Below are 72,089 nucleotides of genomic sequence, written 5' to 3'. Positions count from 1 at the left end.
CTGCGCACTCCATTTTCATTCCTTATAAGAACTAGACTCACCGCATGAATAGCCACGGCCAGATAAGCGAATAAAACCTCGTCCACCTCAGGGCGGGATAAAATGGGTGGCCGAGAAAGATATTGCTTAAGCTGTTGGAAAGCTGACTCATAATCCTCGGTCCATTGAAACCCTTTCCACTTGTTCAACAGGCGAAAGAAAGGACGGCACCGGTCGGCCAAGAGAAATAAATACGTTCAACGCGGCAATCATTCGGTCAATTTACGAATCTTCTTTGGAGTTCGAGGCGGTACAAATTCTGAATAGCCTTAACACACCTTTGGGTTCACCTCTATGCTTTATGAGTGATCATATATCCTAAGAACTTTCCGAGATCACGCCAAAAGAACACTTGGAGGCGTTAAGGCGCAACTTATACTTCCTCGGCATACGGAAGGTGTCGGCCAAATCTGTCATGTGCGAAGGTACGAGTCTTACTCTTTACCACCATATCATCCACGTATACTTCTATGTTTTTCCCCGATTCTTCATTCAAACATTCGGGTCATCATTCTTTGATAAGTAGCCCCGACATTTTTTAACGGAAATGGCATGACCTTATAATGATAGTTCCCGTTGGAGTAATGAAAGCAGTCTTCTCTGATCCTCTAACGCCATGAGGAATTTGATGGTAACCACGAAAGGCGTCCAAGAAACTCATCGAGGATGTCGACGATAGCATCTACCGGTTGATCAATCCGTGGCATTGGGAAAGAATCTTTAGGACGAGGCCTTGTTCGGATCGGTAAAGTCCACACATACTCTCCACTTGCTAGTTTTTCTTCTTAACGACAACGGTATGAGCCAACCATTCGGGGTAGAAAACTTCTTTGATAGCCCCCGCCCTTTTGAGTTTAAGAACCTCTTCCTTCACGGCCTCGAGAATGTTCTCGGGAAGATCGCCGAGGTGGGCGCCTCCTCGGAACGATGGCCGGATTGACATTTAAACGATGACAAATAAAGCTCGGATCTACGCACGGAGCCTCGCCAAGGGTCCCACGCAAAGACATCTATATTGTCCTTCGGGAATTCCAACAACTCCATCTTCTCTTGGTATGGCAAAAGTATGCCAACTTGGAAGAACCTCTACGGATCATCTGCTATTACAAACTTCTCTAACTCCTCGCAAACGGCCTCGTCTCCTGTCATCGCTCTAGGTGCCTCACGGACATTAATTGCTATGACTCTGGATGGGCAAGGTTGATAACTCGACTTCGGCGGCCAATCTTGCGGCCGATATGCATTGCACTGGCCACTACAGGCTGGGGATTTCCTCAACATGTTCCCCAGGGGAATTTAACCTTAACGTGCAAGGTAGAGGAGACGGCTCCCGGGCGTGCAGCCATGGCACAGCGAGGATGGGTTGTATATGGAGAGTACGCGTCGACCACAATGAAATCTACTTCAGCCGTTTACATGCCGGATTGAACCGGTAAACGGATCTGTCCTTTTGGCACAATGACTCTCCCTTCAAAGCTAATAAGAGGTGAGTCATAAGGAGTCAAATCTTCCAACTCCAACCTTAACCCCTTAAATAGATCGGGGTACATGATATACGCACCGCGCACTGATCTATCATCACCCTCTTCACGTCATAATTCCCTATCACGAGGGTAACCACAAGAGCATCGTCATGGGGGCTGGATAGTCCCTATTTTATCCTCCTCGGAGAAACCCGAGACGGAGTAAAGTGCTCTTTAATCTCTTCGGCTGCCACCCACATCCTCGGCCGGCGGATGGGAAACCGCCATGACCCTAGTGGGACTGAGCCGGTCCTACCGGGTGCGGCGAAGATAACATTAATTGTTCCCAATGACTGGCCGAGATGGGGCCCCATTCCTACGGTTGTTTGAACCAACTTAGTGACACCGGTGGGGCTGACACAAATCTTGCTTCAACTTTCCCTCACTTAGACGAGGGGCTGCTCTAGATGGTTCCACGAGGTCAGACGGTTCTCGATAGTGTGGCCCACATCACGATGGTGCGGCAGAAAAGGTTTTGATTTCTTCTCGCGGGGTCCCCTGCCATCTTGCGGGCCATCGAAGAAGGGCTCTTTACGAACTTTTTCTAACAAGCGATACTGCAGTTCTCGGAACCACGGTATTTACGGCTGAGTCTTTGCCGAGCCGGATTGTCCAAAGTAATCCCTCCTCGGCTTGTTGTTGTGATGTCACATCCGACACGAAATCCCTTCTCTCTGGCAGGGATGACCTTCTCCTTTCCTTTTCCTGCTTCTTTGGTCTTCCCTCTGCCCTTTTATATTCATCAATACGATCCATAAGACGGCGTACGGCTAACGGACGGGCTTTTTCGTCAAAGACTTTCTTAAATCGTGATCAGTAGGGAGGCCCACCTTAAAGGTATTAAGCGCCACCTCATCAAAGTCGCCGTCTATTTCATTGAACATCTCCCAGTATCTGTCGGAGTATGCTTTCAGTGTCTCCCCTTCCTTCATGACCATGGATAGCAACGAGTCCAATGGCCGAGGGACTCTGCTACAAGTAATGAACCGCGAAGCAAATGCCCTAGTTAGTTCCCCAAACGAGCCTACAGACCCCGATTTGAGACCGTTAAACCATCTCATAGCCACAGGTCCCAAGCTGGAGGGGAAGACTTTACACATCAAAGTCTCAATTGTAAGTGCACAATTGCACCTGGACCCAAGAACAGTTATGGGCTCAGGTCCAATGAGCCTTAAACAATAAGAATTTGTAGAGTGTGGGCTTGAAACCCAGGTTAGAAGTTTGTGAGGATTAAATGACAAACTAAAGATTGCAAGTAATTGAAAACAACAAGGATTATTGTAACTGGGCCTCCTCGGACGCAAGCGAGAAGTTTGTTCTTATATTATATCTTTCTCTTTTTCTTTTGTTTTCTTTTTAGGTTACAAAAAGTCCATCCTTATTTCTGTTCTAGGTCCTTCCTTAAATACTCTTCTTCTTAATACTTTATACACGTGTTGCCCCAACTCCTCCCTTAGCATAGATATTTCTTTTCTTAGTGCCTTTGAACAGTAACTAGAAGTTTCCCTTCCACTGTTCAAGTGTCACCTCCCCATTAATGCGGCCAGGGTGGTAGGTGCAGGGTCTTTAATGTGGAGGTAGCAGCCTTTACCTTTGACACTTTCCCAACATCGGTGCTTCTAGGACATTCAAGGGTTCACCCCCGCTTTAACCTTGGTCTTGGCCGTGTCATTCCTAACTTTTGTACCATGAAGTCCGGGTTCTGCGGGTGTCAGTCCGAGGGGAAAAACATCCTCGGCTGGATCCTCGGATCCTCGGCGTATGGGCCGACCTAAAGTACCAACAAGCCATAAACCCAAGAGCAGGTCGGCCTTCCTTAGCAAGGCCCAACGGCCCATATCCCTATTAAGATCTTTTTACTCCCCACAATAAGTATGCCTAGATCCATAGAGAAAATGTCTAATTGACAGAAAAAACACTGTAAAGATCAATTAAGTGAGATTTTGGTTTGATACATGTAGAGCAATTTTGCTGCAGGTTGTATGTGGTAGCTCAAACATTGGGGTCGGACTTAAATTTTTTTAGCTTTACTATTGGTAATTTTTGGTGTTGGGGTAATTTTTTTAGACTTTTATATTTTGTTTTAAATTTTAAATTTATAGATTTTTTTATAGTCTTTTAAAAGAAGAAAATGTTAAAGCTACAAATTCTTTTACAAATTACTAATGTCGTGAGTGATTATTGTTAAGTAAAAAAATACTGTAAGTGGTAAGCATAAATGCAACCCAATAAAAATTTGTTATCTTAATAATTTATAAAAATATTGTAAAAAAAGTTATAGCTATAACATCACTCTTAAAAGAATTAATCATATTATTAAGAGGACAAAATTTTATTTTATTAAACAAAATTACTAAAATTAATATCTACTATATATTCCAATATTTAAAAGAAATTAGGGAGGGCCTTTCCCCGCCCCCCGCCAAAGTCAAAGGCTACCTCCCTGATTTATGGTGATGTACTGTCATTTTGCCAAAGGATGGCATCATTCAATGAACCGGTGTATGATTCCTCCTAAAAAAATTTTGACATGTAGCTCTCATACAAAACTGAAAAGGTGTACTACACCTGATGTACGTAATAACATCTCCTTCGATAATACATATACAGAAATTATTGGGAAGTTAATTCTCAAAAAAAAAAAAAAAAAAAATTTAAGAAGCACATATATATATATATATACACACACATGAGAAGAGGGATGAGTTTAGAAAATACACTTAAACGCCAACATCAAAACTGCATGCGGCAATTAGTGACAAAACAATCTATCTAGGAAGGTACAATAATTTTAAAATTGTGACAAGAGCATTGTAACTTAACTGACATCTTATAATATTTTTAATTATTTAAGTAGTAGGTTTCCATTAATAAAATTCATTAATCCCAACCCATCCAATTAATATACATATATGTGTATGTGTGTCTGTGTATGTGTGTTCTTTAGATTTCTTGTTTTAATAAATCTAAAATTACAAGTAATTTTGCAATTGTTTAAGATGACAAGTTGCAACAATAGATAAATAATAAAGTAATATTAGTAGTGTGCTCATATGATAATCAATCATAACCTGTCAATTCAATAGTTGTGAAATTTATTAAGAAAAATGATGTATTTGTAACTTTACCCTTCTTATATTATGTGTCGTTTTATATGATTGACAATAGTCCACCCTTTCTCTCTCTCAATAGAATCTTCACCCCCAACATTCTACTTAGCAATTAATTTTTGCTCATGCCAAGAGATAAAAAATTTAACAACATCACAATCAATAATAACCTTAATTGAGTGGAATCAGGATTGTAAAATCTGTGATCTTTGCTTGAGCGAGGATCATACAAAATTTCTATATGGAATTGGGTTTCTGCTCAAGCGAGCCTTCTAAAACTTCGACATCTTCAAGCAGTTCTTTTAGTAACTCAAAACATGTTTAGAGTCAAACCTTTTTCGGATATTTTTTACAACATTAAGGTCGCATGGTCATGACTCCAGCCGTGATGTCTGCAATATTCACGTTCTCTAAAGGAACTTGGGTCGTTATGTCCGACCATGCAGGTCATTCTGACAGAGCGTCCCTACTCTATGGCCAAAATTAATGTAAATGGCTCATGTGATTAAGAATTATAATTTGAGGATTATTGAAACATAATTGTGCTGCAGCATCACTTGCGTAGCTTAAATTACTGAAATGTCTCCGACTCTCCTATTTGGACGGTAGTTCATGGCACGCAGTTAGCTTAATTTCTACTATCTCAATTATTCTATACTCTTTACGTACTTTCTTTTTAATTATTATTTTTAAGAACTTCTATTTAATTATGTTGGAATATTGGGTATTGTGTCCCCCACATTAAATCAAGGTCAACTTGCATGTTAAATTATAACTATAATCATATATTAATTTTTAAGGGTCTTTCAATATTTGAAAATAAAGTCTAATATATATTCTTTAGCCAGAGAAAGTGATCTCGTGTTAGTTAACTTATAATTTTCAGGGTATCAAATCATTTTCGTTATGAGAATCACAATGACGACTTTGAATGGTATAGCGACCAACATTATTTGATCAGGGTATCATCTACTCATATGACCTACTTCTCATGCTAATATACCTACCCTTAACATTTGCAGTGGTATATACCACAGCTCCAAGCTAGGCAAAATATATATATATATATATATATATATATATATATATATATATATATATATATATATATATATATTATTGAAACAAAGTAAAATAATTGGAAACATGGTTCATGTGGTATCATAGTTTCAATCAAACTATTATTTAATTACGAGCTGTTCATTTAAACATCAAACTTTGTTAGCTTATGTTTGGTTGCAAATTACAATCTCAGCATATATGGGCTCTCATAAGTCATAACCACAATGTACTATAGCTCAAATGAATTTGACTTTGTTTTTTGGTTGCTCAACTTGCACTATTCTAATATGAATTTTTGTTTGCATTAGTTAGCTTACAATTAGCTTCTAATTAATGATTTTTTTTTGGTAAGATAATTAATTAATTAATTAATGAAAATTTTAAGACATATAAAAGTACAACAACATAAAGTCAAAAATTACGGAGCATCTTAAAATGTGTAAGCTATCACGCTAATGCATGGAAGCTGGCCAAAATGAGATTTTACCTCTTTCTTACAAACTTTCCAGCAAAATGTTTCATATCTAAAACTATTTAGGAATATGCCCCTATTTTGAAACTTGATTTTTAGACAATCGAGTTATAGCGAAATTGAACTTAGAAAAAAAAAATTTCTGAAACTTGAGTTCTAGAAATTTTTTTCATGGAACTCGAGTTCCACAAATTTTTTTTTATATAAAGTTTCAGTTCCTTATAACTCGATTGTCTAAAAATCAAGTTTCAAAACAGGGGCATTTCTCTAAATAATTTCAGACATGAGGCATTTTGCTGGAAAGTTTTAGCGAAAGGGGCAAATGCCCATTTTGGCCCATGGAAGCTAGATCATAAAACTAAGACATGAGTATATTAATTAAATTTTATTGGTCATAATTCATATATATGCTATGAGACTATTTGGATAGTTCACCAATCGTCAGCTTAGTTTGAACTTTGAAGCAGACGCCAATTACAGGAGTAATATATGAGAGTTTGTTAAAAGGGAGACATCAAGGCTCTCATTAATATTATTTTCCATGAAAATGGAGCCTTTGGTTTTGGCTTATTATCAATTGTCCTTTCTAGCAAGTATCAACCTTATAAAAATGTATGAATGTGCATATATATATTAAAAGGTTTATTGCAGCTTTGGCTTCATACATGTGGGATTGCCCTCTTTACCCTTGTCAGCATTTTATCAGCATGACAATCCTGTAACCATCATATATTGCATGGGTTCTAGTTTCTATGCTTGTAGCTCCAACTCCAAATGTACGCTGTACAGAATAGCAATCTTAAGACCCAGAGCCTTTGTATATATCAATCTACTACTTTTTTGGAAATATGTAGGATTTATCACTTTTTTGAAACTCGAGTTTGTAAAACTTGAATTTGCCGTGTAACTCAAGTTTCATAAACTCGAGTTCTTTGAAAAAATTTCCTTCAAAATTGCCGAAATTTTTTTGATAATAGATTGATATATATTTTAATAAACGGTGCTATTGTGACATTTTGGCCATCATTAGGTCATAGGCCAAAAATGTTTTTGTTTTTGTTTTTTTATACCCATCTTATCCAACTCCAAAATATAACTTTAGGTATTGAAAAAAAACTGAAGTCTTTTATTCTATTTATTATCAATATAATATTCCTCAATTTAAAATTAGTCATCCATATTTCTTTCACCTTGTTCTGTTTTTCTAATCATAGAACTAGAAAATTTATATTAATAAAAAAGAGAAGTTTGCCTTAAACTGTTGACCAACTACTATGTTATTGGAATTTAAATTCAATTAGAACTTATGTGACGACAAAATCTGATTTGGCAACATTTTTCATTGATGTTACATAAAGTTTATACTAGGCCAAATGCTTTTCGTCTAAGCAATCTTTAAAATCGCCATTGTAAGCGACATATAGTTATAGGGCACAAAACTTGGCTCAGAAATAAAGTCATTTGCCACTACTACAAGTCTACAACACCAGCGATAGTATCTCCCAAAATGAGCCAACAGTTTGATCCCTCAAACTTAAGATGGGTTGTCGGAAGTCAACTTGAGTTCGGATATAAGATCACACAATCGAATTAGAGGATAAGTTTTAGTGAAGATGTCGGCAAGTTGATCATGAGAAGATTTGAATTGCAGATATAGGTCGTACTATAAAATGTAATAAGGAACCAATCTCATTATGTTTTATTCACTTGTGAAAAATGTCATTATGTGCAACATGTATTGCATTTAGATTATCGAAATAGACATGAGTGATAAAAGATGAAGAAACCACATATCCTAAAGAAGCAATCGTAGCCATAGAAGCTCAAAGCGTAGTATTGGAAAGTACAATGATGCTTCTATATTGGTCCGTACAACCATAGTCTGCTTCTCATTATGTGCCATGAGATTAATGAATCATCTGACACAAAACATAAGCTAGTAGTAGAGTAACGATTAATAGGATCTTCTGCCCACATCGCATTTGTGTAAGGACGTAATATAAAGTGATGAAATTGAGAAGAAATGAAGCTCACGAAAAGGTAATGACAATTACGGAGAACAACTACAAAAAAGAAAAAAAAAAGAGGGTATTCTTTGGTAATAAGTTGATTTGTTTAGGTCATTAATAGACGGTGACAAATGTAATTTGACTCTATAGGTCGAGTGTTTTCTCCATTTTGGTCTGGTAGATTTTAGGGGATGGAAAATGGAGGAAAGAAAAGGGGAGAGAAAATGATTTTTTGGGGTGTTTAGTTGGGTGGATTGTAAGCAGGAAAACTAGTAGGACTCAAGTGTTTTCTTTTCGTAATCACCAAAATGTTATCTTCCCAATTTAGGGAGAAAATTCAAGAGAAAAGGGGGAGCAAAAAGGTCTAGCTAGGAGAGACCAAAATAGCCCCCAATCCTTGTGCAACACATCCTTTGATTTTGTCGTTTTCTCTCTTGTTTTTTTTTTCCCTAAATTATTTTACCACGCTTTTCTTCACTTCTTTCTTTTTCTTGTCTTTCTTCTATTACCATCTCATTCATTTTTTTTAAGAGTCCATACACAATTTTATAATAAAAAATTGTTTTATTTAACATAGACATAATTGTAATTTTATACCAATTTCATCTTCCATCATCTCATTTTTCTTTTCAACCAAACAAATGAGTTTTTTATCTCTTCACTTTTTCATCATTCTAACCAAACACATACAAGAGAAAACTAAATATCTTCTATCTTTTCACTTTTTCACCCCTCCAACCACCCCAACTAAACAGACCCTACTTCCCCAAAGGAGGCCATATAATTCAAGTTTTGAGTTTATAGGCCCATATATAAGCGAAGTACACGCATTAGTAGCAACTGGAGATGCAACTCTTGGGCTTTCAACTCCAATTGGCAATTGGTAATGCGCTTATAGTTTAAGCTCGGACTAATATGGGCTTCTTAATGTAGGCACTTCATGGATTCAGAAGAAAAGAAGAACTTCATGTATTGGGCCTTTGGCCCTTATAAATTAGTAACTGAAATGATCTGATTCAACTAGGCCAGTTATGCCGTGAGTTTTGTCTAGAGGCCAAAAAGTAGTAAAATTGAGCCTTCTCTTTCCTGCTTACTTGCCCAATTGACAAGTCCATGACTTACTTTTTACGCAAGGTAATATTATCTTTCTTTTTTTTTATGCACGCAAGGTCATCTTAACAAAGCAATTGCTCGTCTTTTTAGTTTGTGTTTTTGTTTTTTACAATTGCTCGACTTTTTTTTTATGCACGCAAGATAATCTTTTTTTTTTTTTTTTTTGCATGCAAGGTATATTATCCACGCATACTTTAACGGTCGTCTTAAAAAAAAAAAAAAAAAGTAATAAGTATGCGTTTGGGTTCTTTGCGTTTGCCTTTTTTTTTTTATGAACCAGCGCTTCTTGCATTATTTATTGTAGGCTTATAAAAAATAAAAATTTTCATAAAAAAAGTAAAAATTTTATAAACAATAACTCTTTTATTGTTTTTAATTTTTAGCAAAATAAAATATATTCAAATGAACCCAAAAAAATCTTAGACAATCTTTCAACTTTCTATTTTTGAGAATAAACAATCTTTGAACTTATTACATAAAATTTTGAAACCACCTGATGTGACAGAATCATATGTTTCTTACGTTAAAAGTTACAAGTTGCTTGTCTCTTTGACGCTTGAGTGTCTTTCATAGGCTTAAATGGCTGAAAGCAATTGCAGGAGGGAAGGGGTTTAGATAAGTTAAACAACTGAGTTGAGAAAATTGAGATTTACTTTATAGTTCTATACTTTTTTGGTTTAAAATTATGAGAAAAAAATAGAAAATTATTGGTATAATATCGACTCCAATTTTGTATAAGGAAAATTATTATTTTTAAGTATTATATACCTATCAAAAACCATCACAAATAAACTTTTGCACTAAAAAACCACTCCCTTTTAATATTAACTTATTTATCTTCTTTTAATATTAACAAATAAACTTTTTTTTGTCAAAAAAAAAAAAAAAACAAATAAACTTTTGTTCCATAAAACAAAATGACTTTTTTCTCCAAAGCGGTGGAGTTTCTGTTGAGAGCCTTTAATTCCATTGTCTCCTTCACTTCCGAAATTCGGTTACGCGCTTGTCCACCATGTCTAACTCACACACCATCATCAACAATGGAGATCGGCGAATCGATCAGCAACCAAACCGACGTAGCTTTAGGAATCTCGAAGCGCCTACTGTTAACCGAAGGCAAGGACTCGAACCTAGTGTTCTCTCCTCTCTCGATCCTCGTCTTGCTGAGCTTAATCGCTGCTGGGTCAAAGGGTCCCACGCTCGATCAGTTCCTCTCTTTCCTCAAATCCAAGTCCGTCCACCACATCAACTCCTTCGCTTCTCAGTACGTTGCTGTGGTTTTCGCTGATGCAAGTCCCTTTGGTGGGCCTCGCTTGTCTTTCGCCCATGGGGTTTGGCTCGACAAGTCTCTCTCTCTCAAGCCTTCTTTCAAACGGGTTGTGGACACTAACTATAAGGCCGCTTTGAAACAAGTTGATTTTCAAACCAAGGTTAGCTCGTCCTACCCATTACTCAACCCAACTCTTGCTTTAAGTTTGTACTAGTTTTTTTAGGGTATTGCATTGTTTGTGAAATGGGTTTCTTTTTGTTAGCTCTGTTTTTGTTGTTGTTAAATGCTGTTTGAATTGGTGGATTTTAGTGATCAATGGTATATATAGTAGGCAAGTTGATTGAGTAATAGAGGAAAACATAACCCTACTCTTGCTTTAAGTTTTTATACTAGTTTTTAAGGCTCTTGCATTGTTTGTGAAGTGGGTTACTTTTGTTAGCTCTGTTTTGTTGTTAAATGCTATTGATTTGGTAGATTTTGATGATCAATGTTATTTAGAGGGAAACATAACTGGTCCCTAGTGTATTCTGGGGGAGATTTTGATGTTGTGGCTTGGACCCATTTGGGTAATTTTAGTTACCTGATGGTCCTCTATTTGGTTCTCAGTGCAATGAGATGGAATTACAACGGTTAGAGGCTTTTGATTTAAAATGGTGAATTTGCTTTGCTTTGCTTTTGTTTTCCCATTGAGGGACATGCACATTTTTCGTTGTCAGTCATGTACTCATGTCTTTAACTTCCAAAAATCGTGGGCTTTGCTAGAATCTGTCTTTTGAATAATTACTCTTGGGCCTATCTATAGGGTTTCTGTAGACTGCGATGATGAAAACATATCAATGGGTAGAGGTTTTAGATGATAGATTTTGGTTCCTTCTTATATGCATCCTCTGTATTAGGCCAATAAACTCTAGCTCTGGCACTTCCCCTCCTTTAACAAGCAAGGTAGAGGGTGAGGCTTTAGGTTCATGACCCAGCGAATGTGTAACTTACCAACCAAAAAAACCACACGTACTACGGTTGTACCCCCTTTTAGTAGTTGGGACAAGCATATGGTAGTATATATTAGGGTATTATTAGTTGAGAAGTTGGGAAAAGCATATGGTATAGTAGGGAGCGAATTCAGTTTTTTCTTCTAAAAGTTGCATCTAACACCCTTTCTGGAGTTTTAGCTACTACTATACTGATTTTGAAGGACAGTCTGATGGAAAAATACATATATTGGTTTGCCAGCGCACACCCCACCCCTGCTTTCTTTCCTTTTCTTTTTTGGAAAATTTTACATTTTAATTCCTATACTTTGGGGATGAATTTAAATTAAACCCAATGGTTTCAAAAGTTTAAATTAAACTCTGAAGTTCAAGATTATTACAAATTTAAAACTATAGTTTCACATCAAACCATGGAGTTCTAAAATTGGATCAATTTAAACCTCCAACAAACTTGGAAAGTCCAGGGTTTAAATTGATATAATTTTAAAAGTTCAAGATTCAATATGAAACAAACAGTCTTAAAGGTTTAATCTGAAACTACCATGATAATATATGGTTTAAAATGTAATTACTATTTTATTTTTATATTTTCTTGCTTATATACTTAACATGTTCCACTTTGTGGCTTGCTCACCTTTTTTGTGCATTGTCACCAGTTTGTAATTTGCCGTGGATATGTGTTATTCTATGATTCTATCTCAGTATTAACCATGCGTTTCTGTTGTTAATTGATCATGCTAGAATGACTATATGCGTCTGGTTCTATTGAATGATCAATTTAGCTGATCAGGTGTCTGAAATGGAAATGAATTGGAATTACTATGCTGGTTGAGGTCTTCATCAGAAGCCTATGCAATGAAGACTGGAGTATTTTACTAAACATCGGTTTGGGTTTTCATTTTCCTAATGCTAAGATTCAGAATCCTGCAAATGCTTTTGGTTTCCTTTACTAGAATATGTGCTTCATTCCAACTTAAGCCTAGACAAGTCTCTGGATCCTTCTGCTTATATATTTGACTGACCCTGCAAACACAGTGAGTTGGAACATAATATGTTTTCAATGATTCTTTTAAGTGAGATTGAACATCTAATGGAAACTGAATAATTTTCTATGTTTGAATTTTTTTTAATATTATTTTCTTCATTTAGAATATATTGAAGTAAATTCTCCATACTTAAGAAATGCTTAAAGGATATAGTTTACTTGAATGTATTTGTTTATCTTTATGTGCGCCAAATGCCATACAGAAATAGTTAACTATTTGTGGAGTGCACCTTACGTAATGGATTTATTCAATTTCCAAGTTGAAGTGTCTCTTAGTTGGTAACACTACGTGTTTTATTTAATTATCATGTTCACAGTATTTACCAGCTAGTTCCTTAGTACTGATCTACTAAATATGCTAATAGTATAATGTTTAATTTTGAAGGCTGCTGAAGTGACAAGCACAGTGAATTTGTGGGCTGAAAAGGAGACTAGTGGCCTTATTAAAGTGGTGCTTCCTTCTGGGTCAGTTGACAGCACAACCAGACTAATCTTTGCAAACGCACTATACTTCAAAGGAGCTTGGGATGAGAAGTTTGATGCATCAGCAACAGAAGAATCTGATTTCCACCTTCTTAATGGGAGCTCAGTTCAGGTTTTCTTCATGACTAGCAAGAGGAGCAGGTTGTTGGTGCCTATGATGGTTTCAAAGTCCTTGAACTTCCTTATAAACAAGGTGAGGATAAGCGCAAATTTTCCATGTATTTCTTTCTTCCAGACGCAAAAGATGGGTTGCCAGCTCTGGTGGAGAAAGTTGGTTCTGAGTCTGGGTTTTTGGATTGCCATCTTCCCGAACAAAAGGTAAAAGTGGGTGAATTCAGGATCCCAAAGTTTAAGATATCTTTTGGGTTTGAAGCTTCCAAACTTCTGAAGGAACTAGGACTGGTGTTGCCTTTCTCTGGTGAAGCAGATTTGACAGAAATGGTTGACTCGCTTGTGGGTCAGAACCTATATGTTTCAAGCATATTCCATAAATCCTTCATAGAGGTTAATGAAGAAGGCACAGAAGCTGCAGCTGCTTCTGCCGCTGTCATAGTATTGGCAAGCCTCCCACCCCCTAAGATGGACTTTGTGGCTGACCACCCATTTTTGTTCCTGATCAGAGAAGACTTGACTGGAACAGTGCTGTTCATTGGACATGTGCTCAATCCTCTTGCAATCTGAATGAATACCTCATGCTGGAGAAAACATGTAAGTAGATGAAACCTAACAAACGCGAGACCGTCATAATTAATAATTGTATGGTTAATCTGCTGTAATTAGCTATTACCATCAGATGTATTGCTTCTTCTCTTCTTCTCTCGTTATTTTATTTTATTTTTTTGGGTTCTTTTTCTTCTCTGTTTATTGGCGTGTGAGTGAAATGTAAGCTACTAAGCTCTATGGTTATGAAAGCTACTAAGCACTATGTTAAAGGTCTGGAAATACAATTCTAAATCAGATTAAAATGATGTTAAATTTTAGGCAATGCGATATTAAAAAATAATAGAGAAAAAAAAAAAAAAAAACCCAAATCAATCTACCCCAATCTGCTAGGCTACGTGATCTTTCTCACATTTCTGGTTCAGTTGGACAGAAATTTTTTAGAAGAATTTGAATCGGTTTTTGATTTAAATAGTGTGAATAACTTGTGAAGAAGACAATTTATTTTAGCAAATTAAATTTATTTATAGATTTAAGCCTTACTAATAGGTGGATTTGATATGATTTGGAAGTAAAATACTATTTTAAATCAATATGACAAATGTTTTTGTTGGAACAAAATATTCAATGTTCAGATTTATAATTTGTTATTAAAATTCATGACCATCTGTTTATACTAGTAATGGTTACTCAAATCACTTGATTTTTAATTTCCCAGACTTAAATATAATCAAAATCCATGAGGTATGGTACCTGCCCCAAAACAATTTTAAAAATTCCATGAGGTATGGGAGGATTTCTGCATGTGTTTAGCATTAAGTAAAGAAAGAATAAAATAAAACCAAATACATTAAGCATAAACTAAGAAAAAATCAAATCAAATCAACAAGAATTCGAACTTCTGTTTGATGTGCGCCTGCTCGTTTTGTTTATAGGAGTATTTGAGTATAGTCTATATTTAAAACTTTAAACTACCACAAGCCAATGTGTGACAAATGACAAATAGGGGAGACGAGTCCAAAGAGAAAAAGTAATTCAATAATTCAAAACTGCAGAATATCGATCCCTCCTCTCATACTAATGATTTTTCTTCTATTATGAGAGAAGAGAGAGTATTGCTTTCAAAATATTGAACAATTATTTATGATGTAGACACACACTCAGCATTTGAACAACAAGAGTTATCTGAAATATGTGCTTTATTACATGACAAACATGTGGTATTGACTAAGAATGTAGTTTTAATAATTTAAGAGAGAGAGAGAGAGAGAGAGAGAGAGAGAGAGAGAGAGAGATATATATATATATATATATATATATATATATATATATATATATATATATTAGTGTGATTTGGATCTTATTGGACAAAATTTCAACAACGCATCCTAAAAACTGTCCAAAAAATTGAGGTTACGAAGGCACGTGTCCAACAAGATCTGACCATAACTATCAGAACTAAGTATAAATAAAAACATCACTTAACTAGAAATAATACTAACACTGTTCAACTCCATATAATTTTTTTTTTAAATCCTGTTTGTTTTCTTTGTAATCTCTATTTAGTTAAATTTAAGCTCACTCTCAAAGTATACCTGAGTATCTCAAATTTGTTAATGCAAGTAAATTTAATTTCATTAGTCACAATCTTATGCGATGCATGAAAAAAATGTAATATATATATATATATTGTAAGAACACGATTTGCTCCTAAAGCCAAAATGAAAGGTCAATGGCCCAAAGAGCCCAAAATGACAAATTTTGTTAGAGAGTGGGTTTAAGATGAACTTTCAATGAGTTAAGTGGATAGTAATCATGGAAGGTTAGTTATCGCTAAGAAGAATAAAACAAACAGTTTAGATCAAAAAAATTCTCCTCGGCTAAGTTCGAGGATGGTTTGTTCTGATATATCTCTCTTAAACTTATACAAAAACACAGTTCTTAAGTCTACAATGAATTTTCCTTAGATTTTCTAATGTCCCCTTGTAATGGGGTTTTTCTCCTTTATATTCCCCTTCCTTCCTTCATCTTAGCCCTCCACGTGTAAATCGCATTGCTAGCTTTGATATTTGTCCCATCAGCACCTTCCTAAAATCTCTTGTGGGCAACTGTAAGACTGAATATTACTATTTAGGTATCACCTCCACATTAATGCGGCCATGAAGTTAGCTGCAGATCATTCAATGCGGTGTTAGCAACTTTCTCCTCAGATATTTCACAGCTCTCTTTTGTCTTATCCCCATCTAATGCTCATCCTTGCCAACACAATTGCCTGTTGCCTTTTTCTTGACGAATGGTTGGACCTTTGACCTCTACTCTGTTTAGTTGAGGAGGTACCCCTCCTCGGATGACACTCCCAGTTCCTTATGACCAAGACCTCTTTAACGGCCCATTAACCTGTATGTCTTCATTAACATTCACCTGTCCTCAGGCTATCTGATGATCTCTAACACAGCCCAATACCCATATCTGGGCCTTCCATCCCTACAATAGCCCTCTCAAAATTCCACACTTTCTCTCCTCAGGGAAAAGTGGGACTTCGATCTTTGGCAGTTATATCTCCTACACTCACGTCACTTCCTTACATGTAGGCATTTTTTCACCTGCAAAGGAGCACGCTCCCGACGCTTTGGAATCTAGGACATCCCAGCATTTATTCCACACAACGCCCTATCCCCCACATTCCACGGTGTGATGAAGATCCTACAATGAAGAGATTTTATCGGGATTTGAGCGAGAGTTCTACCACTTACTTTTCTCACCCCTATATAAAATTACCTGAAGATTCTAAACGTTCCCCCTTTTGAATCTTCAACTATTGAGGTTTATGCCCTAAAATCCAATTTATTGACATGACATAAATAATTAAATTGTTTAATTATATGAGATTATTTAGAAATGAACTAATGGAACATATCATAGTCCATGAGATGCAATGTATGTGATTTAGTCACAGAAGATGTAAATCACAAGTTCCTTGTAAACTCAAAATATAGTTCGTAGTCAGTGATGAAATTGGGTATTTCATCTGCGAAGACTATAACACATCAACTAAGATGATTTGTCTTGTTCATGGAAGTGGAGACTTCTAATTGATGTGTTGATATGTCTTAAGAGTTAAGACATATTGAATTGGACCGCAGTGAAATTAATTATTCAATCAACAACTGTCACCTGAATAATTAATCTCACAACTTCTAATTTCATAGACTCTCAATCCTGAGAGGGCAGTGGACCTGATCATGAAATGTAGGTTACTTTGATATATCAGGAGTGAGATCTAATATTCACAGTCAAAACCTCAGTATATTGGGTAACTACACATAGTGTTAAGGGAACACATATTCTCAAGATGGAATCCATAATCTCTTTTAATAGAGACAAGAAATATCCCCTTCAGATAAGTTTAATGAGAACTGGTTATTTAGGGTGCCCACTTTAGTTAGGAGTTACTAAAGGTTATATTTATTGAAATTGGATTTCAATAAATGTGAATAACTAAAAGATTAAATTGGGTACTCAAGGATAAAATAGTTGCTTACAAAGTGACAGTTCTTTATGACTTTGTTCACTATGGATATTTCATGAAAGGGTCAAATGATATCATTAAAGTCTTGGGATATAATTTATTAATAAGGCCTAGAGTTATATAGTGGTATTAAATATAATTAATGGTAACTTTGGACTTGTCAAGAGTTGACAGAAAAACTTAAGGCCCTTTGGAGCTAGTCTTATTTATTCCCTTTGGTCCCATCTCAAGCTATAAGCTAAAGCCCAATTGGGTAGGCCTAAAAGACTAGCCCAATTAGATAATCAGTTTTTATTTAATAAGAGTTATTAAATAAAGTAACTACCAAGGTAGTTAGAATGTACGTATAATGAAAAGAAAGAAAACAGTTTTTCTCTACAAGAATGAAGTAGATTCAAGGTTACATGTTATCTTTCATGAATGAAGTAAATTCATGATTGTTGCTTCCGTTGTATATTTTGTATGAGATGCAAAACCAGATTTTCCTACATCAACTCCCAAGACTTAGTCCAAGGTGTTATTCCACATTTCTATAAGTAACCTTTAGTCTACCTTCTTATTCTTAGGTCCCTTTCTTCCTTGGCCCCTCATTCTTTATCATATCCTTTCCATCTTCCCCACTCATACTTCTAATGGGTAGATTCGCTAGGTTAGTAGACACTCCGAAGGGCATAGAGAACTTTAAGGCCTATTACCACATTTCGGCTGGGGTTTCGATTCGGTATTGCTGCCAAGGGGAATGGCATGCTTTGAGATCGGAAGGAGAGGTAGTAATCCCCATGATTGCTTTTATAGAGGGGGGAATGAGAATTCTCATGGGTACAGTGACGAGAGACTATCTAATTGTCCATAGGCTCTGTCCAACCCAGTGTTCCCCTAATGTGTTTAGGATACTAGGTAGTGTAGATGCCCTTAACGAGAATATGGGTGTGAACCTTACCCATCATGATGTAATTGGGTTTACAACTATCAGAAACTCAAAGGTTAAGGATATTACCTGAAAATTAGGGTCCCTAAAGTCAGGCTGATATCGTGCCTCCCCGACACTAACAAAGGTATGGACAAAGGCTTCATAATAGTCTCGGGAGAATGGCATGATGGACTTCATTGCCCAACACGAAGGTGAGGTGCTTAGGTCTAGGATTACTATTTAACACTACCCCTCTTCTCATTGACAGTTTCTTCATTTTCTTTTGTTTTCCTAATTTGTAAATTTGCTCTTCTTTGTTTAACAATGTCCTATTTTAACTGTATCTTTGTTTTTTATGGTCTTACAAATAAGTATTCTACAGTCCCAAATCTTAACCTTGTCAACGAGCTTGACTTGACGAGGATACTTCAGTCTGAGATTTTTGTCCATACTGACGGACAACTACAAGTAGCTCACGTCATCCTTGACTACAAGCCTATATCCACCAGCTTCCAAGCTCCCAAATACGTGATTAAGGTGAAGGATCCTCAGCTGGAACAAATCAATATTGCAGCGCCTGACTTCCTTTCTGGTCCTTCTCCTGAAGGCACTCAGCTAGTAAAACTACATTCCCAGCGCAGCGCTGAGGAAAAGGTAACCTCCTCCCACCTGGTTCTTGAAGAGGCGGCCAAAGTGGTGGAAGTTTCACATTCCAAGGAGGATTCCAAGTATTTGACCAGCCGTAATCTCCAGATCCTTCAGGCACTACCTTCAACCATCTTCCTCCTGCCCAAGTCAGCAGCGTCTAGGAAAACCCCGAGATACCTAACGCAATGGAACTACAAAGGAAGTCTACGCCAAACCTACTCGCCCTCATTAAAATCCATGTAGAAGGGTCAATCCCTGACGTGGTTGCCCAGACCTGACCCCACATTCCTCCCGCTACCCACACTTCCCAACCTGAAAATACAAACAAGAAGAGAAAACAGGATGGGAAAGGCAAGAGTGTGGTAGAGGAGGGGGAGGTCATCCCCTCCAAGGAGCCTAAGCCCTAGAAATGGGCCAAAATAGCTAAGGGCGCACAGACGAGGTCATCAATTGAGGGGGCCCTTGTAGAGAGAGGGCATGACTATCATCCTAGGGTCCAGACCTAAGATCCCTCATTGCACCTGAACGGAGCCCCCTTTCCCTTAGACTCCTTTATAAGGGACTTCCAAAAAGGGAAGGCAGGCTACGTAGCCAATGCTTTGGAGCATCCACTACTATTACCTCAGGACATGGCCAACCTGAGGACATTCAAGAAACACGAGCTGTTTCTAACCCTGAAAAGGGATTTAGCTCTAGTAAGTTTTTCTTTATCTCTTTCTCTCTCTTTTTTTTTTTAATTTTTTATTTATTTTTTACTTATATTGTTCCTCCCTTTGAAGAATTTAACTTAACTTATTTCCTTTCCTTTTTTTTTTAAAGGCGATCCAAGCGGCGCATCTCGCCGATGAATGGGTAGATGATGGTCCATGCTTACTTGGCAACTTCCATGGATGATATTTTCTTGAATTTCTCATTGGTCACCCCACAAAACAAAGTATTCAAAGCCCTATTGTTGAAATTTGCCACTTTGATTGTTACTTCATCCCAATCCATCGACGCTTCCTTTGGCTTAATCCAGCCAACTTCAACAATTTCCCATACTTGTTCACCTAATCTGATGTGAAGAGGGTATTGGTAAATCAGGGCAGTGGAGCAAAAATCATGTACCCTGATCTGTACAAAGGACTGAAGTTGAAACTAGAGGATCTAACAAGTTATGACTCACCTTTAGTAGGCTTTGATGGAAAAGTTGTTGTCCCAATGGGTCAAATCAGACTACCTATTCAGGTAGGTTCAGAGGTGGTTAAGTTGGACTTCATAGTAGTGGATGCTTATTCTCCCTACACTACCATCATAGCCAGATCTTGGCTCCATGCCATGGGGGCCGTTTCTTCCACCTTACATGTGAAGGTGAAGTATCCATCCGGCAACCAGGTTAAAGAGCTGATAGGGAGCTAGTCTATGGCTAGGTAGTGCTTAGTGGCTACAATTAGACATCAAGCTAAAGGAGGTTCATCGGCCTCTACCGAACGGAACTTATAGCAATCAAAAGGGTCAGTGTTATCTAATGATGTAACAGATGGGGTAAAGTGTGAGGAGTTAGAAAAAGTTATCATAGGTGATGATAAGGAGAAGTATATCCAGGTTGGAGGTCAATTGCCTCCTTAAGAGAAAGAAGAGTTGATAGTATTTCTTAGGGAAAATATTGATGTGTTTGCATGGAATTCTCCTGGGGTTTATCTGAACTTCGTTTGCCATCATCTAAATGTCAACCCAACTGTCATACCTAAGAAGTAGCCACCTCAGCGATCGTCTAAAGAGCATTCTAAGGCTGTTAAGGAAGAGGTGGTTAAGTTTAAATAAGTCAAGGCTATTAAGGAGGTGTTTTACCCTGAGTGGTTAGCCAACACGGTGGTAGTGAAGAAGAAAAATGAGAAATGGTGAGTATGTGTAGATTTCATGGATTTGAATAAAGCTTATCCCAAGGACCCCTTTCCCATGCCTTGAATAGATCAGTTAGTGGATGCAACTGTAGACCATCCTCGGATGAGATTTTTAGACGTCTTCCAAGGGTACCATCAGATACCTTTAGCTCTGGATGATCAGGAGAAGACAACTTTTGTGATGCCTACTGGAAATTACCATTACAAAGTGATGCTCTTTGGGTTAAAGAATGCGGAATCCACCTACCAAAGGATGATGACCAGGATGTTTGAGCCACAACTAGAAAAAAATATTGAGATCTGTATTGATGATATGGTGGTGAAGAGTAAGGTAGAGTCCGAGCACATTGGTGACCATGGAAATATCTTTGGAATATTGAGAAAACACAAACTGCGCCTTAACACTTCTAAGTGCTCTTTTGGGGTTGGTTCAGAAAAGTTTTCAGGGTACATGGTCATTTATAGGGGAATCGAAGTCAATCCTGACCAGATTAAAGCAATTAACAGTCTGCAGCCTCCTCGGAATCCCAAAGAAGTCCAGAGATTGACAAGGATAACCGCTGCTTTGAATCAATTTATCTCGCGGTCAGCAAACAGGTGCAAACATTTCTTCCAGTTGTTGAATAAGTGGAAAGGGTTTGAATGAATAGAGGAATGTGTCCTGACCTTTTAGCAGTTGAAGGAATACCTCACTCGGCCACCTATCATGTCCAGGCCCGAGGAGGATGAGGTCCTGTTATCTTATATTGCGGTGGCTCCCTATGCAGTTAGCCCGATATTGATACGGGTTGATGATGGGGTGCAAAGGCCGGTTTATTATGTGAGCAAGTCCTTACACGAAGCAGAGGTTTAGTACCTACCGTTGGAGAAAGCCATACTAGCAATAGTGCATGCCACGCGTAAACTCTCTCATTACTTCCAAGCCCATACGGTAGTGGTGTTGACTCAACTTCCTCTTTAATCCCTACTTCGGAGAGGTAATTACACAAGAAGGATTGTCAAATGGGGTACAATTCTAGGGGCTTTCGACATCAAGTATATGCCTCACACCTCCATTAAGGGTCAGGTCCTTGCGGATCTGGTAGCCGAGTTTGTTGAACCTCTCTAGGAAGAAGAAGAAGAAAAAAAGGAGAATATAGATGGAAAATCAATTGGAATGATCTCCTTACAAAAGCCTTTTGTCTTGGAGGGTATACATTGATGGTGCTACTAAGCAGAAAGGATCTGGGGTGGGGCTGGTCATGATCTCTCTTGAAGGGATTGTTATCGAGAAATCCTTAAGGTTGAGCTTTTCGACCACAAATAACAAGGCAAAATACGAAGCATTGCTGGTAAGGATGACTATGGTTCAGAAAATGGGAGGTAAGGTGGTAGAGCTATTTTTAGATTCTAGGTTGGTTGTTGGAAAAATTGAGGGAATGTTAGAAGCTAGGGATCTGAGAAAGCAAAAGTATTTGAGTCAGGTCAGACTTTTACAATCAGGATTCAAGTCTTTTTCCTTACAGCAAATCCCTAGAAGTAAAAATACTCATGCTGACTCTCTGGCCACGCTTGCAACATCCTCGGCCCAGGATTTACCTCGGGTCATCCTTGTCAAAGATTTATGTAAGCTTGCCGAGGTGAAGAAATGGGAGGCGCGGATTCATCAGATCAGAGTAGGACTTAGATGGATGGACCCCGTTGTCATTTTCCATAAAGATGACATTATGCTTGAGGAGAAAGGAAAGGCAGATAAGGTGTGAAAACAAACTCCTCATTTTTGGTTGTCCGAGAACCAAAGATTATACAAGCGCTCTTTCTTTGAACCGTACTTGCTATGTATACATCCTGAGGCAGTAGAGCCCCTCCTAGAAGAGTTGCGCAAAGGGATTTCTAGAAGTCATACGAGTGGCAGATCTCAATCTCACAAGGCCTTCACTCAATGGTACTGGTGGCCAGGTATGCAAAAGGCAGCACAAAAGTATGTGAAGAAGTGTGACCAATGTCAAAGGTTTGCCCTAAACATTCATCAGCCTAGGGGTATCCTTAATCCTCTTTCTAATCCCTGACCTTTCACTCAATGGGGCTTGGATATTGTAGGACTTTTCTCTAAAGCAGCAGGAAACAGGAAATGGCTTTTGGTTGGCACTAATTACTTCACCAAGTGGGTTGAAGTTAAGCCCCTAGCAAACATTAGAGATATGGATGCCAAGAGATTTGTGTGAAAAAATATTGTCACTCAGTTTGGGATTCCAGACACCCTCATCTTGGATAATGGGCTTCAATTTGATAGCAAGGCTTTCAAAAGGTATTGTGGCAAAATGGGTATTAAGAACAGATATTCAACTCCGGCTTATCCCCAGGGAAATGGGTAGGCCGAGGCTGTGAGCAAAGTCATAGTCAATGGGTTTAAAAAGATGTTAGATGATGCCAAGGGCAAATGAGTGGAAGAGCTACCCTATGTTCTTTGGACATATAGAAGTACCCCTCGTAGGTCCACAGACGAGACTCCTTTCTCTCTGACTTATAGGGCCGAAGCCATAATTCCTCTGGAAACTGGGTTCCCAATGCTAAAAACAAGCTTGTTTACTCCGGATGGCAATGACAGGTTATTAGAGAAGAGCTTGGATTTGATTGAAGAGTGAAGAAAAAACGTCATGGTTCAGTTGGCGTATTATCAGCAAAAGCTCAAGCAGGGGTACGACTCAAACGTGAAGTTAAGACCATTAGCTCCTAGAGACTTGGTGTTGCTATAGATCTTGGGTACTATAAAAAACCCAGCATGGGAGGAGTTAGGACCCAATTGGGAAGGGTCATATCGTATCACCTCGGTAACTGGTATAGGAGTATATTTCCTAGAAGATTTAGATGAAAATGTTGTACTACACCCCTGGAATGTAAACAACTTGCGAAGGTGTTACTATTAATAAAAGGCGTTTCTGCCATATTTTACTTATGATATTATTTGTTGCATTAATTATTTGTCTAAGTGTTAAACAGAACATTGGTCATGTCTGGCTCCTCGAACCACATACCTTTGGTAAATTAATATTTCTTATCATTTGTCTAAGTATTAAATAGAACCTTGGTCATGCTTGGCTCCTCGGACCACATACATTTGTTAATTTAATATCTCTTATCAGTTATCTAAGTGTTAAACAAAACCTTGGTTATGCCTGGCTCCTTAGACCACATACCTTTAGTAAATTAATAATTTTTATCATTTGTCTAATAATGTGCATTGATAATAGCTTAATTTTGCATATTTATATCATTGTTAGAAAGTATTATCATACTTATTTTGAGGTAATTCATGCATTTTATATTTAGTTTTGGAATAATACTAAATAATCAATTTTGTGCTTAATTGGATTTTATAGCATGAATTTGTCTTTTGTAGGAGCATTGAATTAAATAAGTGGATTTGTGCAAAGAAGAAAGCTAATGGACTTTATTTTTGCAAGGGCCATGATAAATTTAAAGAAGGCCGACCCACTTAAATTTAAGTCCAATTGGAGCAAGGAATCAAAGGAAATTTGCATCAAATTCAAGTCCAATTCGGATTGGGATTCCAGCCTGCACATTAGTTAGTAGTTTTGGTATAACTTTCGGTTCAGATATCCAATCGAGATGATTCAAGTTGGGCTGGAAAGTTAACTTAATGTGGCGTTTGGTACGGGAATCCACATTACTCTTGGCATCTAGATTCCCAGGAATGTGATTCCTAGGAATCACATTCCTAAGAATGTAGCTATTCCTATGTTTGGTTTTATTGGGAGATTCCCAGGAATGTGAGATGATATTGTTTGGTGTATTCCTAGGAATCTTAAATGAATTATTTGTTTTTCCCATTTTGTCCTTAGATTTGAATGTGAAGTACCAAGCCCATTAAAAAAAAAAATCTTCCTTTAAATAAATAATGAAAAAATATATATAAACTATTAATTAGTCCTTTAAAAGAATATCTTACTCTAAATAGATAGATAAAAAACATTATATAAACTATCAATTAGCAACACATTCATTAAAACTGTGATCTAACGTTTCAAAATGACAAGAATAATACAAAAATAACTATTAGCAGAGTTATTTATCATGTTTATGTTGTTTTGGCGGGAAAAGATAAAGACAAGAGAGAAGATATTGATAATTTGTTTTATAGTTTATCTTAATTGCTTAAATGATAAGGAAAAATGGTTAAAATTGTCAATTTATAAAAAATACAATTTCTTTTAAGTTTGGGAATCTGGATTCCCACCTATTTTTAAGGGAATCCACATTCCTACTGAGAGGGGTTTAAGGATTCCCCTGGCATCTGATTCCCTAGCGTAATTTGCAACCAAATATGGGAATCTTTAAACATTCCTGGGAATCCTAAAATATTACACCGTACCAAACGCCACCTAAAGGGTTACAATTTTGTAGTTGACCAAAAGTCCAAATTCTGACGTTAAATAGGCCAAAATTGTCGATTAAGTGAAACCTAAAAATCTGGGATTTTTCCTAAACGGGAATTCAACTTGTAATAAGATTCTTTGACCTATTTAAAGGCTTTTTAGGGCAAAATTCAAGGAGGCCAGTGCTAGGGCTGGGGGCTGAACACAGAGAGTGTGGCTACTTCTTTGGTTTTCTTCCATGACAATTAGTTTTATTTTATTTGTCTAGTTTAATGTTTAGAATTTTATTCTTGTGTTTTATTTTAATTACTATGAGTAGCTAAATTTATAATTAGGGTTGAGGATGAAACCTTGTTAAAGATTATTAGTAATATTTATGTGATTTGATTTTTCCCACAATAATTGTTCTTTAATGATTTAAATTGTTCTTGCTTCATATCAATTGACTAAGATGAGATTCTAGATATGAGTTCAATCATGTTTTTCTCATGATTTAGGATTTGTCTTAATTAATTAAATGCTTGGTTTATTAATTCTTGATTATAAAATTGGATATCGTTTGTGATTTATCTGTCAATGGATACAATTTATGATTTAATTTTTAGAATTGGATATATCTTGTGATTTGTTTGGCTATAAATACAATTGATGATTTGATTTTATACTTAAGAAGCGAAGAAGAACATGTTTTTTATTTTTAAAATAAGGATTTTAATGAGAATATTTTCCATGATAGCAAGATTGATTTCTAGATCATCATGTAGTAGTTGGAAAAAATTAATGATCATAAATATATGCTAATATGACTTACAAGGCGGATTCCAAAACCTTAATTCATTTCCCTTGATTGTTTACATCTTTTTACTGCTTTATATCTTTTGCTTAGTTTAACTATTTGCTTAGTTTATTTAATTTCAAAATAACCAATTTTTATTAAACTAGATTAGGATTAATTTGGTTAAGATTTGATTAATTTCCCTACGTTCATTCAAGTCCCTGTGGGTTCGACCTCGTTCTTGTCAAACTATACTTCGGTACGGTTCGTACACTTGCGAGTATTTTAAAATTTCACAACAAGTTTTTGGCGCCGTTGCCATGGACTTGGTTAGGAAAATAAATTAGGTCTTAATTGAATTTTTTTCTTCTACTAGTTGTAGTTAAATTTTATTTATTAAAAAAAAAAAAAAAATTCCTTGTGCATGGTGTATGAGGACTTGGATACGTGATAAAGATAATCGTCTTGTTAGTTTTGATTATTCATCCACAATGGGAGAAACAGGAGATGATTCAAAAACTCTTAGGGAGTTGCTCTCACCCATAACCACCAACCCTCCATCTTGCATAGTATTACTTGCAACCACTGCTGCACATTTTGAGTTAAAGCCACAGATAATCCATCTTCTTCCTACTTTTCATGGATTGGATAGAAAAGATCCTTATATGTATGTGAAGGATTTTCTTGAGATTTGTGCTACTTGTAAGTTCCAGAATTTCACTGATGAGTCTGTTCGCTTGCGTTTATTCCCTTTTTCCTTGAAGGATAAGGCAAAAACATGGCTTAATTCTTTGTCACCTGGATCTATCACTTCATGGGAACTATTGGTCACAAAATTCCTCTCTTAATTTTTCCCAATGGCCAAGACCAATGCTTTGAGGAGAGAAATTGCAGATTTTTACCAGGATGAACAAGAGAAATTTTATAAGAGTTGGGAGAGATTTAAAGACTTGATCTTAAAGTGTCCCCATCATGGTTTTGAAACATGGACACTAGTACAATATTTTTATAATGGTTTGACTCAAGCAAATCGTAACATGATTGAGTCCATGAATGGTGGTGGATTTTTGAGTCTTGTAGATGATGAGGCATACAAATTTCTTGAGAATTTTTCTGAAAGTTCACAACAATGGGATTTTTCCAACCGTAAAGAGAGATCTGCCCCTGTAATTAAGAAAGGAGGATTGTATGAAGTCAGTGAAGATTTAGAAATAAAAGCTAGGTTGGACAATCTCACTTGTAAGGTTGAGGCTTTAGCTTTAGGTAGAAGGATGAATTCTATCAATCAAGTTCAAAGTGAAACATGTTCTATTTGTGCAAGTCCTATGCATACGACAAAAATGTGTCCTTCCACAATTGGGTACCCTTATTTTTATACTGAGCAAGCAAATGCACTGAATAATTATGAAAAACCATTTGCTAGTCCATTTTTAGAGACATACAATCCAAATTGGAGGAACCATCCTAATTTCTCATGGAGACAAAATCAACTTCCCACAAATGTAGGTGGACAATAAGTGCATCAACAAAGTCAATTTTGTCCACCTACTCAAGCATATCCTCCCATTCCTCAATCAACACCTCAATTTGTAGCACCGCCAAGACAACAATCATCTTTGGAGGAGTCTCTCAAAACTTTCATGCAATAAACTAGTCAAGCCATTCAAGAGATGAAAAGTTCCACCCATTTGAATACTCAAGCTATTTCAAAGTTGGAAAATCAAGTTGGCCAATTAGCAATCCAAGTTGGAGAGAGGGAAAAAGGAAAGTTTCCTAGTCAACCTATACCTAACCCAAAAGGACAGTATGCCATCAATGGTTCTTCTAGTTCTACTCATGAACAAGAACATGTTTAATCTATTACTACCCTTAGGTCTGGTAAGCAAGTTGATAATCAAGTGAAAATGCCAGAAGTGGACGATGATGAAAATATTGCGTTAAAGGAAAAAGGTACTCATAGTTTACATGGTGATCATGGAGAAAAGAAGGACAACCCACCCGCCACTCCAATTCAGGATCTTAGTTCCCCCCTTGATAAAAGGTTTGTTCCTAAAGCTCCATTTCCTCAAAGGTTAATCAGTCCTCAGAAAAGTGCACAATTTGGAGACATTTTAGAGGTTTTTAAGCAAGTGCAAATTAACATTCCATTTCTTGATGCAATTCAGCAAGTTCCTGCTTATGCCAAGTTTCTAATAGATCTTGTGACAATGAAGAGAAAGACAAATGTCCCTAAAAAGGCATTTTTGACCGAGCAAGTCAGTTCAATTATTCAGAATAAATATCCAGTGAAATGTAAGGACCCAAGATCTTCTACAATCTCATGCAAGATTGGGGATCGTCTCATTGAGCGAGCTTTGCTAGATTTAGGGGCAAGTGTGAACCTAATGCCATGTTTAGTTTATTTACAGCTAGGTTTGGTGGAGTTAAAACCAACAACCATGACACTTCAATTAGCTGATAGGTCTGTGAAAATCCCTAGAGGTATTTTTGAGGATGTGCTAATTAAGGTGGATGCATTAATTTTCCTGTTGATTTTGTTGTGTTAGACACTGAGCCTGCTCTAAATGCCAATACACAAATCCATGTCATTTTGGGTCACCCTTTCTTAGCCACATCCAATGCTTTGATCAATTGTCGAAGTGGTGTGATGAAGATTTCTTTTGGAAATATGACTGTTGAGCTTAATATCTTTGACATAAGTAAGCAAGTACCAGATAATGAGAATATATGTGAGGTTAACATGATTGGGAACCTAGTCCATGATACTCTCATACAATCAAGTTGTGAAGATCCCCTAAAGGATTGCTTAACCCTTTTTGATTGCAATTTGGATATTGAAAAATCAATTGAGGAAGTCAATGCATTGTTGGATTCTGTTCCTCTTTTAAGTACTGATAGCTGGCAGCCAAAAGTGGTCCCTTTTCCACTTTCTTCATCTCCACTCTCATCTACTGTAGAACCACCAAAGTTGGATGACTTATGGGAACACCAATTGATAAGTATAGTTCAAGAACACAAGGAAGCTATAGGTTGGAAAATTGTTGATATTAAGGGTATTAGTTCCTCTGTGGTTATGCAAAGAATTCACTTGGAAGACACTACAAAAGCTTCCCAACATGTTTTTGATCCAGGCAAGTTACGATCTCGATGGACTGGTCCATTCATAGTTTACACTGTTTATCCCCATGGTGCTATTGAGATTGACAATCCTAAAAATGGTGATATGTTTAAAGTTAATGGCCAACGTTTGAAACCATTTTTAGAACTTGAGCCTCTAGAAGTTGAAGAAGTCCTCTTGGATGATCTTGTTTATCAGGATTGATCCCAGTTGTGTTTATCAGGTTTGCAATTTTTTTTTTCTTTCTTTCTTTTTCTTGTTCATTTTCTGTTTTTAGATTAATATTTTTGTTTATTTTCTTTTTTAGTTTTATTCTCTTTTGTTCTAGCTGATATTTGACAAAAATTAAAATTTACAACAATCAGCTTGATCAAGGTATGTCTCCTCCTTCTCCTTACCTTACTTGTTTCTACTTGGTTCTCATGTTGCATACATTTTTTTTTTTGCTATCTTTTCATTCAAGACATATATTTGAGAGTATCATTTTTAACATTGCGGACAATGTTTGGTTTAGGTTTGGGGGGGATGTATATAGATTTCTATCTTTTTGTTTTGTTTTGTTTAGTTGCGTTAAAAAATAAATAAAAAAAAATCTTTTGCCTAGCTTGAGGTCTATGTTTTGAGTTTGTTATACTACTCCTACTTAAATAATTCCACTGCTTTCATGCTCAATTTATTGCACATGCACGTAGCCACTCAGACACAACTTGTTGTTGAAGGATAAAAATGATTAGAAAATCTTGATAATAACAATGTGGAGACTGTAACCCTTGTGAGTTTTGAGCCAATCATTATATTTTGAGGGCTATTTATTGTTTCTAATCTTAAAGTTCATTTGGAAGTGCATAACATGTTTCCCTTGTTGTAGTCTCATTGTTCTTTCTTTTGGCCAAGAAAAAAAATCTAATTCTGTGCCACACTTGAATCTTTTGAAGTCATTGATGTTGAATGAACTATACTAGTTTTTGAGAGATGAGATTAGGCCATTTTTGTCTACTTTGAGCCATATATGTGTTTTTCTTTTTCTTTCTTGATACATTATCGCTAGTCACCTCATTAAGCCTTTTAATTAGCATTTCTTTTCTTAAAGCCCTTATCCATAGTGTTTCAAGATGGAATTTGATCAGTTTGTTTCAATATGGTGGTTTGTGAGAGAATTCAAAGAAGGAAGAAAGAAGAAGTAAAAAAAAAAAAATCAAGAAAAAAAGAACAAAAAAAAAAGAAGGAAAAGTATCAAAAAGAAGAAAATAAAAAGGGTTCTCATCAAATTTTGAGAAGGAAGATGTAAGGAAGGAGTACTGCTTTGAAGAAGAAGAGTTGAAAAAAAAAAAGTGTCGAATGGAAATTCCAAAAAGTATCGGGATTTCAACTGATCTTGAAAACACTTCTTATATTTACCTTCACCCATTTTTATTTCATTCCCTTTGCTTTTAACCTACATTACGTCCTAATAAAGTCTTTATTTGATCTTGAAGACTGTGTAGTTCAAATATTGATATGACTGAGAAGAAAAAGGTGCGGTATAAATATTTTTGGCATCCTTTCACGAGACTACTTGTTCTTTCTTGATTAAGTGTTTTTCATGTGATTTATATGTGAGGTATTTGATTTTGCTTACATTATTCCGCTCACATATGTTGTTGATAGTGTTACACCCCATTTCAGAGTGATTTCATTTGTTGAGTGATAACACCGGAAAGATTTGAGTTGAAGCATACTTTCAAATAGAGATTCGAGTCAAGTTTATTCTAAAACTAAGAGTATGTTTGGGTTGGCTACCACTTTTCACTCACATTTAATGACATGAGAAATTTTTTTAGCATTTGTAGTGTTTTTGAACTTGAACTAATACTCTTTGCAAAAGGCAATTGAAAAAAAAAATGTTTGATTTTCTTTGTTTTGTTTATTTTAGTATTCATTCTCAGAATTTTGTGGGTATATTCCCTACAAACCCTCACGAGACTACAACTCGTCCATTAGTGTAAGTTAGGGGTTTCAAGGCTTGTTGCATACGCTAAATGCAATCGAAATTTCCAGCGAAAGTGGATTAGTTAGGATTTTCTTTTTCTTTGTTTTTTTTTTTATTTTTTATTTCTTTGTTTTGTTTTACTCTTTATCTGTTTTGCTCGAGGACTAGCAAAATGTAGGTTTGGGGGTATTTGATGTGCATTGATAATAGTTTAATTTTGCATATTTATATCATTGTTAGAAAGCATTATCATACTTATTTTGAGGTAATTCATGCATTTTATATTTGGTTTTGGAATAGTGCTAAATAATCAATTTTGTGCTTAATTGGATTTTATAGCATGAATTTGTCTTTTGTAGGAGCATGGAATTAAATAAGTGGATTTGTGCAAAGAAGAAAGCTAATGGACTTTAATTTTGCAAGGGCCATGATAAAGTTAAAGAAGGTCAACCCACTTAAATTTAAGTCTAATTGGAGCAGGGAATCAAAGGAAATTTGCATCAAATTCAAGTCCAATTCGGATTGGGATTCCAACCTGCACATCAGTTAGCATTTTTTGGCATAACTTTCGGCTCAGATGTCCAATCGAGATGATTCAAGTTAGGCTGGAAAGTTAACTTAAAGGATTACAATTTTGTAGTTTGCCAAAAGTTCAAATTCTGATGTTAAATAGGCCAAAATTGTCGGTTAAGTGAAATCTAAAAATTTGGGATTTTCCCCAAACGGAAATTCAACTTGTAATAGGATTCTTTGACCTATTTAAAGGCTTTTTAGGGCAAAATTCAAGGAGGCCAGTGCTAGGGCTGGGGGCTGAACATAGAGAGTGCGGCTATTTCTTTGGTTTTCTTCCATGACAGTTAGTTTTATTTTATTTGTCTAGTTTAATGTTTAGAATTTTATTCTTGTGTTTTATTAATTACTATGAGTAGCTAAATTTATAATTAGGGTTGAGGATGGAACCTTGTTAAAGATTATTAGTAATATTTATGTGATTTGATTTTTCCCACAATAGTTGTTCTTTAATGATTTCAATTGTTCTTGCTTCATATCAATTGATTAAGATGAGATTCTAGATATGAGTTCAATCATGTTTTTCTCATGATTTACGATTTGTCTTAATTAATTGAATACTTGGTTTGTTAATTCTTGATTATAAAATTGGATATCGCTTGTGATTTATCTGTCAATGGATACAATTTATGATTTGATTTTTAGAATTGGATATATCTTGTGATTTGTTTGGCTATAGATACAATTGATGATTTGATTTTATACTTAAGAAGTGAAGAAGAACATGCTTTTGATTTTTAAAATAAGGATTTTAATGAGAATATTTTCCATGATAGCAAGATTGATTTCTAGATTATCATGTAGTAGTTGGGAAAAATTAATGATCCTAAATATATGCTGATATGACTTACAAGGCGGATTCCAAAATTTTAATTCATTTCCCTTGATTGTTTACATCTTTTTATTATTTTATATCTTTTGCTTAGTTTAACTATTTGCTTAGTTTATTTAATTTCAAAACAACCAATTTTTATTAAACTACATTAGGATTAATTTGGTTAAGATTTGATTAATTTTCCTACGTTCATTCAAGTCCCTGTGGGTTCGACCTCGTTCTTGTCAAACTATACTTTAGTACGGTTCGTACACTTGCGAGTATTTTAAAATTTCACAACATCTAAGTGTTAAACAGAACCTTGGTCATGCCTAACTCCTCGGACCACATACCTTGGGTAAATTAATACTTCTTATCATTTGTCTAAGTGTTAAACAAAACCTTGGTCATGTCTGGCTCCTCGGACCACATACCTGGGGTAAATTAATACTTTTTTATTATTTGTCTAAGTGTTTAATAGAACCTAGGTCATGCCTGGCTTCTCGAACCACATACCTTGAGTAAATTAATACTCCTTATCATTTATCTATGTGCTAAAAAAAACCTTGGTTATGTATGGTCCCTCAGATCATCTACCTTGGGTAAATTAGCACTGCCAAGCATCTAATTAAGTGTTAAACAAAACCTCGACTATGCCTGGTTCCTTAGACCACTTACCTTGGGTAAATTAATACTCCTTATCATTTATCTATGTGTTAAACAGAATATTGGTTATGTCTGGTCCCTCGAATCATCTACTTTGGGTAAATTAGCATTGCTAAGCATCTAATTAAGTGTTAAACAGAATCTCGGCTATGTCTGGTTCTTTAGACCACCTGCCTTAGGTAAATTAACATCTCTTTGATTGCCAAAATACTAGACAGAACCTCAACCATGTCGGGTTCCTTGAACCACATGCCTTGGGTAAATTAGTAGCTGGCCTAACTATGTTGGGTAACCAGAGTTATTACCGTGATGATCTAATTGAAAAGCCACATGTGAGCATCACTTAAAGCAGTTGCAAGTATGTCAGTGATTAGGTCATAAGCTAGTTATCATCTACAACCTTCTAAATCTACTGCTAAACGGAAGACTACGTGGAATTATGAATGGTTAGGTGCCCCACCACTCTTGGGGATCAGTCAAAAATCAAATAAAATGCAGAGTCCTTTAAATTATGCTTAAGGTGCATTTTCGAGGTTAGTGATATGTTTTGTTGAAATCATAAACTTAGATGATTCTGCCAAACCTGTTATTGATTTTATAAGATGTGGCAACTGTCTCATCACTTGCAAAAAGAGATGAGTTAAGGTATATTTCGTTTTTGTGCTAGCTCAGCTTGAGAGATACGTTCTCTAAGTTAAAACCATTTCTGACTAGAAAATGTGAATTTAGAGAGCTTCATTTATCCTGTAGTCAATTATGTGAGGTAAGGCAATGATGTTGTCACTCTCATAAATGGTTGTTAAAGCTAAATACATAGCCATGTGTCAATTCAGGCATTGTTACCCTTCATTCTTATACCATTTAAGTGTAAAGCAAAGCATAGAATATATCAGACATTTGTATAGAACATGCATAATCAAAACTTTATAATTATCATTAAAGTAAGCCTTGAAAAGAAAAAGGCAACTTGATTACAAATTAGGGAAGACAGAAACAACAGTTAAAAAAAAAACTAACTAACTAACTAACTAACTATTAGTCTAAGAACTACTTAAGTTTAAGTACAAGTTTGGCCTTTGCTAGGGCCTTGATAGGCTGGGTAGGGGCTGTTGTTGAGGATGTTGGGCCCTTACCCTTGAGGTCCTCCTTAGTAGGCATAGGTAGTGTTGCGAGGACGAGCTTAATGTGTGGGGGGGCCTCTGTCTCCTTGGAAGGGTCCTTAGAAGCAGCTGGAGGTTGGGTGACATCAGGGGCCACTTCTTTGGCTATGCCAACTCCTTTTTTAGTGACCTCAGGCTTCTCGGCCGCCTTGGGGGGACTGACAGAAGAAGGAAGGACCTTAGCTGGACTCTCCCTGTCAATATCTACCTCCTTAGAGGCAGTGTCAGCTTTGGGGGGAGAGGAGCTAGGAGCACGGATGGCAGGAGGGTAGTATACACTCCCTGCTCTCTTGAGGGTAAAAGAGGCATCAACCCCAGCTTGGTCGAGGGCCTCATTCCACACTTGGAAGCAGTAGTACCTACATACCTTCGAGACCTCAGTCTTAAGGGCCTCTTCGATCTATTCCACTCCTGCTTCATACCCATCTTTCTTAGCTTGGTCCTTGGCCTTCTCGGCCTCCTCCAGTTTCTTTGTCAGGGTTTCTATTTGGTTTTTGGCTGTGGTGAGCTCGTCCTCGCCTGACAGAGCTGCTTGTACTGAGCCTCCGCCTGCTTCTCCGCTCCATTTAAAGCTGCCTTGGCGCTTTTCTTTGCTCGCTCAGCTTCGGTTAGCTTGATATTAAGATCTTGTATCTTCTTTTTTGCTAACTCGAAGGCCTTCACAATGGCAATACGCTTGGACTCTTCGTCATTCATTAATTTGTGGGAGTTGATGACTATCTCCTCGGCCCTGTACGCAACTTGAACAGATTATCAAAAAAAATGCTAGTATCAGAAAGAGCAAATATAGTTGTTGGAAAAGAAAAAATCAAATAAAAAAGAAAATACAATTAGTGACTTTACTAGGGCAAGGTCTCTCTTCAGACTGAGAAACACCTCATGCTTTCTTAATGACCTCAGATCGGCCATATCCCCTGACAGTAGCAAAGCCTACTCCATGGCATTAGCCACGTAGCCGGCCCTCCCATCCTGGAAATGCCCAATGAAGGCATCAGCCGGCAAAGGGGCCCCGTCCAGCACAATGCCAGGGTTCCAGTCTAGAACCCTGAACTATAGACTGCCTCTCTTATCTGCCACGGTCTGTGTCACCCTGGCCTATCCTTTTGAGGCTCAGTGTCCTTAGAATAGTGGCTTTTTCCCCCTTCCACCACCTCTTTACCTTTTTGTTCCCTTTTCTGCTTATGATCAACGAGATAGGGTTGGTAAGCTTGGGTGGATTGAGGGGTGGGAGGTTTGTTCTGGGCGGCTTTATCTGGCACATCGCTACCTACCTGGGACTCCATCAGATCCCAGAGACTTGATCTAGTCCTACGTCGGATCGTCATAGCGTACGAGATGGAGAGATCTTCTTGTGAGTGGCTCATTTAAGCAAGAGGAAGATAACTGAAGTCCTCAGCAGGAGCTTCTGGAGGCTAGTTGTGGTTGAAGACCTCGAATTAGTCTTTGGACTCGGAGATTTCAACTACTTCCTCCTCCTTCTTGATGACTGGTAGGAATGGTGTGGCTACTTCCTTGGCAGTGAGTTGGAGGGGAAGTTCCACTTGTTGTACACCTTCTAGAATAGACCCAGTGATGAGGAAACCCGGAGCAGCAACACTTATCTGAGGCAAGCGTGGGTCCTTCACCTTGATCACGTTCCCCGGCGCTTGAAAACTTTTCGAGATAGGGTCGTAGCCAAGGATAAGATGGGCTGCTCGCAATTGGCGGTCACTGTGAATGAAAACCTCAGCTTGAAGTGGAACGGCGGCGTGCTTATCTGCAAAACAAAACAAATTTTTGTTAGAAGGATGGCACGAAGCGGGAAAAAATTTCAATTACAAACGTAAACAAAGAGAAAGAGATGCAGAAGATGTAAAAGAGAAAATGAGTGATTTTAGAATGATAAGCTTAAACCTAAGAACCCCACCTAGTGTCCCATCTCTCGTCGAGCAGTGGAGGCCATCGTGCCACTCCCTTGAGGCGATTAAAAAATATTTATTCATGCCTTTGCTGGATTCAGGGAGGCATGATATAAGTCTAACCTCAAGAATCCTAGTTTTTAGGTAATACCCCTGTCCCTTTAAGTGGTAAAGGTTGCAAATCCAATTGACATCATGATGGGTAAGGTTTAAGCCCATTCTTTCATTAAGGGGGTCTACACTACCTAAAACCCTAAACATATTAGAGGTGCACTAGATGGGGGAAAGCCTATGAGCTATTAGATAATCCCTCATGACTCTACCCATAGGAATTCTCATCCCCCCCACCCCCTCTATAAAGGCAATCATAGGGATCACTACTTCTCCCTCCTGTCTCATGGTGTGCCATTCCCCTTGCTTACAATACCTAATGGAATCCCCTAGTGGAATTCGGTATTAGGCCTTAAAATTTTCTATTCCCTCAAGGGTGTCTACCAGGCAAGTGAATTTCCCCATATATATATACACACAAAAAGTTTAAAGAGATCAAATGATCGAGATGAAACTGTATAGGTCGAGAAGATGAAATGGACTTAACTACAAAGAGTGACAGAAGGGACTGAGAAAACGAAAGAATGAAAAAATTGCTAGAAACTACTTATGGGGAAAGCTCCTCAGACTAGCTCTTGTAGTTGGAAAGCGCAAAAGTAAGGTAGGTGAAGTTGCTGGATCAAATATATATGAAAGAGTAAAGAAACGAGAAAATTCCCGCTCGAGTTCCCGTAAAAATCCCCAATCATTGGATCCCCATCGTACCATAGAACGTGGGGAACATGGAGCCACAGGAATTAATTGCAGGGGCATCCCGGATGCTGAAGCGTCAGGAGCGTGTTTTTAGGCAGTTGAAAAGACATCTGCAAAGATAGAGATGATATCAAGTAAGAGCTAAATTAGGGTGATAATATCAAAATCCATTTCTTTTCTGAGGAGCAAAAGAAAGAAATTTTGAGGGGCTATTGTAGGGATAAAGGCCCAAAATTGCATATTGAGTCGTGGGCCTGTTTCAAGGACGCTTAATAGTCCAAGGACATGCAGACAATCGAGAAGAAGTGCAAGTTAGAATGCCACGGTCAGACTGTGACTGGAAAGGCTGGGGAAGGTAGTCCGAGGACAAATCCCTCCTCGGCTAAGCAGAGCAGAGGTCAAAGGGTTTGATCTGCCATAAAGAGCAACCCTCCAGAGAATTCTATCGACAAGGATGAACATCAAGAGAGCATAGGACAAAGGAGAGATAAGAAATATCTAAGGGAAAACTGCTACCACCGCATTGAATGCTCTGCAACTAACCCTTTAGCCGCATTAATGTGGAAGTGATACCTGAACAGTAGCCAACAGCCTTACAGCTACTCCTAAAGACTTCAAGAAGGTGCTGGTGGGACAAGGATGAAGGCCAACAGCCTACCCTACATGTGAAGGGTGAAGATGAAGAAAAACAGAATATATATAATAGAGAAAAAGGCCCCTAGCAAGGGGATCTATTTGAAAAGGAGGAGAAAAAACACTGTAGTATCAAGAACTGAAATTGTAACCCATCTTAAAGGAGATATATCCAAGGATTGTTCACTTCAGACATTGCCGAGGGTGATTTTCTTCACATAAAACTTGTTTTTCTTGGCTTCGTTATCATTGTTGATCCATCATAATCTTCATTCAATTCATAAAAGCCTAGTTTTTCAATCCACTTTCTACAAATTCATTGTTTTGTGCTTTTTGGGCCTAAACCCGTCTTCTTTTGGGCTTAAGCTTAAAACGAGTCCTTACCGTTGCAATTAAATATTTGAGTGTATTTGTGTACAACTTATAAGCTAATTTTTTATTTTTTTAACTTTTATACACAGTTTTTTAATTTTTTTTATTATTTTAAATACTTTATTACACTTTCAGTAAATATTTTTTTAGCAAAAACCAAATAAAACCATAGTTTTAAAAATTGGACCGGACCAGCCAGTCTGACCAACCGGTTCACTGGCCCTTAATTCAGTCCGGTTATGTTATAAAACCGAAAATAGACTAAAAAACGTTAAATAGTAAAAATCGGCCAATTCAACCGGAGAACCGAGAACCAGCGCGGTCGAACCAGCGCGGTCGAACCAGTTACTAATCGGTTTGTCTTTTCTCACCTAAAACTACGTCATTTAAGTGGAGGAGTCCTAAAATCTAACTCTAACAGCTAACACTCTCATCCGAACTCACTTCCCTCACTCTCAGTGTTCTCACTTCTCATTTCTCTCAAGTTTCACACCTCTCAACTCTTAAGACTCACCGCCGAGCGGCCTCACCGTCTCACACTCTCACCCACTCTGCGAGTCACGCGGCACGCCTCTCTGCCTTGCCCACTCTGCCTCGCCCTCTCTACCTCACCTCTCTACCCACAATCACGCTCTCAAGCATAACGGGGCCATTCCCACGATCTTCTCTTCGCCTGATCAAGGTATGGTTCAATTTCATTTTTCATTTTTCCCTTTCTTTTGTCATTTCAATTTCCCTTTCTTTTCTTTTTTCACTTCAATTTATCTTTTCCATGCCTCAATTCTCGTTTGCAAGAGAAATTTTTGGACCTTAGAGACAAATGTTGCAATTTATGGTTGTGATCGTGGACCTCTGAAATGCTGGGTTTTTTTATTATTTTTTCCTTCTCGTTCTCACCCTTTGAAGTGCTCTGCTCTCTATTTCTTGGCTTCATTAGGTAACATTCTTTTCTTTTGATTTTGATTTTGATCATTTTCTTTTATTGGTTCTATTTTTTTTTTCATTTCTCTCGGCTTCATCTCAGATTTTCCATTCATTTTCTTGGCTTCATCTCAGGTTCTTTGTTCCATGACTTCACTGGTAAGTGGTAACTTCTATCTTTCAATTATCAGTTTACACTTACAGAGTATGTTGTGGATTTTGTGGATATTGTGGATTTGATTTACAGAGCATTATTATTTGTGAAATATAGTTTACAAAGTATTTTACAGAGTATGTTGTGGATTTGATTGACAGAGCATTATTGTTTGTGAAATATTGTTTACAGGGTATTATACGATTGTTTGTGTATGTTGTGTTGATGAATTTATTTGTTGATAAAATGGTTACTGCCAGTCTGAAATTGTTGACGTTGAGTGAAATGGAGTTCACCTCTGTACTATCTAATGAACATGCTTCTACAACCGGGTCAAAGGCTAATTCTTCATCTGTGAGAGTGCAATGTGATCCCGCATGGGATCATGTAACTGAAGAGTTGAAAGACAAAAAAAGTAGTTGTAGATGTATACATTATGGAAAAAGTTATAAAGGAGGGAACATCAATAGGATGAAAAGACATTTAGCTGGAATTAAAGGTGATGTGGCTGCATGTATGGGTGTACCTTATGATTTTAGGTTTCAAATGGTTGAAAATTTGAAGGAGATTGCTAAATCTAAATAACAAACAAAAAAGGATCAAGAAGCATCTAATTATTCGCCATTAGAGGACTCACCAGAATTTGAAGATGTCCAAGAAATTACTCATACAGGTAGGGGAAATAGAAGTGGTCCTCCTAGTAGTTTTCTACCAAGATCCAATCTTGGTAAGAGAAAAGTTGATGACATTGGTAATTACTTTGCTCCAAAAACAACACCGGGAGCTCAACCTTCTATTAAAAGTGTTCTTGCTAGCAAAGAAAAAAAGTTGAGGGTTGATATGACTGTAGTAAGATGGATGTTTGATGCTTGCATTCCAATTAATGCTATGAATTCTAGTTATTATCAACATATGCTCAATGTTGTAGCTTCTTGTGGTCCTGGATATAGAGGCCCAAATTATCATGCCATTCGAGTGCCTTTGTTGAGAGAAGCAAAAAGAGAAGTTCAATTGATTGTTGATTCTTATCGTTCATATTGGGCTGACACTAGTTGTACAATAATGGCTGATGGGCGGACTAATACTAGGCATAGAATATTAATTAATTTCCTTGTCTATTGTCCTAAAGGAATTGTTTTTATATGCTGTTGATACTTCTGACTTGGTTAAGGATGCTATTAATTTGAGTAACTTGTTTGATGAAATTGTTAATTGGGTTGGTCCTGCAAATATAGTATATTTGGTCACTGACAATGCTACAAATTATGTAGCTGCTGGAAGAATTTTATGTGGAAAATATAGGAACATTAGTTGGTCACCTTGTGCAGCACATTGTCTAAACCTAATTTTTAAGAAGATTGGGAAGATGGATCATGTAGCTAAACTTGTAAAGCGTGCATCCAAGATCACAGTGTTCATCTATAACCATGTGGCTTTGCATGCTTGGTTGAGGACTAGAAAAAATTGGAAGGAAATTGTGCATCCAAAGCCAACTAGGTTTGCTACTACTTTCATTGCCTTAGGGAGTCTTAAGGAACATAAGCATGACTTACAAGTATTGGTGACTAGCAAATTTTATGTTGAAATCAAGATATGCAAAAGATAAGAAAGCAAAGGCAGTGGTGAAAATCATTCTTGACAATCAATTTTGGAATGATTGTCATGTAATTGTGCATATTATGTCACCATTGATTCATTTATTACGCATTGTTGATTCTGATGAAAAACCAGTTATGGGTTATGTATATGATGGCATGTATAGAGTAATTGATGGAATCAAAAAAAAAAAAAATTCAAGGACAAGAAGAGACTATGGGAGCCTTATGTTAATATTATCAAAGATCGTTAGGATAATCAATTCTATAGAGATATTCATGATGCTGCTGCTTATTGGTTGAATTCTGCATTCCAATATGACTTATCTACTCGTAATAAGAGTCTAGAGACACAATCTGCTGTGACAGATGTTATTGAATCAAAACTTTCAGTTGGTCGATTGAAGTTGGTGGAGGAATTAAGGCTATTTTGAGAGCGTAGACAAACTTTTGGAACCCAACTTGCTCAAGAACTGTCAAGACATCTCAGCCGGATAAGATATTGTTTACTTTAGCTAATAATAAAATGAAAATATGTTTTAAAGATCATAGCTCTTTTTTTTATATTTTTGGGATAAGTATAGTTGTATTTATTGATTCATTATATCTTTGTTTTGTGTTGTATATGGAACTTAGATGAGTGGTGGAAGTTGTTTGGATCTCGTGCTCCTGATAACGCCTTAAAATATATACTTGTTATATATTTATGTGAGCGTTATCTCCTTATTTCTATGCTTAATTTGCATAATTAAGTCATAATTTGCATTAGTCCCTATTATTTATCTTTACATAATTTCTTGAATAAGATGCCATTCATTGTGTGTAATTTTCTACTTTCAGGAAGTCATGTAAGAAAGATAAGTTTACAGGAATTTGTGAGAGAATAGAGGCCAAACTAGAATCAAGTGGAGCTAAAGGGCCATACTTAAATGTCTAAAGAGGTACAGCTGGAGTGCTTGGATTGTCTACCATAATTGGAAGCTTCAAATAAGGAAAGAAATCAAAGATGCAGAATTTGAAAATGAAAAATCTAATCTAAGCATTGATCAGTATTTTGGGTGTATCTCTCTCCTCAAAAATCCAATTGACACAAAGCTAGATGCATTGGAACCGTGACTTAATTATCTACAACTTTTCAGTTTTACATTTTTTGAAATTCTCAATTTTTAAAGATCAAAATTAACTCACAAATTACCACTGTAAATTTGGACGGAAATTAAAAATAGTAAAAGTTTTATTTTCTTAAGACACTTTTATGTAAGGGTTTTGAAGGAAGGCTGTGAGAACGAATTTTGGGCAGAGAAAATCTTGAATTTTCCTTTCTCTAATGACAGTCTAAACTCTTGCTAGGGCTAGGGGTTATGTTTCTTCTATACGGTATGAATATTCAATGTGATTCTTTCTAGAGTTTTATCAATGACATATTTGATTGTTCAATTAGATTTATTTTGATGTATTAGTTCTTCCATGCTTTCAATAAGTTCAATCATGTTTTTCTTATTGTTTAGATGAATTTCTAATAGTTTCGCTAGGGCTAGGGGTTATGTTTCTTCTATACGGTATGAATATTCAATGTGATTCTTTCTAGAGTTTTATCAATGACATATTTGATTGTTCAATTAGATTTATTTTGATGTATTAGTTCTTCCATGCTTTCAATAAGTTCAATCATGTTTTTCTTATTGTTTAGATGAATTTCTAATAGTTTCAAATAGAAATCAGATTTTAAAGTGAACGGGTTTTTCTGAAAAAACTTTTTTAACCGCATTATTAATCGAGGTTATCATGTGTTCTTGAATTGTCTCAGTTCAACTGAATCATAAGTTTTAATTGTATAAGAACAATTAATTATGAAATAGATATTTTCCTAGATCACAAAGAATTTTATATCAATATAGGGAAACAACCCGATGTCCTAGTATTTACATTATTGATTTAAATCAGTTTTTATTATTATTCTTGTTAACAATCACCAAGCAAACTTATTTTTCTTCTTCACCCAAATTGTTATTTAATTATATTGTCTTTGAATTTACCCTGCTTCTTGTGGTTCGACATCGATACTCCGAGAATTATATTGCTACGATCTCCTGCACTTGAGAGTGAGCAAGCAGCTCCAACCTTACAAAAGTTTGCGATTCGAATCCTTAGCCAAACAGCTGCCTCTTCGGGATGTGAGCGGAATTGGAGTGTTTTTGAAAAAATACATAGCAAAAGAAGAAATAGATTGGAGCATCAACGACTTAATGATCTTGTGTATGTTCATTATAACTACCGATTGAAAGAAAGGTATATATTATATAATTTCTTTATTTCAACGTTTTTGTGGGAAAATATGAGTGATTCACTGATTTGGTCAAGTGGGTTCTTTGTGATTGTGAAATATAAGTGATTTGGTTATCAATTATTCACTATGTTCATCTTATGATATACAGTCAAATGAAAGAAGTTCAATTTTGATCCTATTGATTATGCAAGTATCGATAAAACTGGATTTTGGGTAGTGGAAGATGAGGAACCTCCATTTCTAGATCATGAGAAGATAGAGAATGCATTATATGAAGAGGGAGCCTATCCAATCAAAGAAGGGTGTTTTAGCCATGTACAAAGAGGTTAGCTTATAACAATTCTTTGCCTAGTTGCATATTTTAATTAGACTATTTATGATTTATGAGAAATAATTATTAGAAACGTTATTTCATTTATTGTTCTTTGGTTTTGGAATTTGTATAGATATGGACAATGAAGTGATTGAGGATGATGATGACATCAATTTGGAATCATTTGGTGATGAAGATAATGCTCCTCCCGGATTTAGAGATAAAAATCATCCTATTCTTGTTGAAGATGAAGAAGATGAGGATGAGGATGAGAATGAGGATGAAGATGAAGAAGATGAGGATGAGAATGAGGATGAGGATGATGATAATGATGCTAGTGGTGGAGCATTTGGTTCACATGATGATATTGATTTCAATTTTCTTCATAACAAATGAGGCTTGGGTCTTAAAACTTATTAGTTGTTTGTTTGAAACTTTAAAACTTATTTGCTATTTGGATATAATGAACTTATTTGTTATTTGCCATTTGGATGTAAATGTAATGACTAATGAACTTATTTATTTGGTTTTGTTGAAAGTTTATTATGTTAAGGATGATTGTTTTGTAATGTTATTATGTTAAATTTTTTAAAAAGATGTTATATACTTATATACTTGTATTTTTTTTAAATGAAACATATTTATTACTATTGGTTTGTTAGTTTTAGTATATTAAAAAATTATTAATTATTTATAAAATTTAAATAAATAATAATTAAATTATTTATGACGTCACCGGTTTAACTATGATATCATGGTCCTACCTTAAAACCGGTAATTAGCTCATCTTTCGGTTCTTTTTCAGTACCAGTTTTTAAAACCATGAATAAAACAGACAAAATCTCATGACTTTTATAACTTAATTGACAATTTTTTTTACCAAAAAAAATGGTCTAAGCTTTTCTTCTTCTTTTTTTTCTTTCTCCCACTACAAAATTATCCCAAAAAAGAAAAACAAAGTAAAAAATAAACCAGTTTTCCATAAAACAAAATGACTTTTCTATAAAGCGGTGGAGTTTCTGTTGAGGGCCTTTAATTTCATTGACTCCTTCACTTCCGAAATCCGGTTACACGCTTCTCCACCATTTCTAATTCACACACACACACACACACCATCATCAACAATGGAGATCCACGAATCGATCAGCAACCAAACCGACGTAGCTTTAGGAATCTCGAAGTGCCTACTGTTAACCGAAGGCAAGGACTCGAACCTAGTGTTCTCTCCTCTCTCGATCCACGTCGTGCTGAGCTTAGTTGCTGCTGGGTCAAATGGTCGCACGCTCGATCAGTTCCTCTCTTTCCTCAAATTCAAGTCCGTCGACCACATCAACTCCTTCGCTTCTCAGTACGTTGCTGTGGTTTTAGCCGATGCAAGTCCCTCTGGTGGGCCTCGCTTGTCTTTCGCCAATGGGGTTTGGCTCGACAAGTCTCTCTCTCTCAAGCCTTCTTTCAAACAGGTTGTGGACACTTATTATAAGGCCGCTTTGGACCAAGTTGATTTTCAAACCAAGGTTAGCTCCACCTACCCATTACTCAACCCAACTCTTGCTTTAAGTTTGTACTAGTTTTTTTAGGGTATTGCATTGTTTGTGAAATGGGTTTCTTTTTGTTAGCTCTGTTTTTGTTGTTGTTAAATGCTGTTTGAATTGGTGGATTTTGATGTTCAATGGTATGTATAGTAGGCATGTTGATTGAGTAATAGAGGAAAACATAACCCTACTCTTGCTTTAAGTTTTTATGCTAGTTTTTAAGGGTCTTGCATTGTATGTGAAACGGGTTACTTTTGTTAGCTCTGTTTTGTTGTTAAATGCTATTGAATTGGTAGACTTTTATGCTCAATGTTGTTTGGAGGGAAACATAACTGGTCCCTAGTGTATTCTGGGGGAGATTTTGATGTTGTGGCTTGGACCCATTTGGGTAATTTTAGTTACCTGATGGTCCTCTATTTGGTCCTCAATGCAATGAGATGGAATTACAATGGTTAGAGGCTTTTGATTTAAAATGGTGAATTTGCTTTGCTTTGCTTTTGTTTTCCCATTGAGGGACATGCACATTTTTCGTTGTCAGTCATGTACTCATGTCTTTAACTTCCAAATATCGTGGGCTTTGCAAGAATCTGTCTTTTGAATAATTACTCTTGGGCCTATCTATAGGGTTTCTGTAGACTGCGATGATGAAAATATATCAATGGGTAGAGGTTTTAGATGATAGATTTTGGTTCCTTCTTTATGCATCCTCTGTATTAAGCCAATAAACTCTAGCTCTGGCACTTCCCCCCCTTTAATAAGCAAGGTAGAGGGTGAGGCTTTAGGTTCATGACCCAGCGAATGTGTAACTTACCAACCAAAAAAACCACATGTACTATGGTTGTTCCCCCTTTTAGTAGTTGGGACAAGCATGTGGTAGTATATATTAGGGTATTGTTAGTTGAGAAGTTGGGAAAAGCATATGGTATAGTAGGGAGTGACTTCAGTTTTTTCTTCTAAAAGTTGCATCTAACACCCTTTCTGGAGTTTTAGCTACTACTATACTGATTTTGAAGGACAGTCTGATGGAAAAATACATATATTGGTTTGCCAGTGCGCCCCCCACCCCTTCTTTCTTTTCTTTTCTTTTTTGGAAATTTTACATTTTAATTCCTATACTTTGGGGATGAATTTAAATTAGACCCAATGGTTTCAAAAGTTTAAACTAAACTCTGAAGTTCAAGATTATTACAAATTTGAAATTATAGTTTCACATCAAACCATGGAGTTTTAAAATTGGATCAATTTAAACCTCCAACAAACTTGGAAAGTCCAGGGTTTAAATTGATATAATTTTAAAAGTTCAAGATTCAATATGAAATGAACAGTCTTAAAGGTTTAATCTGAAACTACCATGGTAATATATGGTTTAAAATGTAATTACTATTTTTCTTTTATATTTTCTTGCTTATATACTACTTAACATGTTCCACTTTGTTGCTTGCTCACCTTTTTTGTGCATGCTCACCAGATTGTAATCTGCTGTGGACATGTGGTATTCTTTGATTCTATCTCAGTATTAACCATGCGTTTCTGTTGTTAATTGATCATGCTAGAATGACTATAACCGTCTGGTTCTATTGAATGATCAATTTAGCTGATCAGGTGTCTGAAATCGAAATGAATTGGAATTACTATGCTGGCTGAGGTCTTCATCAGAAGCCTATGCAATGAAGACTGGAGTATTTTACTATACATCTGTTTGGGTTTTCATTTTCCTAATGCTAAGATTCAGAATCCTGCAAATGCTTTTGGTTTCCTTTACTAGAATATGTGCTTCATTCTAACTTAAGCCTAGACAAGTCTCTGGATCCTTCTGCTTATATATTTGACTGACCCTGCAAACACAGTGAGTTGTAACATAATATGTTTTCAGTGATTCTTTTAAGTGAGGTTGAACATCTAATGGAAACTGAATAATTTTCTATCTTTGAATTTTTTTTTAATATTATTTTCTTCATTAAGAATATATTGAAGTAAATTCTCCATACTTAAGAAATGCTTAAAGGATATAGTTTACTTTGATGTATTTGTTTATCTTTATGTGCACCAAATGCCATACAGAAATAGTGCAGCACACCTTACGTAATGGATTTATTCAATTTCCAAGTTGAAGTGTCTCTTAGTTGGTAACGCTGCGTGTTTTATTTAATTATCATGTTCACAGTATTTACCAGCTAGTTCCTTACTACTGATCTACTAAAATATGCTTATAGTATAATGTTTAATTTTGAAGTATGCTGAAGTGACAAGCACAGTGAATTCATGGGCTGAAAAGGAGACTAGTGGCCTTATTAAAGAGGTGCTTCCTTCTGGGTCAGTTGACAGCTCAACCAGACTAATCTTTGCAAACGCACTATACTTCAAAGGAGCTTGGGATGAGGAGTTTGATGCATCAGCAACAAAAGAATCTGATTTCCACCTTCTTAATGGGAGCTCAGTTCAGGTTCCCTTCATGACTAGCAAGAAGAAGCAGGTTGTTGGTGCCTATGATGGTTTTAAAGTCCTTGGACTTCCTTATAAACAAGGTGAGGATAAGCGCAGATTTTCCATGTATTTCTTTCTTCCAGACGCAAAAGATGGGTTGCCAGCTCTGGTAGAGAAAGTTGGTTCTGAGTCTAGGTTCTTGGATCACCATCTTCCCGAACAAAAGGCAGAAGTGGGTGAATTCAGGATCCCGAAGTTTAAGATATCTTTTGGGTTTGAAGCTTCCAAACTTCTGAAGGAACTAGGACTGGTGTTGCCTTTCTCTGGTGAAGCAGATTTGACAGAAATGGTTGACTCACTTGTGGGTCAGAACCTATATGTTTCAAGCATATTCCATAAATCCTTCATAGAGGTTAATGAAGAAGGCACAGAAGCTGCAGCTGCTTCTGCCGCTAAAATAGCACTGAGAGGCCTCTCACCCCCTAAGATGGACTTTGTGGCTGACCACCCATTTTTGTTCCTGATCAGAGAAGACTTGACTGGAACAGTGCTGTTCGTTGGACATGTGCTCAATCCTCTTGCAATCTGAATGAATTCGTCATGCCGGAGAAAACATGTAAGTAGATGAAACCTAACAAACACGAGACCGTCATAATTAATAATTGTATGGTTAATCTGCTGTAATTAGCTATTATCATCAGATGTACTGCTTCTTCTCTTCTTCTCTCTTTATTTTATTTTATTTTTTTGGGTTCTTTTTCTTCTCTGTTTATTGGCTTGTGAGTGAAATGTAAGCTACTACTCTATGGTTATGAAAACTACTAAGCTCTATGTTAAAGGTCTCGAAATTACAATTCTAAATCAGATTAAAATGATGTTAAATTTTAGGCAATGCGATATTAAAAAATAATAGAGAAAAAAAAAAAAAAAAAACCCAAATCAATCTACCCCAATCTGCTAGGCTACGTGATCTTTCTCACATTTCTGGTTCAGTTGGACAGAAATATTTGAGAAGAATTTGAATCGGTTTTTAATTTAAATAGTGTGAATAACTTGTGAAGACAATTTATTTTAGCAAATTAAATTTATTTATAGATTTAAGCCTTACTAATAGGTGGATTTGATATGACTTGGAAGTAAAATACTATTTTAAATCAATATGACAAATGTTTTTGTTGGAACAAAATCTTCAATGTTCAGATTTATAATTTGTTATTAAAATTCATAACCATCTATTTATACTAGTAATGGTTACTCAAATCACTTGATTTTTAATTTCCCAGATTTAAATATAATCAAAATCCATGAGGTATGGTACCTGCCCCAAAAAATTTTTAAAAATTCCGTGAGGTATGGGAGGATTTCTGCATGTGTTTAGGATAAAGTAAAGAAAAATAAATAATAAAACCAAATAAATTAAGCATAAACTAAGAAAAAATCAAATCAAATCAACAAGAATTCGAACTTCTCTTTGATGTGCGCCTGCTCGTTTTGTTTATAGGAGTATTTGAGTATAGTCTAATATCTATATTTAAAACTTCAAACTACCATAAGCCAACGCGTGACAAATGACAAAAAGGGGAGACGAGGCCAAAGAGGAAAAGTTATTCAATAATTCAAAACTGCCGAATACCGATCCCTCTCACACTAATGATTTTTCTTCTATTATATGAGAAGAGAGAGTATTGTTTTCGAAATATCGAACAATTATTCATGATGGAGACACACACTCAGCATTTGAACAACAAGAGGTATTTGCAATATGTGCTTTATTACATGACAAACATGTAGTATTGACTAAGAAGGTAGTTTTAATATTTAAGATATATATATTAGTGTGATTTGGATCTTATTGGACAAAAGTTCAACAACGCATCCTAAAAACTGTCCAAAAAATTGAGGTTATAAAGGCATGTGTCCAACGAGATCTGACCATAACTATCAGAACTTAAGTATAAATAAAAACATCACTTAACTAGAAATAATACTAACACTGTTCAACTCCATAATTTTTTTTTAAAATTTTTAAATCCTGTTTGTTTTCTTTGTAATCTCCATTTAGTTAAATTTAAGCTCACTCTCAAAGTATACTTGAGTATCTCAAGTTCGTTAATGCAAGTAAATTTAATTTCATTAGTCGCAATCTTCCGCCATGCATGAAAAAAATGTAATATATATATATATATATATATATATATATATATATATATATATATATATATATATATATATATATAAATTACATAATTATAATATTGTTTCATATAAACAAACAAAAAAAAAGATGTTATTAAATTGACTTTTTTTTTTAATTGACTAATTTGAACATATTCAACAATATTAAAAAATATATATAGAAAAATAAAATAAAATTTTAAGCCTAAATTAAGAAGGCAACCAACAAAAAGAATCAAATTAAGGTCTAGTTGGTTCAAAATGGATTGAACTAGATTAGACTGAATCAACTGAAAGAACTAAAGTGGACCAAATGGGACCGATTGGACTGAAATACTATACTGATATAAATCAAAGGGGATAATAACAATAAATGTTCTGTTTCAGCTTTCGACTTTCGGCTTTCAGCTTTTTAAATATAATATATAGATTTCATCATCTTCTTCTTTTATCAAGTTAGCTTGATTTGTCTATTAGTTATGATTCATTTAATAATGTTCAATTAGGTTTGATTACACAAACATTGTCACACCTTGGTTAAAATCCTTTTGATTGAGACAAAACCGAAACTCTAAAACCTTTTTTTTTTTTTTGAGAATCCGAACCCAAAGGCCAGGCAAGTATTATTGAACTCTAAACGGAACACAGTATGTCTCGAGTTACAAGAGGAGCTATATCATCAGGAGAGGATTCAATCCAAACCTGTAGCTCATTGCCAGAAACAGATTTCTTGGCAAGAAAGTGGGCAACGAAATTGCCTAAGCGATTTACATGGGAGAAGATACAAGAGCGAAAACATCCAGCAATAGACAAAATGTCACTAATCACATGACCAAATTCCAGATTGGCAGAGTCCCCTACTAGGATGGCCTTAATAATGACCTCTACATCCCTCAACAGAAACTTCAAAAATGCTCAGCTCATTTGCGAAAACAAGAGCCCTCTTGCATGCCAAAGCTTCAACCACAGCTGGCGAAGAAGGGAGAAAGACTCTTTCTGTCATGGCCCCAGTAACATATCCTGAATGATCACGCACAACAACACCCAAACCAGCAGCTCCTATCGAAGAGAAAATGGCCCCGTCAAAATTTACCTTGTACAGAGGAAATATTGGAAGGGACCAACGGACAGGATTTGCTGGCATCAGAGGGCGGTGTACCTTGAACCCATTGGCTTGTTTGAAATCATGGAGGAGCTCCTCAGCCTTCTTACGGATTTGATTGGCCTCGATGGAGAGCTCACCAACCCGAACTGCATTTCTTCTAGACCAAATAAGCCAGAAGATCAATGCCATAAGATTAATGTCAAGCCTTTCCCTCATTTTCATTAGCATTTCCCACAAATCAGCAAACTCCACAAACTTGTACCTGTGTAGTTTAGTAACCACTTCATTCGTCTCCCAAATCAACATGAGTAAGGCACAACCCTATAAGACATGCACTACATTTTCACAATCTGATTTACAACTCGTGCAAAGGGCTGAACCAACAACTTTTCGTCGCCAAAGGTTGCAAAGAGTAGGGAGAGAATTATGCAAGGCCCTCCAAATCATATGCTTGACTTTATGGGGAACTTGTAGAGACCAAATGCAATTCCACATCAAATGGATTCAGTCCGGATTTGAGCAAGAAGGCATCACTATACACTTGGATATAGCAAGGAGTTTATATGCACTTCGCGTAGAGAATTCACCTTGAGGGGTTGGGAACCAAACCTACTTGTCAGGCTTGACTTGGTAACTAAGTGGGATGCCGAGGATAAGGTTTGCTTCTTAGGGGATGAACTCCTGCTTAACCAAATCCACTTTCCAGGAATGGGACTCAGCGTTTATCAGATCGCTGACACTAGCATTTTGAGGAAGATTTAACAAAGGAGAGACTATTTTTGGGCACGAAGCCTTTGGCAGCCACCTATCAGTTCTAATCTGGATAGACTTCCCATCACCAACTCTCCAAACTGATCCCAATTCAATAACGTGTCTTGCTTGGAAAAGGCTTTTCCAAGCATAGGACCCTTTATTTGTTGAAACACAATCCATGATGGAGCAATGGGGAAAGAACTTCGCCTTGAACGCTCTATGAAACAGGGAGTTTTCCTGGGTACTGAGACGTCAAACCTGCTTAGCTAGAAGGGAATCATTGGAACTGTTTAATTCACGGAATCCCATCCCACTTTCATTCTTTGGGAGACAAAGCTTTTCCCAACTAACCCAATGGATCTTCCTCTACTCACCCTTGTAACCCCACCAGAATTTCCTAATTAAGGTTTCAATCTCCTTGATAAGTCCCTCGGGCAACTTGAAACAGGATATTGTGTAGGTTAGGATTGCTTGGATCACCGCCTTGATAAGTATTTCCCTCCCCGCTTGCGACAGCAACTTCTTCTTCCACCCCTTTAGTCCAGATTTTTTCCTTTATCATGCTAAAGGACTTCTTTTTATGCCTACCAACAAGGGACGGCAAGCCCAGATACTGATCATAAGCCTGAATTATAGGTACTCCCAAGAAATCTTGATATTCATGTTTTATCTGGGCCGAGGTGTTTGAGCTGAAGAAAATATTCATTTTTCCCCTGTTGATATTCTGACCTGAGGCTTGTTCATATAGGTGCAAGAAAGATTGAATTTTAGCACATTCCAAGATCGTAGCACCACAGAACACCACACTATCATCAGCAAAGAGTAGATGAGACACATGTGGCCACGCAGCACACAGAGACACACCCATTATTTCCCCATCTGATTCTGCCTTCTTGAGAAGGGCATGAAAACCCTCAGTAACCAATAAAAACAGATACGGGGAAAGGGGGTCTCCCTGACGGAGACCCCTTCCCGAAGTGATGAGACCGTGAGGTTGGCCATTTAACATTATTGAATATGTAACCAACCGAATGCACATAGAAATGAGACTAATAAATTTTTGACTGAATCCCATCTTCATCATAATCTGCTCAAGAAAATCCATTCAACCCGGTCGTAGGCTTTGCTCATATCAAGCTTTAGAGCCATGAAGCCCAATTTACCCGTTCTCTTAGACTGCAAGTGGTGTAGCATCTCATGAGCAATAAGGATATTGTCAGTGATGATCCTTTCCGACATAAAGGCACTCTGGGTTTCCGAAATGATCTAGGGGAGGAGGGGTTTCAAGCAACTAGCAAGAACCTTTGCAATGAGTTTGTACAAAACATTACTTAAACTTATTGGGCGGAAATTCGTCACCCGCCGAGCACTCTTAACTTTAGGAATAAGAGTTAAAAAAGTATGGTTAAGAGCTTCAGGAATTTTACCTAAATTGAGAACCGAGAGCACAGCATCAGACACCTCAGACCCCACCTCGTCCCAGAACTGTTTATAGAATAAAGGAGGAAACACATCTGGCCCTGGAGCTGTGTTGGACTCCATTTGTTTCAGGGCAACCCTTACCTCGTTTGCTTCAAAAGGTCTATCTAGGTCCACATTCATGGATGGGCTGACTCTTGGTTCAACTCCACACAAAACCGGGTCAAGAGCCGGGGGATCTGAGGAGGTAAACAAAACCGAGTAGTAGTTAACTATCATATCACCAATTCTGCCCTCATTCTCAATCCAGTCACCAAATTCATTCTCTAGACCTGCTATGAAATTTCTCTTATTCCTTTCTGAGGATCGGCAATGGAAATATTTTGTGTTTTGGTCACCATTCTTGAGCATCTGAATCGAGAATGAATTACAAATTTCATTTAAAGTCACACCTGCTGCATGGCAATAGAATCAAAGCAAAATTATTCTATCAAGTAAACATATATATATTTTTAAAAAAAATTTGAATTTGGATCTGTCCGTGCATTTCAGCTTTTCACGATAATGCTGCAAAGTGCAAACAATTAAAAAGAAGGCAGTGCAGAAAAGCTCTTAAACGAAGTACTGGGTTGACGATTAATTAATAATAATGATGACTTGTGGTTTGTACAATTTCTCTTATGCATCACGTGTTTCTGATCTCGGATCCAGGCACTTCATTATTTAAGGTTAACTTACATCTATAAAACAAATCTTAAACCCAAAAAATATATTAAAAAAAGCTTCGGAAAAGAACATCAATTAATCCAAATAATGAATGAAATATATAAATACAAGACTTATAATATTAAAGTCTTTTTGGAATAAGAAATCTGAGATTTTGTCATTACTTACACTAAAAGTTAATTGATATTTTAGTCAATAATGAAGAGCAATTACCAACAACGATCACTATAAATTAAAACTCTTCCTCTAAAAATAATAATGATAATAAAATAATGAATGAAAAGTAAATAAACAAACAAAATCATACCATTGCTTTCTAATGCAACCCTTTTAATACTTAAACTTATCTATCTGCTTTCAAAAAAAAAAAACTTGTCTATCTAATTTTAGTAATTAAGGTGGTAAATAATAATAAAATAATGAATGAAAGGTTGGTAACAAGGTGCCAAAGTCTGTGTTTTCAAATTTGTGTAAATCGCAATCATGTCCAAAACAACCAACCTGTTGAAGTAGATTACTTTATTTCTTTTATTTTATAATAATAATAAGATTATTTTATTTTATTAGTTATTACCAAGTAGTTAGTACTGCTTATTGTTTTTATTTTTTTATTTAAACGGAAAAATTTAGGATAGGCTTGTCAGTTGGTCCGACGCATCGCATGGCCATCACATGGCTGGCGCGACATTTTAAATAGTTCAACGGTTACTGAATTGCTGTGTCATTTATTCTCCAAAATTACAACTAAGACCACTGTTAACAATATTTAAAAATAAAATTAGTGTTTGCTTATTTTCAATAGCTTGTTTTTAAAAAGTTAGGGAAAAAAAACTAAAATTTATATTATTTGAAATGAAATTGAGAAAAAAAAAAGTAATATAAGACTTACAAATAATAGATAATTTAAATAAAAAGCGCTTATAATTTAAGTTCAACAATGGTTTTGCTGAACAAAAATGTTATCAAGAGGAAATTATCTACGTGCATCTCGTCTATCACTGTTGTGAGTTTTATATTGTGTGTGGGTCCTAGTTTTAGTTCAACTCAAACTAGGATTGAGAACTTTTTACTTTACTTAAGTTTTTTTATTTTTTTAGTTAAAGGTAATAGGTAAACAAAATTTAGAAACTCCTGCTCTGATCTAGGTTAAGTTAAATACAAAAGTGATTGGTATTGCTCTGGCATTATTTGTGGGCTTTACCTATTTATTAGTTGTAGAACTGGATGTTGATCCAAGTTTGATAGAGAAGTCAATAGATGTGTTGATATCTTGGCTGGCAGCCTTGGGTAGATTCCAGGTGGAGGAATTGATGTTTACTTTGCCCCTGATATGGTTTGGGGGTTTTTGTTCTTTCTTGATAATTCTGATGATGTTACTTCCCCCGTCTTGTTCAAAAAAACTTGATTGGTCAAATAATAAAACACAACCTATTAGACATTATCAATTTTCTAGCAAAAGGTTTCGTTTTTCATACGTCTGGAAATCCCCTTCCATGTCTCTCTCAGCCAAATTTTCAAAATAATAATATTTTTTAAATTAACATTGCTTTCGAAACTTTTTGAGTGTTTAGATTTTTTTTTTTTAATTTTGTGTTAGAAACATGATTTTAAATAATATTTTCAAAACATAATTTCGCTTAAAATGTTATTTAAACGATGAAATCGTATTTTAGAAACACGATTTTAAGTGTTAAAATCATGTTCCCAATACAGGCCCCCCTCCCCCACCCCTCTCTTTTTCTCTCCTCTTTCCTTTCTGTCTTATCTTATCATTTAATGGGTGGTGGGGTTTTATGCCTATTGAAGAATCCAAGGTTTTGGAGAAAATCAGACGACCAAAATCTACTTTGCAAGTTGAAACGTTTCTGTCATGCATCATCCTATCATATATCGATGTCGGTCATTGTTTACAGTTTTGGTAAGGGATATTTATTATTTATTAGTCATGTGTTCAAACTTGAGAAACGTCTACGGTCCTCTTATTGCCTAGGCCCCTCAAAACACTTATTTTTTGTCAAACAGATACATGAATTGTTATGATCAAAACCAAGATTGTCATAGCTGGGGCTACATATACAGTAAAAAGGAATGCAATTATATATAATTTAAAAGTTCATGAGTGGTTGGTTAAACTTTTATGGCTTAATTTACTTTATCAGATAATGATTTTAAACTTGATTAGAAAAGTTACATGGGATAAGATTTCTGAGATTAGGGTATGATAAGACCTCTAAAGAACCAAATGAAGTGTCTTGAAGCTTACTTACTATGGGTCCATTTGAATACCGCTTATTTTGTTAAAAATTAAAAACAAAAAATATTGTAACAATATAATTTTTAAATGTGTGAATAGTACCGTGAGACCCATTTTTAATGAAAAAGTTGCTGAAAAGTGAAGTTTGTGGACTCGTGAACAGTACACAGGACTCACTGACAGTGTCATTCCAGTGAAATGTGTGAACGTGAAAAGAGTAACGGGTCCCGTGGCAAGTCTGTGTCCCACGTGAATGCGCTTTTGGTAAAATAAAAAAGAAATGTGAAACACAAAACGCTGAAACATTTTAAGCTATCCAAACGCTCATTATACTACTTTTCGATTATCTTTATTTAATGGTTTCATTGTTGAAAAATAAAAAGATGTGTTGCATGAGCATGACATATTGATAATGTGGAAACTTTGGGTATTCACTATTCAGCATCAAGAATAAAATTAACTAGGTTAAAGGTGAAATGATCAATATGCATGAATTAAGCATGGCTTCTCTTTTCCCATTAATATATATGTGTGTGTGCGCGCGATTTCTCTCTAATGCATTTAACATAGAATTTGGTTTCTCTAAGGTGGATATTAAGTTATTAAATTCAATCCCTTACTAAAGTATGAAATCAAGCAATATTCCCTAATTGATTGGTAATAGACATTTTCTGTTTTTAACATGACAAATTCTAAAATTGAGCAATATCCACATAATGAATTTATCACATTTTAAGTTTCTAAATTTTTCATATAAAATGTTGAAATTAATGAAAATTGTTTCGGACTATGGGCATTTATTTTTACCTATTATCAGAATCTATCAAATAGGATGATTGTTTGATTCTATAGTTTAGCAGAGGGATTGAACTTGACCTCATGATTTAGGTGGGTAAAGTACAATTAACCCTTGAAATTCCATTATGCCAAATATAAAAAAAAAAAAAACTGATGATGCAAAAAGTCAGCAGTTGAGTTCTTCGCCTACATTGATGTACGAAGATAGTTGAGTACGTCTCTGATATGAAACCTACAATAAAATTCAAACTAGGAAAAGAATACACCGGCGTGGTGTTTGCCAAAAACACTCCGATGATTAAGTCAAAAAAGGAGCTTAGAGAAAAGATTTCACTTAGGAGTAGTTTTTGGACCAAGTTTTTGTGTGTACCTTTCGGTTCCTCCTTTTCTCTCTTTTGTAGCTGCTATTTCCCTTAAAGGGAAATCAGTCTCTGCATTTAAGTCCAACGGATAGTGCGTTAGAGACCAGTGCTTTTATGTACACATCTCCTTTATTACTAATGCTTCGTCTGTTATTCCTTGACATAAATGCTTGTAATGAATGCATAACGCTTATTTGGATTGTCATTATGTTAATAACAACCTAGTTATTTTTCAACTCATCTGTAAGGTTGAAATTTATCAACCATTTTGTTGGTTTTATTTTGTGCCAATTTACTTGTAATTCAGCACTTAGAAACCTTGTATTGAGGTGGGATTCATGTAAGGGTAGTGTGTGAAAAAGTGTGAAGAAATACTCAAGATTGTGTAGTAAAGCAGGGACTCGCGGCTGGATCTTGCGGGTGGCTCGCGACTTGCAAGCCGCCAGATGATGCACACAAGTGAAGCATGCAGAGAAGATGAACAGTCACGCTAGCTGGAGCACTACAGGACAAAAAGTCCAGTCTGGCCATTCTGTTTGCTCGCGGCTTGAACTTGCGACTCAATCAAGTCGTGAGGCCAAGTTGCCAGTCAGCTCTGTTTTGAAAAACCTGACTCTTCGCATTCCTTTCTCTCTCCAGTATAAATACCCCTTATACCCACGAAATGTAAAGAGCTTCCAGTGAGAGAATTTTGAGAGAAAAACCCTAGAGAAGACTAAGATTGACTCATCCACAATCTTCACATAGAGACTCTTCAAATTCCTCTACTCTCTTTCTCTCCATTGTTACATCCTTGAGAGGTACATTACCAAAATCTTTCCTCACCATACCCATATCTGTGAGAAGGCTCTTTAGTGCTTTGGGAAGTAGTTAAGAAGGGACTAATTTCATATTGGTTGATGCTATGGGCTGTAGCAGAATCCGGTAAGCTAAAGAAGAAATAGGTTCGGCGCAACCTCATTGGAGTAGGAGCTTAGAGGGCTTAGGTATACTGGGTAGATTAGGCTTGGAGGGTCTTCTGCTGTCCATGTATCCCAACTACATTCTTTAGTGGATTATTGACCGCTTGGAGGGCGGCAGAAAGGTTTTACGCCGAGGATTTCGGTTTCCTCTTCGATAACACATCGTTGTGTTGTCCTTGTGTTTGCATCTCTCTTCCCTTAATATTTGCCATTTAATTTTTGCTGTGAATATGATTTTATTTGGTTTAGATTGTTTATCAATTCTGTTATAAGCTTATGTTCATTTTCCACACACACTTTGTTTGATATTAAGCTTGAATTGGTATTTTGTAATTTGGGGGTCTAGGTATTTTGTAATTTGGGGGTCTAAACGTTCAAAGGTATTTTACACGCTTTTTGAACTTTTAATTGGTATCAAAGCGGGTACACTTGTTGTGGTTTAAATACCTAAGTGTGATCCTTGACCCCTTGTGTTATTTGCCATGGATAGTGCTTTGTATGCTTCAATGCATGTTTTGGATGTTGATGAATGTAACATGCCACGTGTTTGTGAAAATGCCTCTATGAGTGATAATGCTCATGATTGTGATGCTATTTTACATGAATCCTTGGGTGTTGATGATATTCCTAACATTAAACATTTTAAGAAAAAGGCTAAGAGGTTTCATAAGGATTTGAGCAAATTATTTTGTGAAAATGATGATTTGATTGCTAAGCTCAATAAATCCAACAAATTGGTTGAAAAATATAAGAAACTTGCCGAAATTTCTCTTGAAAAGCTGAAAGAGTTTGAATGTTTGAATATGGACTTTAATGCTAAACTTGTTTTGTCTAACAAACTTGTTGATGAGCTAAAATGTGAAAATGAATCTCTTAAGATGCATGCCAAGTGTTTGATTGCTGAACCTATTGTTAAAAATGATGAAAAAATTTGTTACAATCATGTTGTGGTACTTGATTTTGTGCCTAATGTGTGTTCTACCTCTAAGGGCAAATTGGTGTACATTCATCTGCACAAAAGAAATCAAAAGGTAGAGAAAAAGGCTCTTAAGTCAAAGCCTTTGTTTAGGTCTCAACCTAAGGCTTTGGATGGATCTAAGTTTGTTCCAACTTGCCACCATTGTGGTGTGATTGGTCATATAAGACCTCAATGTCATAAGTTGAAGAGGGAACAAAACCATGTTGCTAGATCCCTTCCCAAGAAGCTTAGTGGACCTAAACACAGTGTGTGTCACCATTGTGGTGCTTCTGGTCATCTAAGACCTCATTGCTTTAAGTTTCATGAACTTAAAAGAATCAAAAGAAAAGAGAAACTTGAGCTTCATGGAAGTTGTGCTAAAAAGGGGAAACCGGATTTGAGTGAAAATAGCATATTGTTAAAAAAAGTGTTTAATGCTCTTAACTCCTTGTCTATGTGCATGTCCGATTCTCATTCTTCCAACCATCGTCTCACTTTTCATGAGACACTCTATCAAACAATCGTTCCGTTTGGATAAGGAAAGGTTCCTATGGTTGAGCTTTTGCTCTTTTGGTCCTTGATCTAATTCTTTCGATTTTTGTAGGACCCTTCATGCAATGAATGTCATATCTTCATGCATTTTGTGCATCTTGCATTTCTTTTTATGCATTGTTTTTGTTTTGATCTTACTTTTATATTTTAGTTTTGTGTGAGTAAAAATCTAAAACCACATAAAAAGTGAAAAATTCAAAAAGTTTGATCGTATATGTTTGAGCTTATATCACATGTGAGTTTTGCCTTGTACCTCCATACAAATGACTTTGTGCATTTATGAGTTTAGCTTGTTCTTTATGCACTTATATCTTTGTGGGCAAAATATTGACATCTTTGTGTGATTGTTGTAAATCGATCTTCAAGCGTGTCATGAATAATTAGTCAATAGTCATGTTGGTCTTGATACATGCATAGACTTGTGCTTATATCTTTTCCCACTCTTTTATGTTTTTGCTTAAAGAGCTCAACTAATGTAAATCTCAAAATGAAAAGAGATAATGAACTGCAAAAACTGTCGCACATACTAATATTCGACTAGAAAAAAGGGAAAGCGACTTATATGAAATTGTATGATGCCCAAAAAGCCAAAGGCTTGTTCATTAAATTGAAATATAAAAAATTTCAAGTATCGATCTCAAAATGAGATGTGTTTATTCAAAAAAAGAGATGTAAAGATCAAAAAGATCAAATGGTATGAATTGTAAATAAGCCAAATGAAAAGCTTCAAAGATATGTAATCATTTTCTTGTGGGGGGTCATATATGTTCATTATTATAATTAAGATAGATCACTTGACTTAGTACTAGTTGTGTATGACTTGATCGAATTGATCATTGAAGTTTCACTTTAGACTAAGGACTATTCCACATTTGATACACACATATAACACACATGCCTAATGTTCAATGAATGTCTTATTCATTTGTTCGACTGTACTTGTTTAAATGTGATGTGTGTGTGCTCAACTATATATGGATCAAACCAAAAAGATTTTTGATCATTTTATATGTATTTGGAGGTGATTTTTATCACTCTTTGTGTTCATGTTTAATGCTTACTTTGTTTTTCATTGTTTAAACATGTTTTGTGTTGAAAAACAGGTGTTTAAGTTTTTCGCAACTCATCTCGCGACTCGTCAGTCATGCAACGCAAGTTGCGAAGTTCATCTAAAAGCTTTCGCGGCTCATCTCGCGACTCACTCGAGACTCGCGAAAATTTTCACGATTCATCTCGCGACTCATCCAGTCACGAAACGCCCAAAAATAGCTTTTTAAAGTGTTTTTCGTGGGAAACCTATTTAAAACCTCTCACATCCTCTCTTAAACCCCTCTTTCAATTTTTTTATATCAAAACCCAATCAATTTGAATGATTTTTTATTCCATGAACATATTTAAGGTAATTTTAAACTTTTTCTCATTGTTTTGGATCCTTAGATTATGTTTTGGAGAGTTTTTGTGCTCTTGGTTGGGATTTTCATCATAAGGGTTGGGAAAACTTATTTTTTTGTCAAATTTTTGTATGGGATTGATTTCTTTTGATGATTTGTTTTGGATGTTGGCTCCTTGTGGCATAAAGAACATGTATTAAGGGTAGATTTCATGATATTTATGTATTGTTTCACATTATTGTTCATAGTGTGCATGCTAGGTGTTTGATAAAATGCCTCTTAGGTGTTTGATAAAATGCCTCTTAGGCATTTTCTCGCTTGTTTGGACTCTGATGAGTACTAAACTTTGGAGTTTCTCATATTTCCTCACTAAGAACATGTTTAGTTTATTTGTTGTGTATTTAACACACCTTACCCCACATGTGCATTTTCCATGCATCGGTCATGCATTGCACATAGCCACCTCTTACACACATCTTTGCTACCCTTGTCATACATTAGTCTATACCTTGTTTCTTCATCCTAGCATGTCTTGTTTACCTTATGATTTGTAGCATGTTGTTTTATCTTAGGTTTGAGCTTCATTTTCTCATTCATCTCACACCCCTCATGCATCATAATCATTGTTCGTACCTTTGTCTCTTGCCCTCGTTTCTCCTTGACCATTTGTCTATTTGTGACAAAAAAGGGGAGAGTGAGAGTTTTTGACATTTCTACATGACTCCTGTGCACATTTGTAAGGGAGAGTTTTTCCATAGGGGAGATGCATATACCAAGGGGGAGAAGACATTGTGTTTATAAGAACATTTTGTTTTGTTTTGTTTGTGTTTCTTTATGTTTTTTTTCTTGTTTGCTTTATGGTGCTTTGAGTTATGTTTATTATCTATACTTTGATGTTCTCTTTGCATCGTGTTTGTGTGTTGGACATGCATACTTCCTTGTGCTATTGTGCTTCATTGATTGCATGTTCGGATGATCATTTGCTTTGCTATGTGATCATTGTAGTCATTTCTATATAATTGTCATGTGTTTGATCAAGTTGCTCATATGTTTCACAACATGTTTACTTGATCGCTTTTTACTTGTTACATTATACTTGTCCTTTTATTACTTGCTTTTCCTTGAGAGTCTAATGTGTTTTGTGCAAGTGTTACAGGTTACAAGTATATATGTTCCAAGTGCATCACAACTTCTCATTATTTTAAGGGGAATAAACTTTAAGCACTTTTAGTTTATATTGTGCATTTTCTTTAGTACATCATTTTTGTACCCATATTGCTTTTGTAAGCTTTTAGGGTTTGTTTTCTATAATTTGTAGGCTTTTATGGTTTGTACCATGCTTATGCAGCCTAGCTTATGTACTTGATGTTATGCTTTGCACTACTTTAAGTATATCACTCTTGTGCCCTAGTAGGATCTTGTTCCTAGATGCATATACTTCATGTATTGTGTATCGGTTGAGTGTTGGACATACAAATGATTCTTTGAATTTAAGCTTAATAGCTTGCATGTCCGGATGTTCATTCCAAGTGTGAATGAGCATTGTGGTCACTATTTTATAGTGATTGGTTGTATGGTCGAGCTTTGGTTTATTACTTTACTCCATTATGCTTGATCGCATTGTGCTTGTCTCATATGCATTACAAGTTTTTCTGCATGCAACGATCATATTATGTTGTTGTGTTTCAAGACTCACTTGTTCTTATGATTCAAGAGCTACACAGATTCTAGAGTTAGGTGTGAGTGAGTTTTTGTTCAACTGTTCCCAACTTACACATTAAGTCTAGAGTTTGTTTTAGGGTTTTGTTACGGAAGAGCCAAAGGGGGAGATTGTAAGGTTGAAATTTATCAACCATTTTGTTGGTTTTATTCCGTGCCAATTTACTTGTAATTCAGCACTTAAAAACCTTGTATTGAGGTGGGATTCATGTAAGGGTAGTGTGTGAAAAAGTGTGAAGAAATGCTCAAGATTGTGCAGTAAAGCAGGGACTCGCGGCTGGATCTTGCGGGTGGCTCGCGGCTTGCAAGCTGCCAGATGATGCACACAAGTGAAGCATGCAAAGAAGATGAACAGTCATGCCAGCTAGAGCACTACAGGACAAAAAGTCCAGTCTGGCCATTTTGTTTGCTCGTGGCTTGAACTCGCAACTCAGTCAAGTCGCCAGTCAGCTCTGTTTTGAAAAACCTGACTCTTCACATTCCTTTCTCTCTCCAGTATAAATACCCATTATACCCACAAAATGTAGAGAGCTTCCAGTGAGAGAATTTTGAGAGAAAAATCCTAAAGAAAACCAAGATTGCCTCATCCACAATCTTCACATAGAGACTCTTCAAATTCCTCTACTCTCTTCCTCTCCATTGTTACATCCTTGAGAGGTGCTTTGGGAAGCAGTTAAGAAGGGACCAATTTCATATTGGTTGATGCTATGGGTTGTAGCAGAATCTGGTAAGCTAAAGAAGAAATAGGTTCAGTCCAACCTCATTGGAGTAAGAGCTTGGAGGGCTTAAGTACACTAGGTAGATTAGGCTTGGAGGGTCTTTTGTTGTCCATGTATCCCAACTACATTCTTTAGTGGATTATTGACTGCTTGGAGGGCGGCGGAAAGGTTTTACGCTAAGGGCTTCAGTTTCCTCTTCGGTAACACATCGTTGTGTTGTCCTTGTGTTTGCATCTCTCTTCCCTTAATCTTTGCCATTTAATTTCTGCTGTGGATGTGATTTTATTTGGTTTAGATTGTTTATCAATTATGTTATAAGCTTATGTTCATTTTCCGCACATACTTTGTTTGATATTAAGCTTGAATTGGTATTTTGTAATTTGGGGGTCTAAACGTTCAAAGGTGTTTTACATGCTTTTTGAACTTTCATCATCAAAAACCAATTTAAATTACATGACACAATATATAACCTTAAATTCTTGATTTTTTTTTTTTGAGAAGAAAAATTCTTGAATATTAATTTTTTTAAAAAGAAAATTGAATATTAAATCTTAATTGTGAAATGAAGTATTTTCATTTTAAAGAAAATGAAGATCATTTTTTTCCTCTCATACATTAAAAAAGACTAATAAATGCACCTTTTATTTTTGGAATGGGGACAAAAACAAGGCATAGGCATTTGTTAACATTAACATTTTTTTTCCTCTTAAGAGAAAGATAAACTTTATTATCATTATTGTACCGCGTGCCATCAAAAGCCACCTTCATTGGGCCCCCAGTTAGGGAAGACCCATGAACAATACCACCCTTGGGCTTATCCCCTCACGTTCAGCCCGTGGACAGTCCAAAACCTTAGCCTGTTGATCTCTCGGTATCTAAATGCACCTCGGATATCCCATAGTCAGCTCAAGCACCGACGATGTTCGGTTAATCCTCAGTGGACTATAAATGCCCTGGAAGATTGTGCTACCGACCAAGTTTTGGTGGCTAGCACTAGTTCCAACGTGATAACTCTAATCCATCGAAATTTAGTAGTTGTCAAGAATAATCAACTTGGGCCCCACCTGCACAAGTGGAGTGAGACAGTAATCATGATTCTACCACTAGCCTCAAGCTATAAATATCAGAAGGAGCAATGAGAGAAGGGTGGTTGGAAAATTGTAAGTGAGATTGCGAGTTAACCGAGCAGACCCCAGAGAGAGAGTTCTTACGTGTGTTCCATTCCTGAGCCCGCCCAGGGACTACTCTTAGTAGGATACTTAATACCCACTATATAAGTAAATTGTGAGCCCAAACACTAGGTCCATTTAAGTGTAGGAATTTAGGGCAATTTCAAAACAAGTGTGATGGTTGATCACTAAAACAATGTTAAAGACTGTTAGTATGATGCTTGAGGCAAGACATTAGTATGAAATTTAATACTGTCCTATTTTGCAACATGACAGGAATGTAAGAGATAAATAAGTCTACCGCCAACTTATGAGGTGACATGTTATGATTAGTGCACAAAAAAATTATGTCAACGATAAAATATTGTAGAAGGATGACTCCCAACTTGATACCTTGATGACTTGTGAACAATGTTGTCCATAGTATTAATCGTTTAGTTTTCAAAGAAATTATTCCATATATTGGATAAAGTACACATTCTTCTTACATAAACGTGAGTTTCATGTATGTAATCCACACTATTTTAATTATCGAATTATTAAATTAAAAATTAAAAAGTGAAATTTATCTGTGGGGTCCAATTGTATGTATAGTATATTGTTGGGTAAACTACATATTTGGTCCTTAGCCTTTACAGTGAATGTTAATTTGGTCCCTAATGTTTCAAAGGTGTTAGTTTAGTCCCTAACTTTTTGGTATTGTGTCAAAATAATCCTTGCAGTTAAGTGAAGGATGGAAAATGCTGACATGACTAACAAAGATATTAAAATATTATCATTTTTGCCAAGTAAGTTGTCACGTGTCCTTCAATTGATTTGGGAACACTGTGAAAGGAGACGAAGGGGAAGGGGGAAGAGAGATTGGAGAGTGAGAGTGCTCAATCTATGGCGACGACGGCCCACCCATCCACGGCGAAGCTGATATAGCTAATGGAGAGGCCAGGGTGAGTGGAGATTGGCGACACTCCCATAACTAAGCTAGCACAACTCTTTCCTCATCGCCACCATCCTTGTCTTTTATGTTCATTAATTGCTTCATCACAATGCTCCTTTGTTCCGTCACTCATCTTATCACCCACATTGACAAACTCAATCAACTCATCAAGCGCCTAAAGAATCATTCAGTAATATATTACTAGATCGTGTCTATGTGACAGTGTCCATATAAGCCTACAACTGTTATGCCTTTCACAAAATTTCTATTTTATTAGATTGTGTTTTGATTTTGAATTTTTTTTTATATAAAGTGGTATATCTAGTTGTTATTCTTATTTGAAATGTATCTTGAGGATTTTTTTTATTCGTTTAATTCTAATTTACAATAGTTTTCATTTGGATTGTTTGTTGATTCTATAATCTTTCTTTTTATTGTTAAAATAAATTATTAAAATATAAATGGATTTGGGACCTTTGTTTTAGTTTTTCGGGATTTTTCTGAGAAATTTTTTTGATTATCGTTGTTGATTGAGCACTCTTAAAGTCTCCAATCTCTCCTCCCCCTTCCCCTTCCCCTTCGTTCCTTTCTCACAATGAATTCAGTTCCCAAATTATTAGGCTGAGGGTTTTTTTTTATTTTATATTATAGGACACGTGGCAACTTACTTGGCAAAATTAATAATATTTTAATATATCTGTTAGTTTTGTCAACATTTTCCATTCACCACTTAATGGCAAGGACTATTTTGACACAATACCAAAAGGTTAGAGATTAAACTGATACATCTGAAATGTAAGAAACCAAATTGACATTCATTGTAAAGGTTAGAGACCAAATATGTAGTTTATTGTAAATTGTTTTATTCTTTGACAAGTGGGAATGTACGGTATACCGAGTGTAATGAATGATTTTGCCAGTAATTTCGCTAGGTTTTAACCTTGAACTTAATAATTGTTCGCTAACCATCTTTAGCTATATCATTATGAGCACAATCTTCTAAATATGAACTAATAATCAACTTAAAGTTGGCTTTGGATTAAGAAATGCATAAAAAGTATGACCACCCACTTTACTATGATGGTTGAGTACAGACATTACTACAAAATTCAATATTGTCTTAATTTTCTAATTATAAAAAAGGTTTATTGGTGGTAAATTACAATTAATATGAAACTGCTACCAAAAATTCAAAGGTCACGTTAATGTGTATATACATATATAAACTTGTTTTCAACTTGAAAACTGAAGAAAAAAAATGGGATCTCAAAATTACCCCATAGTTTTATACTTGTAATAAATTAGACCCTATACTTTCACCTGTATTAACTTAAACCATTGTTTTGTAATTATCAAATAATAGAAATGTACTTTCAAAATTTAAATCTCTCATCTTCCATTATAACTATTGAATTAAAAATAAATAAATAAGTCATACACTTTCATTAACCTAACAATCAGAATCTCCATCTAATTCCATAAGAAATCTAATACAAATACACATATAAAAAAAAGGCCTTGTTTGATTCAACCGGCATATCTCACCATTTTATATGCTCTCACATGAGTGAGGAAAACTTTACAAAGAAGACAAAAATTCATCTAAAAACCATTAAATTTATCTCTCTCTCTCTCTCTCTCTCTCTCTCATGCAAACACACAATTCAACAGAAAACATCAATGTTATTTTTTTTTAAGTAAAAAAACGTACACCTTATCTTTTGTGTTTCGGTGCCAAATTCTTGATTAAAATATATTTTGACAGAGAAACAATGCTAGTACCATAACTTTTTATGTAACTTTTTTCACAACTCTTCACGTAGCGAGTTGTGACTGGTGGAGATATGAACACACAATTTAAATTCAATCCCTTATTAAACTATGAAATCAAGCAATATCCCCTTATTGACTGGTAATAGGCATCTGCTGTCTTTAACATGAAAAATTCTAAAACTGAGCAATATCTACATAACGAATTTCTCACATTTTAAAATTTTGAATTTTTTAGTTAAAATTTTGAAATTGATGAAAATTGTTTCAGACAGTGAGCATTTATTTTTTTTACCTATTATCAAAATCTATCAAATAGGTTGATTGTTCGATTCTATAGTTTAGTAGAGAGATTGAACTTGACCCCATGATTTAGGTGGGTAAAATACAATTAACCCATGAAATTCAATTATACCAAATATAAAATAATAAAAAATAATAATTGATTTAAATTACATGATGCTATGTATAACCTTAAATTGTTGAATATTAAATCTTTTTTTTTTTGTTGAGAAAATTGAATATTAAAATTTAAGTGTGAAATGAAATATTTCATTTTAAAGAAAATGAAGATCATTTTTTTCCTCTTATGCATTAACAAAGACTAATAAAAGCACCTTTTATTTTTGGAGTGGGGACAAACAAGGCACATGTATTTGTTATCGCTTTTTTTTTTCCCCTAAGAGAAAGATAAATTTTGTTATCACTATTATTGTTAACATCTCTTTATTAGTAGAAGAGTGATGTTAGCTGTATTACACCGCATGTCTTACATGTCATTATTTAATAATGACAAAAAATAGAGATATTAGTTATTATTATATTATTAAAGACTTAAAATTACATCAATCACATTTATTATCGCATCAATTAATATATAAGTCTTTTTTATAAGAAGAATGGTAATAGTTTCACACACTCTCTTTCATGGAATATTAGGATTCATGAAATCATACATTGATGGTCCATTTACACATTCACAATCTTAAGAAATTGATTGATTTATAATGAAAAATGATTCCAGCCATTAGCATTAAGCTTTAAACCATCTTTATCAGCATAATCATTCCAAATATGTATTATAAAAAGTGTGATGGTTGATCACAAAAACAATGTTAAAAACTGTTAGTATGATGGTTGAGGCAGGCAAGACATTAGTATGAAATTCAATACTGTCCTATTCTGCAACATGACGTACGGCAATGTCAACATGACATGTCTAGCACCATACTTAGTATTTGGTAATTGGTAAATAAGTTTAACACCATACAAATTTTCACTTTTTTATTTTTTTTAATAACTTATGAGATGACATGTCATGATTAGTACTCAATAAATTTTTTGTCAATGATAAAATATTGTAGAAGCGATGATTCTCAACTTGACAACTCGATAACTTGTGAACAATGTTGTTCATACTTCATAGTATTAATTGTTTAGGGCCTATTTGACACTCTAGTTTTAACACACAATTATACATTTTAAACAATATTACACACATTTGCATACATTTTTTCACCCACACATATATCAAAAATATTTAAACAACAAAATTTAAATTATTTTCCCAAACACCTCCTTAGTTTTCAAAAAAAAAATATTTCATTTATGAAATACTATACATTCCTCCTACATAATATGAGTTTCATGTATGTAATTCATGCTATCCCAATTATCGAATTATTAAATTAGAAATAAAAAAGTGAAATTCACACGTGGGGTTCACTTGTATGTATAGTATACTGTTTTATTCTTTGATGAGTGAGAATGTAAAGTAATTAAGTGTAATGAATATTCTCTCGAAAAAAAAAAGTGTAATAAATAATTTCACCAACTTTTGTCCTTAAACTTAATAATTGTTTGCTAATAAAATATGATTTGGACCATTGGCATTAAATTTTTAACCATCTTTTGCTATATCATTATGAGCACAATCTTCTAAATTTTTTTTTGAGAAAGTTTGAATCTATGAAGTTCATCCTTGATGTTATTATCAGATCAAGATACCAAATAATTTTTGGTGTAGGCAGAAATTGAACTCCAGATCTCTTATACAACCATCAGAAACTTTACCAGTTGAGTTAATTGGAACTTACACAATCTTCTAAATATGTATTAATAATCAACTTTTTTTTTTTTTGAGAGAATACTTATAATAAACTTAAAGTTGGCTTCTTTCTCAAAAAAAAAAAAAAAAAAAAAAAACCCTTAAAGTTGGCTTTGGATTAAGAAATGCATAAAAAGTATGATCACCCACTTTACTATGATAGTTGAGTATAGACATTACTACAAAATTCAATATTGTCTTTCTTTTCTAATTATAAAAAAGGTTTAATGGCGGTAAATTACAATAAATATGAAACTGCTACCAAAAATTCGAAGGTCACTTTATATATAAACTTGTTTTCAACTTGAAAAATGTAGAAAAAAGGTATCTTAAAATTACCCCCATAGTTTTATATTTTTCATAAATTAGATCTTATACTTTTACTTGTATTAATTTAAACCATTGCACTTCTCCAAAGAAAATAAAAATTTAAACCACTATAACTATCAAATAATAAATCCCCTAAAAAAATATCCAACAATAAAAATGTTCTTCCAGAATTTAAATGTTTTCTCTTCTGTTATAACTATTGAATTAAAAAATAAATTATACCATACACATTCATTAACCTAACAATCAAAATCTCCATCCAATTCCATAAGAAATCTAATACAAATACATACAAAGAAAAAAGGCCTTGTTGGATTCATCCGGCATATCTCACCATTTTATATGCTCACATGAGTGAGGAAAACTTTACAAGAAAGAAAAGACAAAAATTCATCTAAAAACCATTAAAATTCTCTCTCTCTCTCTCTCTCACACACACACACACACAAAAAGTTATTCTCCAAAAAAAAAAAAAAGGTACACCTTTTCTTTTGTGTTTCGGTGCCAAATTTCTTATTAAAATATAGTTTATTAGAGTAGCAATGTTAGCACTATAATATTTTACACAATTTTTATTACAACCCACCATGTAGCAATTTGTAAGCGATATGAATAAATTGTAAATTTATATTTATACTATTCATAACTTATCATATAACGAGTTGTGACAAAAATTATGTAAAATATTATGTTATTGGCATTGCTATTCACAGCTCACAAGATATTATTACAGGGGAATGAATGAGTAATGACTATGACGTGTAAAGAAAAATGGGAAGATGGTTAATTATGAAGGAGTAGAACGCCAATCTGGTACTACACGAACTGGTTGTTTGTAACAACTAATAAATCGTGAGAAGGAAGTACATACAGAACTTCCTCGAAGACAAGCGTTTCTGCCCATACGCTATATTTAATAAACATCTTCTAGCATATTCTTACTTCTCACTGCACGACATATACTTTAAATTACGACCTTAAAGTAATCTCAAACTCTCTCTCTCAGTCTCTTCCTTTATGTCTCTCTCACACGCTCACTGTCTCTCTCTTCCTCTCTAGTCTCTCTAGCTCTCAAAAACCTTTGTTTATTTTTTTATGGTAGCAAACCTCATTACATGTTAAAAGAGTTTCCTTTCTTCTAAGAAATCTTTGCTTTACGTAATTACTACTTTTTATTAATTTTCCCTTTCTTCCTGATCTTCCTTTGCTTACTATATAGCATATACTTCGTTGCGTCGGTGATTTATTGAATAACCAAGAAGAGCAAGCGTTTAAACACACCCACCAAAAAGAACAAAAGGACTGGTAGTTGAAGAAGAAGAAGAAGAAGAAGAAGAAGAAGATGGTGGAAACAGCAAATCACCAGCACCCACAGGGGCCACCGCCAGCTCAAGCTCAGCCACTTGGAGGTGCAAGGGGTCCTCTTTTTGCTCCCAACGAGCAATTTCAACACCTCCAATATTGCATCCACTCCAACCCAAGATGGGGTTTGTATTTCTCTCTCTATCTTTTTGCTTTGTGATTTGATTTTTAATGGTTTTAGTTCAGTTGGTATTTATTTTTATTGATTTCTTTTGATTCTGCTTAGGATTCTTTTATAAAGGGTTTAAGTTAGATTCTGTGATCAAAAGGTGAAAACTTTTGGTATTTAGCTGCATGTCTTTATCTCTATGGTGGGGTTTGAGGGAAGATGAGGATCACTCAAATTTATTTTATATTTATTAAGCTCTTTCTTTATGGGTTCCTTTTCTTCTTAATTTTGCATCTCACTTTTTTTTCTTTATCTTTTTCTATATGTCTACTTGATTCTTGATTCTCTTTTTCACTTAACCATGTTTAATTACTCATATCTTGAATATACGTACACTTTGTTCTTTTTACTGTAGAGGACAAACCTTTTTGTAAGTTTAGATGATTTTCATTACTGATTCCACTACTGTTCCTGATTTGGAAGAAATCTGTATATATTACTGAAAATTCCAAACCTTTTGCGTATCAATTTCATTAGAATTTTGTAACTCTTAATTAACTCTATGTTGTGCCTCTCAGATATTCTACCACTAATTAATTTCAATCAATGTAAATTTTGCAGTGGAAACATTTATACTGGGTTTCCAGCACTATATTGTAATGCTTGGATCTACAGTTTTGATTGCCAGTATACTTGTGCCTCTAATGGGTGGCACCCATGTAAGTTTTTGCCCACTGTATCGTATTTTGATTTATATCGAATCTCTTTTTGATGGACTAGACCCTTTCTCTAATCCCCAATATCCGGAATTCAATGTTGACGCCAACAGGGTGATAAAGCCCGTGTTATTCAAACATTGCTCTTTATGGCGGGACTGAACACACTGGTTCAAACAATGATTGGAACGAGGCTTCCTACAGTGATGACTGCATCATTTGCTTATTTCATACCCGTGTTGGCAATTATCAATGATCTCTCTGATGAAACCTTTGCATCTGAGCACCAGGTAATTAAATTTCAAGCAGTATGTAATATGAGCCATATTGCTATATCATTGTTATAGAGTTCTAGGTGCTATATGGTTTTGTGTCCGAAAGAGATTATATTGCATGGATTATCTGCTTAATTTAACTATTTATGAATTATTATCAACTAATGTTTGGGAGAATGCTCCTAATTTATATGTTTAATTCATGAATTCTTCTGAAAAGGTCATGAATAGTAACATTTGCCTTTCCTTTTTTTAACATGCGATGCTTTTTCTTTCCCTTACAAATCCAATCTATTTC

At 35.6% G+C, this 72,089-nt stretch overlaps 5 protein-coding genes, 1 non-coding gene and 1 pseudogene across 7 annotated transcripts in view; 6 read left to right on the top strand and 1 right to left on the bottom strand.

Moving 5' to 3' along the window:
- Positions 1 to 10,254: 10,254 nt before the first annotated feature.
- On the top strand, positions 10,255 to 13,964 carry LOC142625729 (serpin-ZX-like; annotated as a pseudogene).
- A 12,423-nt stretch (positions 13,965 to 26,387) lies between these two features.
- On the top strand, positions 26,388 to 26,744 carry LOC142640054 (uncharacterized). The gene has a single exon (XM_075814174.1). The coding sequence runs from the start codon at positions 26,388 to 26,390 to the stop codon at positions 26,742 to 26,744; it is 357 nt and encodes a 118-aa protein (XP_075670289.1).
- A 22-nt stretch (positions 26,745 to 26,766) lies between these two features.
- LOC142623013 (small nucleolar RNA R71) lies at positions 26,767 to 26,875 on the bottom strand. Its single transcript, XR_012842038.1, has one exon. It is a non-coding gene; the product is annotated as a small nucleolar RNA R71 (small nucleolar RNA).
- A 925-nt stretch (positions 26,876 to 27,800) lies between these two features.
- On the top strand, positions 27,801 to 29,218 carry LOC142639979 (uncharacterized). Its single transcript, XM_075814119.1, has 2 exons — positions 27,801 to 28,377; positions 28,443 to 29,218. Exons 1-2 carry the CDS (start codon positions 27,801 to 27,803, stop codon positions 29,216 to 29,218), a joined length of 1,353 nt encoding a protein of 450 aa, XP_075670234.1.
- A 10,003-nt stretch (positions 29,219 to 39,221) lies between these two features.
- LOC142639910 (uncharacterized) lies at positions 39,222 to 41,004 on the top strand. Its single transcript, XM_075814058.1, has 5 exons — positions 39,222 to 39,489; positions 39,649 to 39,992; positions 40,105 to 40,472; positions 40,567 to 40,738; positions 40,825 to 41,004. The coding sequence occupies exons 1-5, from the start codon at positions 39,222 to 39,224 to the stop codon at positions 41,002 to 41,004; spliced, it is 1,332 nt and encodes a 443-aa protein (XP_075670173.1).
- Positions 41,005 to 44,168: 3,164 nt separating this feature from the next.
- On the top strand, positions 44,169 to 47,974 carry LOC142625735 (serpin-ZX). Its single transcript, XM_075799447.1, has 2 exons — positions 44,169 to 44,684; positions 46,936 to 47,974. The coding sequence occupies exons 1-2, from the start codon at positions 44,295 to 44,297 to the stop codon at positions 47,713 to 47,715; spliced, it is 1,170 nt and encodes a 389-aa protein (XP_075655562.1). The 5' UTR covers positions 44,169 to 44,294; the 3' UTR covers positions 47,716 to 47,974.
- Positions 47,975 to 70,194: 22,220 nt separating this feature from the next.
- Positions 70,195 to 72,089, top strand: part of LOC142612353 (nucleobase-ascorbate transporter 3) — a 5,838-nt gene continuing 3,943 nt past the window's right edge. The window contains exons 1-4 of one of the 2 annotated variants that reach the window (XM_075784459.1): positions 70,195 to 70,311; positions 70,549 to 70,816; positions 71,422 to 71,519; positions 71,630 to 71,806. In XM_075784459.1, the coding sequence (XP_075640574.1) occupies positions 70,672 to 70,816; positions 71,422 to 71,519; positions 71,630 to 71,806 (420 nt within the window). In that variant the 5' untranslated portion in view covers positions 70,195 to 70,311; positions 70,549 to 70,671. The other variant, XM_075784456.1, reaches the window with a different exon arrangement.

This window comes from Castanea sativa, chromosome 1 (assembly GCF_040712315.1).
Source record: "Castanea sativa cultivar Marrone di Chiusa Pesio chromosome 1, ASM4071231v1".
NCBI lineage: Eukaryota > Viridiplantae > Streptophyta > Magnoliopsida > Fagales > Fagaceae > Castanea > Castanea sativa.
The sequence above is the reverse complement of the archived record's forward strand: the minus strand, read 5'-3'. Positions and strand labels throughout refer to the sequence as shown.

Coding starts and splice junctions, on each gene's coding strand:
- LOC142640054 (XM_075814174.1), top strand. CDS start 26,388: ATGGGAGAAACAGGAGATGATTCAAAAACTCTTAGGGAGTTGCTCTCA.
- LOC142639979 (XM_075814119.1), top strand. CDS start 27,801: ATGCCAGAAGTGGACGATGATGAAAATATTGCGTTAAAGGAAAAAGGT. Junction 28,378..28,442: donor GTCTGTGAAAATCCCTAGAG/GTATTTTTGAGG, acceptor TTGTTGTGTTAG/ACACTGAGCCTGCTCTAAAT.
- LOC142639910 (XM_075814058.1), top strand. CDS start 39,222: ATGGTTACTGCCAGTCTGAAATTGTTGACGTTGAGTGAAATGGAGTTC. Junction 39,993..40,104: donor AAAGAGAAGTTCAATTGATT/GTTGATTCTTAT, acceptor ATTGTCCTAAAG/GAATTGTTTTTATATGCTGT. Junction 40,739..40,824: donor TATATGATGGCATGTATAGA/GTAATTGATGGA, acceptor AAAGATCGTTAG/GATAATCAATTCTATAGAGA.
- LOC142625735 (XM_075799447.1), top strand. CDS start 44,295: ATGGAGATCCACGAATCGATCAGCAACCAAACCGACGTAGCTTTAGGA. Junction 44,685..46,935: donor AAGTTGATTTTCAAACCAAG/GTTAGCTCCACC, acceptor TTAATTTTGAAG/TATGCTGAAGTGACAAGCAC.